The 72,089-nt window shown below is 37.9% G+C and overlaps 1 protein-coding gene across 3 annotated transcripts; it reads right to left on the bottom strand.

Moving 5' to 3' along the window:
* Window positions 1–33,187: 33,187 nt before the first annotated feature.
* Window positions 33,188–46,648, bottom strand: E2F7 (E2F transcription factor 7). 3 transcript variants are annotated; one of them, XM_053719786.1, is made up of 13 exons: window positions 46,510–46,648; window positions 45,971–46,079; window positions 44,426–44,698; window positions 43,952–44,111; window positions 43,548–43,832; window positions 43,135–43,293; window positions 42,788–42,925; window positions 42,135–42,326; window positions 41,096–41,180; window positions 36,517–36,946; window positions 36,137–36,326; window positions 35,215–35,531; window positions 33,188–34,909 (listed from the first exon to the last, which is right to left on the bottom strand). In XM_053719786.1, the coding sequence occupies exons 2-13, from the start codon at window positions 46,061–46,063 to the stop codon at window positions 34,745–34,747; spliced, it is 2,487 nt and encodes an 828-aa protein (XP_053575761.1). In that variant the 5' UTR covers window positions 46,064–46,079; window positions 46,510–46,648; the 3' UTR covers window positions 33,188–34,744. The 3 variants fall into 3 exon arrangements, with proteins under 3 accessions (XP_053575761.1, XP_053575760.1, XP_053575762.1); XM_053719785.1 differs by having other exon boundaries at window positions 45,971–46,590; XM_053719787.1 differs by having other exon boundaries at window positions 42,135–42,323; window positions 45,971–46,590.
* Window positions 46,649–72,089: the final 25,441 nt, after the last annotated feature.

Raw genomic sequence — 72,089 nt, 5'->3', positions numbered from 1 at the left:
ATTCTAACTTGTAACCCTGGGATACTATGTCCATGGCCCACAGGTCTGGGATATCTCGTATCCATGCTTGAGAAAACTGAGAGAGTCTGCCCCCCACTTGATCTGGTCCCGGATTGGGGGCAAACCCATCATGCTGACTTAGATTCAGCTGTGGGCTTCTTAGATTGCTTCCCCTTGTTCCAAGACTGACTGGGTTTCCAAGAAGGCTTGGACTGTTCCTGCTTGGTAGAGGAGGGGGAAGACTTAACTCTGAAATTACGAAAGGAACAAAAATTACTCTGACGTCCTTTCGATTTATTCTTACTATCCTGGGGCAGAAAGGATCCTTTACCCCCTATGATATCGGAAATAATTTCTGACAAACCCGGCCCAAACAAGGTCTTCCCCTTGAAAAGTATAGCCAAAATCTATTTAGAAGAAATATCCGCTGACGAAGATTTCAGCCATAGTGCTCTACGCCCCCAGCTTAATTACCTACAAAGAAGTGTCAGTAATAAAGGAATTTAAGAGCCTTTATCCTGTCCTGTATCTCCTCCAAAGGAGTCTCTGCCGCACTTGTCACTGTAGCAATACATACCACTGGTTGCCATTGTAAAACCTGATGAATATACATCTTCTTTAAGAAAGCCTCCAGCTTCTTGTCCATAGGGTCCTTGAAAGAGCAACTATCCTCAATAGGGATAGTAGTCCTCTTGACCAGGGTAGAGATCGCCCATTCCACCTTGGGGACTGTCTGCCACGACTCCTTAATGGAGTCAGCTACTGGGAACATCTTCCTAAAGACTGTAGAGGGAGAAAAAGGGATTCCAGGTCTCTCCCCTTCCCGGGCAATAATCTCTGTAGCACGTCTGGCACTGGAAACATCTCCCCAGGGGAGGGAACCTCAAAGTATCTATTTAATTTGCTAGATTTCTTAGGGTTGACAATGACAGGGGTATCAGAGTCGTCAAAGTAGCCAAAACCTTCTTTAATAAAACACGAAGGTGTTCAAGCTTGTATCTGAAGGAAACCACTTCAGCATCAGAAGAAGGAATTATACTTTCCGAATCTGAGATTTCACCCTCAGAGGCTACCAAAGTATCCTCCTCTTCCGACTTATGTGAAAGAGCAACCTGGTTAGCCTGAACTGGATCAGAAACCTTACTATCTGATTCCCTAATTTTCCCCTTGCGTTTCCCCTGAAGCATGGGGATGGCAGCCAGTGCCTCAGATACCGCTGAGAATACCTGGGCAGCAATTTCTGCATGCAAATATACTCCTCCAGGAGATTGTGAGGAACCGCAGGGCACTGCATGTGATGATGATAAAGTTTGGGACGCTTAAGAAGAAATCTGTGACATTACTTGACTAGCCTCATCCTGAGAGAATGGTGGCTCAGAAAAAAGTCTATCTTTGTTTATCAGAGTTCTCTCAATACAAGAGGAAAAAAAGGGCAAAGGAGGTTCCACTTGGTTATCAAAACAGAGCTTGCACAGGGTCTTGGTCTATATTGCAAGAAAATTCACACACACAAGGGAGAAAAAAATAAATATATATTTTTAAATTTGAATACTGTCTCTTTATGGCAGGGATTCCCAATGTGACTAGAATCCCTTAATAGGTAAAAATTGTAATCAATATATATATATATATATATATATATATATATATATATATATATATATATATATATATATATATATGTTTTTGTAGGTGTATGCACTCTCACCATCTATCTTCAACTGCCAGCGTGCTCTAAATATGGCAAATAACTTCAAAGATCAAATAAGCACTCACTGGGCTTCGGTCATCAGTGACAAAAAAACTTTTATTCTGTGACGTTTCGGGACACCAAACAGTCCCTTCCTCTGACAAACAACAAACACAAATGGCAGCCTTATAAAGGCTAGTGAAACCCTCCCCCAATTAGTGCACCAATGAACAAAATGAATGTGTGAGGACAGAAGAGCCAAGTCTTCTGATAGGACAGTAATACTGTTAGAACCCGCCTGATAGGCTAAGGACAAAAGTGATAGTAGTGAGTAAAACTGTGTGTATTGATATAACCTTAGTGTGCATAAAGTTTAAAATCAACATTCTGGGTCCACAATATGTCAATCAATAATCAGAACAAATTTAAACCATAATTGATGTATAAAACACGGAACATAAGCTTATATGTTTGTCAAACGTGTTTAGCCAATCAAAACTGTGCATACACAATCCCTTATGGAACCACCTATCAGCAACGGCCAAACAAAGACCGGTTACTGGTCCGGCCCCCTTCTTGATCAACCACATAATACTTTAGAAAATGAAAGATCGTTTAGAAGTCAAACATAACCAGCACTTAAAATTGTATTGTATATTTTAAATAATACGGATCACAATATCAGGATCAAATCATATGTGAAAAACAAAAATTAAATAAAAATAAAGCTGTGTTAGATGAGCCATATGTTTTGTTAACGGCACGAACAGCCAATGGAATAACACAATAGCAGCACACCCCCTCCTGTGCCTATCACAGTGTGTACTTAGACTGCCCGCCCATATGCCTAATAGGCTGGGTATCAACATCCACTAACCAATAGGATCGTCGCAATATCGGCACTGAAAACCAGATTCCATCCCCAATGGGATATTAAACCGCATAGCGAAAAAACACCAATCAGCTATAAAGCGCTGTGTGACGGTTCATTCCGTCTGTCAAATTTTCGTCAACAACGGCACCAGTCCACTACACCCAACAGCACCAACAAAAAACACCATAGAAGCCAACCGTATCTATCAAAATCTGCCACCACGCAAAAACAAACATAAGCCATAGCGCAAAAACAAATAAAAAAGAATATAATAAATAATGAAAAATACTAAAAAAACACCGAGCCAACGGCACCCAATACCAAACCATATTCTCAAATAGGATGAACCCGTCAAACCATATACGATAAGCAACACAATAAAATATAGTGCAGAATTACCTCCCACCTATCAGAGGCTAGTGTAAATCAAGAACGCAGAAAAATGCAAAGCTCAACACGTAGGCTGCGACCCCTTCTATAGCCAATATGATTAGATCTTCATATAATTAGGTCTTCACTTGTACAGTCAACTCTGTTCCTATAGATTACATTTATTTTTAATTTTCAATTTTAATTTTTCAACGTTCTTTGGGTCCACTGTCAATTTGGTGGAGTATTGGATAGATACTATATCGGTCAATGATATCTGGATATTTCAAGTTACATATTTTTGATACAAGTTTGTGATAAATATGATTGGTAGATCGTTTTTTGGACAGATATAATATCTGTCAGTGAGATCTGGGTATCTTAGATACATATTTGTGTTATATATGTCTTAAGGGTCGTTTTCAGGTTATATTCAATGATTGCCTTTCACACTGATTTGTGTATTTCTGTATGGGCTGGACAATAGGGGGTTCTATTAGCACCTTTTAATATTTTTGACATATTATGTCACATTATGTTGTTTTTAAGAAGTGGCAACTCTCTCCCTCTTTTTTTCAAATTGGCGAGTTTATTGCCTTGCACTGTTCTCTTGATCTTTTGATTTTTTTTGGTTTACTGTTGCGGATGAGGGCTGTAAGATCACAGCAGATTATATTTCTGACAGGGCAGGCTTGGATGTTGAGCTTTACATTTTTCTGCGTTTTTGATTTACACTAGCCTCTGATAGGTGGGAGGTAATTCTGCACTATATTTTATTGTGTTGCTTATCGTATATGGTTTGACAGGTTCATCCTATTTGAGAATATGGTTTGGTATTGGGTGCCGTTGGCTCGGTGTTTTTTTAGTATTTTTCATTATTTATTATATTCTTTTTTATTTGGTTTTGCGCTATGGCTTATGTTTGTTTTTGCGTGGTGGCAGATTTTGATAGATACGGTTGGCTTCTATGGTGTTTTTTGTTGGTGCTGTTGGGTGTAGTGGACTGGTGCCGTTGTTGACGAAAATTTGACAGGAGGAATGACACGTCACAAAGCGCTTTATAGCTGATTGGTGTTTTTTCGCTATGCGGTTTAATATCCCATTGGGGGATGGAATCTGGTTTTCAGTGCCGATATTGCAAAAATCCTATTGGTTAGTGGATGTTGATACCCAGCCTATTAGGCATATGGGCGGGCAGTCTAAGTACACACTGTGATAGGCACAGGAGGGGGTGTGCTGCTATTGTGTTATTCCATTGGCTGTTCGTGCCGTTAACAAAATATATGGCTCATCTAACACAGCTTTATTTTTATTTAATTTTTGTTTTTCACATATGATTTGATCCTGATATTGTGATCCGTATTATTTAAAATATACAATACAATTTAAGTGCTGGTTATGTTTGACTTCTAAACGATCTTTCATTTTCTAAAGTATTATGTGGTTGATCAAGAAGGGGGCCGGACCAGTAACTGGTCTTTGTTTGGCCGTTGCTGATAGGTGGTTCCATAAGGGATTGTGTATGCACAGTTTTGATTGGCTAAACACGTTTGACAAACATATAAGCTTATGTTCCGTGTTTTATAAATCAATTATGGTTTAAATTTGTTCTGATTATTGATTGACATATTGTGGACCCAGAATGTTGATTTTAAACTTTATGCACACTAAGGTTATATCAATACACACAGTTTTACTCACTACTATCACTTTTGTCCTTAGCCTATAAGGCGGGTTCTAACAGTATTACTGTCCTATCAGAAGACTTGGCTCTTCTGTCCTCACACATTCATTTTGTTCATTGGTGCACTATTTGGGGGAGGGTTTCACTAGCCTTTATAAGGCTGCCATTTGTGTTTGTTGTTTGTCAGAGGAAGGGACTGTTTGGTGTCCCGAAACGTCACAGAATAAAAGTTTTTTTGTCACTGATGACCGAAGCCCAGTGAGTGTCTATTTGATCTTTGAAGTTATTTGCCATATTTAGAGCACCCTGGCAGTTGAAGACAGATGGTGAGAGTGCATACACCTACAAAAACAAATATTTGAATACTACTTGTGTAGTGCACCCATACAGGGGTTGACTTGGAAATTCTTCCCCTTTTCCCCTTTTTTATAAAGATGACCTCCACCGATACAACTATGAGTGATATACCTATCATCACTCAGGAGGATAGAAATGAGGACATTTTCACCTTTACGGATGAAGATGCCGAGAATATTCGCTTTGGGTCTATAGAGGAACAACAAGTTGAGGAGTCTTACCAGTCCTTATACAATAACTTAATAAAATTAAAACAGAGAGAGATCGACTTGAACTTACACGGCACATACTTATCCGACTATCACAAACGTCGTATGATCCCGAGAGGATTTAGGATAAGGAATGTGCCCACCATTGGATGAGCTAATTCAGAATTTTGCATTAATTGGAGCAAAATTCTAAACAAATGCTCTTTCGACCTCATGCTTTTGGTTATAAGAGAAGTCGGACGACTCCTCAAAGAGGTGAAGACTGAAATTACCATATATGAGGCTGAAAAATTACCTAATCTAAGATCTGACACTAATACAGATTGGATAAGTAAATTGGATATCCAAGTCAAGACCTATAAACAGGAATTGATAGCATTCAAGAACAGAAAATTACAAACTGTGAACCAGGACTATTCCTATAAAACCATTTATAGATGGATGATGACACCAGAAGATAGACGGGCAATACGCCCACGACGGGAAAGAAGATTTACGAAGAACATGACAACAGTAGACTCTAGTTCCGGTGACAGCTCTGACATGGATAACAGCCAGGGTCTATGGAAGGAACTTCCAGTGGCGTCATCACACGCTCCCGGGGTGGTAGAGGATATCAACAATGGGATAATTCTAGGAATGTGGCATCACTACCTCCCAGTTCTGGAAATCATTTTTTAGGCAGAGGCCGCACAAGAGGAGGGGGGGGGGGCATCGCCCACCGCCCTCCAACGCAGAGGCAGTCCCAAATATAGTCTTTAACATTAGTAGCCGGGTACTCAATAGATCAGAGACTGACCTGCTTAATAAAGGCTTATAATTTGTACCGGCCACTAAGAAAGATGAATTCGACCTTTTCATAGATATCCAGAAATTTGGGCGAAATCTAAGGCTAAATGAATATTTTGGGACCTTCAGTGATGATATTGATAAATTCAAACCGAGAGGACGTTTTGATCCACAATCCAATAATCCCACAATCCATACATTTGTCAATTTTCTTACTGAACAGATACCTAAGCCATCAGAAAAACAGTGGTCAGATAATTTGACTGAAGCAGAGAGAGTGGCGCTTAAATCTCTTCAGAAGGATTGTTCCATTGTCATATGCCCCGCCGACAAGGGGGGTGGCATAGTAGTCATGAATACCTCTGACTACAAGGTGGAGATTATGAGACAATTATCAGATACAAATACCTATCATCCCCTACCGGGTGACCCTATAGCACGACTCAAAAAGAAAATTGACGCCACCTTGGAACGTTGGTTAAATGAAGGTCTAATTACACAGAACCATCACGGTTTCCTCAAAAGGGACGTTCCAGTGGTCCCTATATTATATACATTGCCCAAGATTCATAAGGATACACAGAATCCGCCTGGAAGGCATATTGTGTCAGCCAGGGGCTCCGTGCTCCAGCCATTGGCAGAGTTTGTTGATTCCTTTCTACAACCTTGGGTGAAACAACAGAAATCTTACATACGGGACTCTTCAGACTTCATGACCCAGATATTACAGCTCACTGAGATCAAATCATCAGATATCCTAGCCACACTTGACGTTTCAAGTTTATACACGGTTATTCCACAATCCTCAGGTATAGCAGCAGTGGCTGAGTGTCTCAGACAGATTCCATACATTGGTCCTCCTGAGGAGGTACTCATTGAACTTTTACACATTTGCCTTTCTGAAAACTACTTCCGATTTGACAAGACTTACTACTTGCAAATCTCCGGCACGGCGATGGGGTCTAATGTGGCCCCATCTCTGGCCAATCTCTTTATGGCCGAGTATGAAGTAAACTCAATGAAAGTATTTGAAAAACAGGAGATTAAATACTACTGTCGATATATCGATGACCTGTTCCTGGTATGGCAGGATGGCCCAGAGTCACTCAAGTCTTGGATCAGTATACTTAATGAGATGAATAGTACCATCAGATTCAGTTCCACTATCAGTCAAGATACAGTCGATTATTTGGATGTGAGAGTTTATAAGTCTGGTAACAAACTGGGAACCACGCTTTACAGAAAGGCCACGGATCGAAACTCCATCTTACACGCTCATAGTTCTCATCAACCCAATCTGATCAGAAACATCCCGAAGGCGCAGTGTCAGCGTGTGATACGGAACAACACAGATGAAAAGAGATGTTCAATTCAAGTGGAAGAAATGACACAGCGGTTCAAAGATAGAGGGTACGATCGTAAAGTACTAACAGAGATGTTAGAACTTGCTAATACTCATGAGTCAAGTGGGTTACCTGAGCATCAGCAGACACAACAAATGACATTTGTGACCACTTATACACCTGATAAAAATTTGATTGTTAAAACCGTGAAAAATGAGTGGAAATTGCTAGAGGCTGACCATACTTTGCCTTTTAAAAAATGGAACGCACCACGTATTGGCTATAGAAGGGGTCGCAGCCTACGTGACCTGTTGATGAGGACTGACATAATGGATAACACACAGAAGACTTGGCTTGGAAGAAAAGCGGGATGTTATAGATGTCTCGGATGTGTTACTTGTAATGCAATGATCACTGGCACACAGTTCCAGCATCCTGAGCGAAGGAAGCAATATAGAATCAAACATGCAGTAACCTGCACTACCACACATATTATATATTTGCTGAATTATCCGTGTGGCAAGTTTTACACTGGGAATACCACCGACGATGCCAGAACGAGAATGGCCAATCACAGGTATAGCATTAGATCTGCTATCAACAACAAAAAAACAGACCAACCGGTGGCCCGCCACTTTATGGAATCTGGACATTTTGTCACAGACATGAGGTTTAGGATCATTGACCATGTCCCGAGATTAAGCAGAGGAGGTGATAGGGCAACTATCCTATTGAAAAAAGAGGCAAGATGGATCTATGAACTTGGAACTACACAACCCAGAGGTCTCAATGTCCATACTGGTTGGCAATGCTACCTTTAATTTATGAGAGAATCCATTGAAGCTTATTTATAATGAGAGTTCATGATTTAGCTGCTGGGAATTTATCTTTTGTACTGTCGTTTTTTGGTACGATCTTTGGTAATTTTCTGTAAATTTTTGGTAATTTTTTGGTAATTTTTGGAAATTTTTTGGAAATTTTTAGAAATTTTTGGAGCTTTTTTGCTATTTTTGTAGAACTTTTTGATAATTTTTCTGAAGATTTTTTTGAAGACTGTTTAATTTTTAATGTTGTATTTTTTGGATTTTTGACTCAGTTTTAGTTTTTTATAATTTTTTATATTTATATTTATTTTTATATTTATTTTTATTTTATTTTTTAATTTTATATTTATTTTTATTATTTTTTATTTTATTTTTATTTTTTATTTATTTTTATTTTTATTATTTTTATATTTTTATATATTTATATTTATTTTCATATTGATTTTTATTTTATTTCTGTTCTTTTTCTTACATATAGGTCATGCTCACTTCCATATGATTAGATCTTCATATAATTAGGTCTTCACTTGTACAGTCAACTCTGTTCCTACAGATTACATTTATTTTTAATTTTCAATTTTAATTTTTCAACGTTCTTTGGGTCCACTGTCAATTTGGTGGAGTATTGGATAGATACTATATCGGTCAACGATATCTGGATATTTCAAGTTACATATCTTTGATACAAGTTTGTGATAAATATGATTGGTAGATCGTTTTTTGGAAAGATATAATATCTGTCAGTGATATCTGGGTATCTTAGATACATATTTGTGTTATATATCTCTTAAGGGTTGTTTTCAGGTTATATTCAATGATTGCCTTTCACACTGATTTGTGTATTTCTGTATTGGCTGGACAATAGGGGGTTCTATTAGCACCTTTTAATATTTTTGACATATTATGTCACACTATGTTGTTTTTAAGAAGTCGCAACACTCTCCCTCTTTTTTTCAAATTGGCGAGTTTATTGCCTTGCACTGTTCTCTTGATCTTTTGATTTTTTTTGGTTTACTGTTGCGTATGAGGGCTGTAAGATCACAGCAGATTATATTTCTGACAGGGCAGGCTTGGATGTTGAGCTTTGCATTTTTCTGCGTTCTTGATTTACACTAGCCTCTGATAGGTGGGAGGTAATTCTGCACTATATTTTATTGTGTTGCTTATCGTATATGGTTTGACAGGTTCATCCTACTTGAGAATATGGTTTGGTATTGGGTGCCGTTGGCTCGGTGTTTTTTTAGTATTTTTCATTATTTATTATATTCTTTTTTATTTGGTTTTGCGCTATGGCTTATGTTTGTTTTTGCGTGGTGGCAGATTTTGATAGATACGGTTGGCTTCTATGGTGTTTTTTGTTGGTGCTGTTGGGTGTAGTGGACTGGTGCTGTTGTTGACGAAAATTTGACAGGAGGAATGACACGTCACACAGCGCTTTATAGCTGATTGTTTTTTCGCTATGCGGTTTAATATCCCATTGGGGGATGGAATCTGGTTTTCAGTGCTGATATTGCGACGATCCTATTGGTTAGTGGATGTTGATACCCAGCCTATTAGGCATATGGGCGGGCAGTCTAAGTACACACTGTGATAGGCACAGGATGGGGTGTGCTGCTATTGTGTTATTCCATTGGCTGTTCGTGTTGTTAACAAAATATATGGCTCATCTAACACAGCTTTATTTTTATTTAATTTTTGTTTTTCACATATGATTTGATCCTGATATTGTGATCCGTATTATTTAAAATATACAATACAATTTAAGTGCTGGTTATGTTTGACTTCTAAACGATCTTTCATTTATTATGTGGTTGATCAAGAAGGGGGCCGGACCAGTAACCGGTCTTTGTTTGGCCGTTGCTGATAGGTGGTTCCATAAGGGATTGTGTATGCACAGTTTTGATTGGCTAAACACGTTTGACAAACATATAAGCTTATGTTCCGTGTTTTATACATCAATTATGGTTTAAATTTGTTCTGATTATTGACTGACATATTGTGGACCCAGAATGTTGATTTTAAACTTTATGCACACTAAGGTTATATCAATACACACAGTTTTACTCACTACTATCACTTTTGTCCTTAGCCTATCAGGCGGGTTCTAACAGTATTACTGTCCTATCAGAAGACTTGGCTCTTCTGTCCTCACACATTCATTTTGTTCATTGGTGCACTATTTGGGGGAGGATTTCACTAGCCTTTATAAGGCTGCCATTTGTGTTTGTTGTTTGTCAGAAGAAGGGACTGTTTGGTGACCCGAAACGTCACAGAATAAAAGTTTTTTTGTCACTGATGACCGAAGCCCAGTGAGTGCTTATTTGATCTTTGAAGTTATATATATATAAAAGATTGCCAACATTTTCTTTAACCCCAAGCGACCACAAACACCTCTTATAAACGCCCTCTACACCTCAGCTGAGGCGCCTACCTGCACCCTCTGTACTGTGGAGCTGATCGCGACACTGAAGTATGATCGCAGCTGCTCCGAACCTCTAGGACTGTCACCGTTAAAGCACGAGGATCGCACAGGAAGCCGGAAGTGGTTGCGTCACGGAAGGTAGTGAAAACCGCACGCTTAAGCATTCAATGCCGCCTCAGAAAGGGATACGCCTCTCCTATGATGTCAGGAGTGGTCTTGGCAGCCATAAAGTAAAAAACACATACCACATATAATAAAATGTAAAGAATAAAAGATAGTGACTGGTTCTTCCAAAAACCGGATTAGAAACAAAATGTATGCTTACCTGATAAATTTCTTTCTTTCTTGACACGATGAGTCCACGGATCATCTAATTACTATTGGGAATATCACTCCTGCCCAGCAGGAGGCGGCAAAGAGCACCACAGCAAAGCTGTTAAATATCACCTCCCTTCCCTCCAACCCCAGTCATTCGACCGAAGTAAAAGAAGAGAAAGGAAGCAACAAGGTGCAGAGGTGTCTGAGGTTTATAGTATGACAAAAGCCTGTTTTAAAAACAGGGCAGGCCATGGATTCATTGTGTCAATAAATAAATACATTTATCAGGTAAGCATACATTTTGTTTTCTTTCTAATGACACGATGAGTCCACGGATCATCTAATTACTATTGGGAATCAATACCCAATTGTAGGACACAGATGATACGGGAGGGACAAGACAGGGAACCTAAACTGAAGGCACCACTGCTTGAAGAACCTTTCTCCCAAAAGAAGCCTCAGCCGAGGCAAAATTATCAAATTTATAGAATTTAGAAAAAGTGTGAAGAGAGGACCAAGTTACAGCCTTGCATATCTGCTCCACAGAAGCTTCATTTTTGAATGCCCAGGAAGAGGAAATAGCCCTCGTAGAATGAGCCGTGAATCTCTCAGGAGGCTGCTGTCCAGCAGTTTCATAAGCCAAGCGAATGATACTCCTCAGCCACAAAGAAAGAGAAGTAGCCGTAGCTTTCTGCCCTTTACGTTTCCCAGAGAAAACCACAAACAGAGCAGAAGACTGGCAAAAATCCTTAGTCGCCTGTAGATAGAATTTTAACGCACGCACCACGTCTAAGTTGTGCAGCAGACATTCTTTATGAGAAGATGGGTTAGGACATAAAGAAGGAACAACCATCTCCTGATTAATGTTCCTATCCGAAACCACTTTAGGGAGAAACCCTAACTTAGTACTTAGCAAAACTACCTTATCTGAATGAAAAATAAGGTAACTCTACGAGCAGACGAAATAGCAACAAGAAACAAAACCTTCCAAGATAACATTTTAATATCTAAGGAATGCATAGGCTCAAACGGAGCCTGCTGAAGAACAAGTTTAAGACTCCAGGTAGGAGTAACAGGTTTGAACACAGGCCTGATTCTGACCAAGGCCTGACAGAACGATTGCACATCTGGAACATCCGCCAGACGTTTGTGTAACAAAATAGACAAGGCAGATATTTGACCTTTCAAGGAACTGGCCGATAAACCCTTCTCCAAACCTTGGAGAAAGGCCAGAATTCTAGGAATCCGAACTCTTCTCCAAGGGTAGCCTCTGGATTCACACCAATACACATATTTACACCATATCTTGTAGTAAATCTTCCTAGTAACAGGCTTACGAGCCTGAATCATGGTCTCAATGACCGACTCAGAAAATCCCTTCTTAGAATTAAGCGTTCAATCTCCAAGCAGTCAGTTTCAGAGAAACGAGATTTGGATGAAGGAAGGGCCCTTGAAGTAGAAGGTCTTTCCTCAGTGGAAGTCTCCAAGGTGGGAGAGATTACATCTCCACCAAGTCTGCATACCAGATACTGCGAGGCCACGCCAGTACAATGAGGATCACCAACGCCCTCTCCTGTTTGTTTTGAGCAATAACCAGAGGAAGGAGAGCGAACGGAGGAAACAGGTATGCTAGACTGAAATTCCAAAGGACCGCTAGAGCATCTATCAGTACAGCCTGAGGATCCCTCGACCTCGACCCGTACCTCGGGAGCTTGACATTCTGACGAGATGCCATGAGATCCAGTTCCGGCTGTCCCCATTTGAGAATCAAGCTGGAAAACACATCAGGATGAATATCCCACTCCCCTGGGTGAAAGGTCTGTCTGTTTAGAAAATCCGCCTCCCAATGTGGAATGTGAATCGCAGATAGACAGCAGTTGTGGGTCTCTGCCCACCGAATAATCTTGGCTACCTCTGTCATGGCCAAGGAACTCTAAGTTCCCCCCTTATGGTTGATGTAAGCCACTGAAGTTATGTTGTCCGACTGGAACCTGATAAACTGGGCCGAAGCCAACTGATGCCAGACCAGGAGAGCATTTACGATTGCTCTCAGCTCCAGAATGTTTATGGGTAGAACTGACTCCTGCCGAGTCCAAGTCCCCTGAGCCTTTAGAGAGCCCCAGACTGCTCCCCATCCCAACAGGCTGGCGTCCGTTGTCACAATCACCCAGGTGGGTCTACGGAAGCAGGTTCCCTGGAAGAAATGATCCTGAGACAACCACCAAAGAGGAGAATCACTTGTCTCCTGATCCAGATGTAATCGTGGAGGCAGGTCCGTATAATCCCCATTCCACTGCCTGAGCATGCATAACTGCAAAGGTCAGAGGTGGAAACGGGCAAATGGAATGATGTCCATGGCAGCTACCATCAGACCCATTACCTCAATACATTGAGCCACTGATGGCTGAAGCACCAGACTAGAATCGAAGATCTTTGATTTTCTGACCTCTGTCAGAAATATTTTCATCGATAGGGAATCTATTATGGTTCCCAGGAACACTACCCTTGTAGGCCGGAATTAAGGAACTCTTTCCCAGATTAACCTTCCATCCGTGAGAGCTCAGGAAGGATAACAACATCTCTGTGTGAGAGTTCGCTTGTTGAAAGGATGGCACCTGAACCAGGATGTTGTCCAGATAAGGAGCCACTGCAATGCCCCGCAACTGGAGCACCGCCAACAGGGATCCCAGGACCTTTAAAAAAAAAATCTGGGAGCTGTGGCAAGGCCGAATGGAAGAGCCACAAACTGGAAGTGCTTGTCTAGAAAGGCGAACCTCAGAAACTTGTGATGATCCCTGTGGATGGGAACATGCAGGTACGCGTCCTTTATATCTACTGTTGTCATGAATTGACCCTCTTGAACCAAGGATAGAATGGAACGAATAGTTTCCATCTTGAAGGACGGTACTATGAGGAACAAGTTTAGACTCTTGAGATCTAGAATTGGTCTGAAAGTTCCCTCTTTTTTGGGAACAGATTGGAGTAAAATCCCAGACCCTGCTCCTGCATTGGAACAGGAACGATCACTCCCAGATCAGAAAGGTCTTGAACACAGTGTAAGAACGCCTCTCTTTTTATCTGGTCTACAGATAATCTTGAAAGCAGATACCTGCCCCTAGGAGGAAAAGTCATGAATTCTAGTTTGTATCCCTAGGACACAATGTCCACCGCCTAGGGATCCTGAACATCCCGAACCCAAGCTTGAGCGAAGAAGGAAAGTCTGTCCCCCACAAGATCTGGTCCGGGATCGGGGGCATACCCTTCATGCTGACTTTGAGTCATTAACGGACTTCTTGGATTGCTTACCCTTGATCCAAAACTAGTCGGACCTCAAGGCAGGCTTGGACTGTTCTTGCTTTGTAGAGGGAGAGGAAGGCTTACCCTTGAAGCTTTAAAAGGAATGAAAATTACTCTGACGTGTCTTCTGCTTATTCCTCTTATCCTGAGGGAGGAAATGACCCTTGCCTCCTGTAATGTCGGAAATAATTTCCGCCAAGCCTGGCCCAAATAAAGTCTTACCCTTGAAGGGAATCGCCAAAAGCTTAGAATTAGATGACACATCCGCAGACCAGGATTTCAACCATAAGGCTCTGCGGCCAGTACAGCTAACCCATAAATTTTTGGATCGTGTATCTCTTCAAGAGGAGTGTCTGTCTGAATAGAATCAGTATGCTGCTGCACTAGTGACGGTAGCAATACACACCGCAGGTTGCCATTGTAAACCCTGGTGAACATACATCTTTTTGAGCAAACCCTCCAACTTCTTATCCATAGGATCCTTAAAAGAACAACTATCCTCTATGGAAATAGTGGTCCTCTTAGGTAAAGTGGAAATTCTCCCACCTTTTGGGACCGTCTGCCAGGACTCCTTGATAGAGTCAGCAATAGGAAACATCTTCTTAAAAATAGGGGATGGAGGAAAAGGAATACCCGGCCTCTCCTATTCCTTAGCAATAATCTCTGTAGCCCGATCTAGTACAGGGAAAACCTCCACCATGGAAGGTACATCAAAATACTTGTTTAGCTTGCTAGACTTCTTAGGATTGACTACGACCGTAGTGTCAGAGTCGTCCAAGGTAGCCAAAACCTCCTTAAGTAACAAACGGAGGTGTTCCAGCTTAAACCTGAAGGATACAACTTCAGCATCAGAAGAAGGAGTTACACTGTCTGAATCTAAGATTTCACCCTCAGATGCTACCAAAGTATCCTCCTCCTTAGACTTCTGGGAGGGAACATTCGAGATAGCAATGACTGTGTCAGAAGCCTTACTCATTGAGTTTTTACATTTCCTCTTGCGCTTTCCCTGAAGCATGGGAAAAGCAGACAACGCATCAGATACCACAGAGGACATGAGGCTAGCGATGTCTTGTAACGTAACTCCAGGCAGAGTTAGAAAGGAAGCGCAAGGCACTGCATGTGTGGGCGATAAAATTTGGGACACTTGAGGAGAAAGCTGCGGCATATATTGAACATTGTCATTAGACTCCTGAACAGCATCCGCCTTAGACAATGTTGGCTCAGAAAAAAAGTCTATCCCTGTAATTTAAAGTTCTCTCAATACATGAGGAACAGAAAGGGATTGGTGGTTCCACATTAGCATTAAAACATAAAGAAAAAGTCACATTTTGCAGGGCCTCTTGGTCCATCTTAACTCACAATGGAACAAATACAATTAAAGAAACCTCAATTTAAGATAAAAATTAAAGCACAACAAAATAAAAAATGTTACTGTCTCTTTAAATTTTAAAACGTAACTTTTTTATTTTTCTTGCAGTAAGGAAAAGAAAATCTAACACAAACACTCTGGACAACCTCTACACCTCAGCTTAGCTTTGCTGAGGTGCCTACTTGCCTAGCTGACACCGGATAGTATTCCCAGTAGAAGAATCCAGAACTCGACTTGAAGCACAGTGAAAGGCTGTCTGGTCCTAACAACACAGCAATAAGCATTTAATATGCACTGTCTTCTGAAGCTCTGCTACCTGCAACAACCCTGTCACCCCTCCGTAATCAGGAAGTGAAGGGAAAAAGGCACGCAACAGCAAATTCCCGCCTCAGCTAGCCCCGCCCATCGTGGGCGTCTAAAAAAAATCATCCTCCCGATCGGCTAAATGTGTTCTTTAAAGTTAAGCCGCCGGGAGAAGTGAAAACCACCAAACAGGAGCCTCATATTATACTCCTCAGCCCCAGTGCCTGTCATTACTGCCTTATCCTTAAATGTTCCCCCAACTATATAGGAGAAGACTAGTGTCCCTTTTAAACTGGTAATAAAGTGCCCAATTTTTCCTGCAAATATACTCAGCACTTACCTCAGAAATCTGCCAGGCAGCAAGGCAGCTCACTAGGTTTGAGAGGCCCTCTCCCTCACATGGACCTGTGGAAACAGAGATAAAGACTGAGTAATCTTACTCAGGCTTTCAGTATTAGGGCAGCATTAACTACATGGGAGGCACAGTGAGGATTGTACCCCACCAGTTCCCATTGCTTGAAAGCCACCACTGCTCTACTGAAGAGACTGATATGGACTACGGGTACACCCTAGGACAAAGCAGAACAATCTTGCACTGCTGAAAAATAAAATCTTGCTTTAAGAATCTTCTTTCCAACACCTAAACTTTACCACTTCCTTGCTCAAACGTAGGCAAAGAGAATGACTGGGGTTGGAGGGAAGGAAGGTGATTAACAGCTTTGCTGTGGTGCTCTTTGCCACCTCCTGCTGGGCAGGAGTGATATTCCCAATAGTAATTAGATGATCCGTGGACTCATTGTGTCATTAGAAAGAAATAAAGTAACAGAGCCAGCCACTGATATCTCACTAAAAGTCACACAGTGCCTGCACCCTGTCCTAATGATTCCTGAGCCTCAGGAATTCTAAAGTCACATGTTAAATTCAGCCTATTTTCAGTGCCAGAGCTTCCCCAGAAGAAACCCAAATGGCACTTACCTGCATCCTTCACTGTCCGGCAGGAGGACATCTCACCTGGCATGAGAGGAAGCCACTCCTCACAGAGACCTGTGGAAATAAGAAAGGACAGAGTAAACCTACTCTGGCTTTCTATATCAGGGCAGCAATTTGTCAAGAAAAAGCAGTGAGGCCCACTTCACAAGTTCCTAACTGCTTGAAAGCCACCACTGCCCTACTGAAGAGACTAACGTGGAGTACAGCTAGACCCTCTCAAGACTGAAATATCAGAGCAAACCTACTCTGGCTTTCAAAATAATAAAATCTTGATTAAAGAATGACTGGGGATTGTGGGAAGGGGAGTGATACTTAACAGCTTTGCTGTGATGCTCTTTGCCTCCTCCTGCTGGCCAGGAGTGATATTCCCAGCAGTAATTGATGATCCTGTGGACTCACCATATCTTAGGAAAGAAAAGTATGTTTATCTAAAAGGGAAGTGATTACGGCAGAATCACTTAAAGAACCATAATAACTAATTACAGCATGTCATTTTAAAACTATCGACTCTACAATGCTGTGTGTTTAACACACGCAAAGGGGTTAAACACACAGTAGAATTGCTAGTTGGGACTGGTGGAGCACTGCTGGTCCCGAGTGAAAACCACAGCTGACCCAATCAGCAGCACTAGTTGCAAATGAGTCATTAGATATATGAATAAATAGCAGGCCTTGTATGTTGTACTCTTGGAAATCTGGAATTTCATCTATCACATTTTTTTTTTAAATCCAAAAGTAATTGTTCTATTTTTCAGTGATCTCTTTTAAGATGTTTGTCAGATTTTTCAATTCTTGCATTAGATTTTTTCAAGCCAGGTCCAAACAAGGTCTTCCCCTTGTAAGGAATAGCTAGAAGTTTAGATTTAGAGGACACATCCGCAGACCAGGGTTTTAACCTTAAGGCTCTGCGTGCTAGGATAGAGAAACCTGTGATAAAGGAATTAGCTAGTTTAAGAGCCTTTATCCTATCTTGGATCTCATCCAACGAAGTTTCTGTCCTAATGGCATCGGACAATGCATCGAACCAATATGCCGCCGCACTAGTGACGGTAGCAATGCACACAGCTGGTTTCCATTGCAAGCCCTGGTGTACGTACATCTTCTTGAGTAAACCCTCTAACTTTTTGTCCATAGGGTCTTTGAAAGCACAACTATCCTCTAAAGGAATAGTAGTTCTTTTAGCTAAAGTGGAAATGGCCCCCTCCACCTTGGGAACTGTTTGCCAACCCTCCTTAATAGAGTCAGCTATGGGAAACATCTTCTTAAATATAGGAGATGGAGAAAAAGGTATACCCGGCCTCTCCCACTCCTTAGCAATTATCTCAGAAGCTCGGTCTGGGACCGGAAAAACGTCTGATGAGGAAGGAACCTCAAAATATTTGTTCAGTTTACTGGACATCTTAGGAACAACCACTACCTTTGAGTCGCTGTTGTCCAAAGTACTAAAACCTCCTTGAGTAACAGACGGAGGTGCTCTAGCTTAAACCTGAAAGATACAACCTCAGTATCAGCAAAGGGCATTACACTTTCTGAATCTGAAACTTCGCCTTCAGATGCTACTACGGTATCCTCCTCCTCAGGCCTCTGGGAGGGGACCTCTGAAATTGCAACAACTGTGCCAGAAACCTCACTTATCGAACTGCTTTTTCTCTTACGCTTTCCCTGCAACATTGGAAAAGCAGACAACGCATCAGAAATTGTAGAAGACATGAAAGAGGCAATGTCTCAGAGTAACTCCAGCGGGAGTTATAGTGGAAGTGCAGGGCACTGCTTGTGAGGGTGGCAAAATATGGGACGCTTGATGAGACAGGTGTGGCATATCGTCATTAGAATCCTGGACAACATCCGCCTTAAATTTTTTTTGCTCAGACAAAATCTTTTCTCTATAACTTAGAGTCCTCTCAATACATGAGGAACAGAAAGGGATTGGTGGTTCCACGTTTGCGTCAAAACACAAGGAGCAAGTGACATCATGCAAAGCCTCTTGGTCCATACTGATCACAATAACACAATCTTGAAAAAAATGTTTTTAATTTGTAACAAAATTTTTTTTAAGTACAAAAACATTACTGTGCCTTTAAATTTAAAAGTAAAACTTTTTTACTGCACAAGCAACAAACGTATTTAAGAAATGAAAACCAAAAATTAAATGACACCCCTACACCTCAGCAGCCCTGCTGAGGTGCCTACCTGACTCCAGGACCTGCACAACCTCTTTTCTTGTTAGGCAACAATCCGGACTCCCCAGGGATATGTCGCAGCTCTATCCGCTCCTAAAAACGCATGCATCAGTAAGAACTATGCATTACTAGGCAGAGACTGAACTTTCCTGCTCCGTAGTAGCTATCAACACGGAAGCGCAGTGAAAAGGCGAGCAATTGGAAGCCCCGCCCATCGTGGGCGCTTCTAACCGCAACCTCATCTCCCGGTCGGCATCTTGTGAGAAATAAGCCACCTTTACGTAGAACCACCAGGCCCTGAACAATCATGTCTCCTAGCCCCAGTACCTGCATATTATAGTCTTGTTCCCTCAGAAACTGAGAGTATCATGTCCCAACAACCAAGCGACTTCTATGAGCCCTTTGATTGATACATGTGTGCAAGTAAAGTGCTCCCCTTTTTCTCTGAGTGTTTATTTGGCCCCAGAATAACAAAGTGGCACTTACCTTATATGTCTGCCGCACAGGCAGGCAGTTTATCAGGTTTAAGCGGTCCTCTCCCTCCCATGGACCTGTGAAAAAGGAGAAGTTCCTGAGTAAATATCTCTCAGGTATTCTGTATTCAGGGCAGCATCAATATATGGGAGGCGCAGTGAGAATTATGTCTCACAAGTTCCCATTGCTCTAAAGCCACCAAAGCTCTACTTAAGAGGCTGATATGGACTACGGCTACACCCTAGTACAAAGTAGCACAATCTTGTACTACTTTAAAAATAATAAACTCTTGATTGAAGAATCTTTTCTAACACCTAATTTTACCTCTTCCTAGCACTAACGTAGGCAAAGAGAATGACTGGAGTGGGAGGGAGGAGCTATTTAACAGCTCTGCTGTGGTGCTCTTTGCCTCCTCCTGCTGCCCAGGAGGTGAATATCCCATTAGTAATTGAGATGATCCGTGGGCTCATCGTGTCCTAAAAAAGAAATATATATAGCAGTAGATCTCTATTTAAAATGAAAGTCAACTTTAACATTGATGATTCATACAGAGAATGCAGTTTTAAATTACTTCACAATTTGATCCTTTTATCTAATTAGCTTTGTGCTCTTGGTATGCATAGGTTTAGCTGACATCTTTCTATACTATATAGTTTTGTTTGACATGGGCAGCTGCTGTTCTATACGTATGCCCTTCAGGAAGTCTTCTCATTTATGTCTGATTTCTAACACTATTCTCATACTGAAGTTATACATTATAACCCCACATTAAAGGGACAGCTAAAAAGAAGCTTCTTATGAAAAAAGTAGGTTTAAAATTAGCTTGCACAGATTTGTGTTGCAGTGCACTGAAACATAACACCAAATACAAAGGAATATATAACCCTGTAGTATAACAAGGGGAGTCAGATCTGTCAGTCAATGCAGGGTATAGCAAGGCCAAAAAACAGCAAAAGATGATGCAATGTGCTTCTACACATTGTCAGCTCCAGCAAGATAGTCAGAAAGTATAACCAGGAGGACCCCAAGATAGGAAATCCAAAGCTCAGATCAAAAAAACACACACTCTTCAGAGCACTTCACTCAAAGCTTCAAAAGAAGTGGCATCACTACAATTAATTTCAAGAGTTTAATAAGTTTGATTACTCTATTAAAAGGACCATTAAATGCAGTACAATTGTAAAATCAAAGTTTTTTTTGCCTGACAAATTTCATTTTCCTTTCATTTACATGTCCCTTGTATCATGTAACAGCCAATCACAAATGCATATACATATATCCTATGCAGTAGTTGCTAATACCTCACTTAATTTGATAATGGAACTGGATTTTTTTTCAATTTGTATGATCTGTCTGAATCATGAAATTTATATTTTTGACTTTTATGTCGCTTTAATTATTTAACATCTACTTTAAAATGGTTTTTTTGTATACCCCAAGATCTGTTACATTTGTGAGCTACTGCATAATCTGAATTCCAACCTTGTGCTGCTCGATAGACTTCTGTATTTTAGGACCTAGATGCTGCAGGTATCCTAACTGCAGTGATATGTTCAACAAATACAAAGTAAGAGCCCAATACTACCTTACTCCAAGTAGTAAGACCCAGACACTCCTGAAAAGCAATACATACGTGGGTTTTGATCCTTTTCCTCTAAATTATTTTCCCTTGTCTATCTCTGCTGCTTAGGACAAAAAGGAACCTATATAAAACAGGCTGCAATCAAAGCAGAGTGGAACATAGGATTGTTAAAGGGACATTAACCACTTTGAGATGGTAATATAAAATGATAAATCATATATTCTACAATATGCTTTTATTATTTATTTTGTCCTCTTTTCCTGCAATTCCATTATGTTATGGTGAGCTTTTCAGTTCCTGTTATGTGGAAGTGCAGAACAGTTATATTCCACAGAGCCATTGGCTGCACACTCTAGTGGCCTAGTTATAAAACTGTCCCTAATTGGCCACAGCAGAGAAAGTAACATGTTACAACATGGCAGCTTCCATTGTTTTTGTAGACACAAACTTATTTTTATCAATATTTAAACAGGAAATAAAACTTTACAAAATACATCTACATGTTATTCTCAGACTAATCTTTTCTTTGAATGCATCATTCTATCTAGCATTTATGTAATGTTTAATGTCCCTTTAAAGTAACTTTTTAACAGGGTTTCCACATATCCTTGTTTGTAATCGTTATATCTGCCCCTAATTGCCCTCAGCAGAGGACATAAGGGAGGTGGGGGCACCCATTACTTTATAGAAACAAAACCTTTACACTTACATCTTCAATATTTAATAATGGCGTTTAACATAGTATCGAGATTATCTCCTGCCTCCTAGTTATTGTTGCCGCCATGTTAAAAAGAAAATTTATGCTTACCTGATAAATGTATTTCTTCTTAGACACGATGAGTCCACGGATCATCTTCATTACTTATGGGATATTCACTTCCTGGTCAGCAGGAAGAGGCAAAGAGCACCACAGCAGAGCTGTTAAATAGCTCCTCCCTTCCCTCCCACTCCAGTCATTCGACCGAAGTTAGGAAGAGAAAGGAAAAGCCAAGGTGCAGAGGTGACTGAAGTTAACAATAAAAAACATTGTGTCTAAGAAGAAATAAATTTATCAGGTAAGCATAAATTTTCTTTTCTTCTTAAAGACACGATGAGTCCACGGATCATCTTCACAACTTATTGGATCCAATACCCAAGCAAGAGTACACTGATGATACGGGAGGGACAAGACAGGATACCTAAACGGAAGGCACCACTACATGAAGAACCTTTCTCCCAAAAGCCGCCTCAGCCGAGGCAAAAGTATCAAATTTGTAAAATTTTGTAAAAGTGTGAAGAGAAGACCAAGTTGCAGCCTTGCTAATCTGTATCACAGAAGCTTCATTTTTGAATGCCCACGAGGAAGCAACAGCCCTAGTGGAATGAGCCGTAATCCTCTCAGCTATAGGAAACATCTTATTGAAAATAGGAGGAGAGAAAGGAATACCAGGTCTCTCCCATTCTCTATTAATAATTTCAGAGGACTTCTTAGGAACTGGAAAAACATCTGTTAAGGAAGGTACCTCATAATATCTGTCTAATTTGCTAGACTTTGGGGGGACAACCATCACTGTGGAGTCACTTTCATCTAGGGTAATTAAAACCTCTCTAAGTAAGAGACGAAGATGTTCCAGTATAAACCTGAAAGATACCACTTCTGAGTCACACCACTCCGAATCTGAGATTTCTCCTTCAGATGCCAGAGCAGGAACCTCTTCCTCAGATCTGTGAGAAGAGACTTCTGAGATACCTACCACAGCATCCGAAACCTCGCTAACTGCAAAAATGGACTTTCTCTTGCGATGGCCCTGCAACATTGGAAAGGCAGACAGAGCATCAGAGATAGTAGTAGACATAAGAGAAGCTATGTCCTGTAGTGAAATTCCAGAAGGAACTACAGTAGACGTGCAGGGCACTGCTGGTGAGTTGCAGCAGAAATTGACACTCATCAGAGGACTCTTGGACAACATCTGTCTGAGAGGAGATTGGCTCTGCAAAAATGTTATCCCTAAAATTCAGTCCTTTCAATACATGTAGTACAGAAAGGGATTGGTGGTTCCACATTTGCATCAAAACATAAAGCATATGCAACCGCTTGCACCTCATCTTGGTCCATTTTTTCACATAAAATATTGGTATTGAGCAGAAAAAAATACTGGGAAGAACAATAAAATAATCAAAAACCGTTACTGTCTCTTTAAATTTAAACGTTTTTTCTTTCTCTCTCTTGACAAATTGCTAATTTTGCTGTAGTTACAAAACGGTTAGAAAATTTAAGCAATAATTAAACCTCTGCACCTCCTGCTGAGGTGCTCCTAACCTTAAAAGGGACACTGAACCCAATTTTTTCTTTCGTGATTCAGATGGAGCATGCAATTTTTTTTTTATTTTTAATTTTTATTGTTCAGCAAAATAATTTCCAACATTTTATTTAGACCGTGCAAGGCCCAGTTTTAACATCAACAAAGAATTAAGTCAGGACTTGACTGACCTAATAATTTTACCTAAGTTAGTCACAAATTAATTGACAGATGATTATATAGAGATCAATTGGCAAAAAAATAAGTCCTGGCTATACCAGGTACAATGGTTATCGAATATGGACCTATTTATTTCTTTAGGATTTCTGAGTTCCCCTGTCCAGATTATTTAGTTCCAGTGTAGGAAAGGCGTGCAACGTAGGATTAGGGGGGACAAACGGAGTATATGATTACATTCGGCTGAATTTTTACTTTATAGAGGGCCCCAGCCAAGCTGGAGAAGGAAGAAGAAAAAGAAAAGAGAAAGAAAAGAGGTAGGGGAAAAAAAAAAAAAAAAAAAGGGGGAACCTCCCCCCCTCCCGTCCACTCCCTCTGAATTCATGCCCAGCAGAAAGTCGTGAATTATGCTCAAGAAAGCGTGGTCATCCCATCATTGCTCATCCTTTTATTACCAGACTCCCAAGAGTACCAGCGCAGAATTTCTAAATGGAAAAATTAGGTCAGATATCTCCGTATCGGGAAATGACCTAATAAATGTTGACCATTTACCAAAGAATTGTCTAATGTCTGATTCATTGTCTAGATTGGTATCTCTTTGTTCTAGTAAACATTGTTTTTTTAGGCAGTTTTTGATCTCTGGGATAGATGGTGTTGCTTTCAACTTCCATTTTTTGAGAATAAGGTATCTGGTTGCAAGTATGGACAGGAGAATTAGTTTTTCATCTGTATGTTGTATTAGACCAAATATAATTTGTAACTGTGTTAAACTCTCAAACGAAATTTTCAACGTTTTGCTGAGCCAGAATTCCAACCTCAGCCAAAGATGCCTTATCTTAGGGCATTCCCAGATCATATGCATTAAGTCAACTGCTGGAAGCGAGCATTTTGGGCAGTTTTTGAAATCAAGATTGTAAATTCTAGAACCCTTTTTGGGGGTGAAATATGAGTTATGAATAAGTCTAACATGCATCTCCCGCCAGGTTGCTGATAGAGTGACCTGGGCCACTTTCTGGATTGATAGTTGGATAGATTCGGTATTAATGTTCAACTGGGGTGTCATCTGGTTCCAAAAAGAGATAACTTTTTCTAGTTCTAATTCGGATTTACTGATATTGATCAGTTGGTAGCACAGAGAGATAGATCTGTGTCCGTTTTTGAAAAGCACTAACCAGTTTTCTAATGTACCGAAAGACCAGGGCCAATCTGATTCGTTCATGAGGTCTATTAGAAAATGTCTAATTTGTAAGTATGCATAAAATTCCTTATTATTAATTTTATATTCTCTTTTTAATTCTTCAAAAGATTTGACACATTTTCTCTCTGTATCTATAAAATATGAGATCCTATTAAGGCCTTGATTATGCCATATCTTAAACAAAATGGAGTTTAGGGCAGCTGGGAATTTCGGGTTTCCAAGTAGTGTTAAATGCTGTGAAACTTTACAGTTTAAAGACAAGAGATCTCCCGTCTTCCACCAAGCCTTAAGTGGGTTGGAAATTGTTTTGAGTAGTTTGATTTCTCTTGGTAGTTCTTTTGGTGGGCAGTGGATTAATGCTAAAGGGAGATACGGGAAACATATGGATTCTTCTAGTAAATTGTTTGCTACATAGTCGCTATGAAAAATCCAATCCGCCACTACTCGCACTAGGAAGGCATAGTTATAGAAGCGAATATTAGGAAGTGCAAGGCCGCCTTTCTCTTTCGGGAGGGATAGCCTGTTCAGGGATATCCTTGGTCTTTTCCCCTGCCATATAAATTTGCTAATTGCGCTGTTGAGTGATCTAACATCCTTTTCCATAAGTATTAATGGGGTGTTCTGGAGTATATATAAAAGCTTAGGCAGTAAAACCATTTTAAACAGAGCTATCCGTCCAGAAATAGACAATGGGAGGGACTGCCAGGATTTCATTTTCTCCCTTACACTTGTTAGGATTGGAGTGATGTTACGGTCGTATAGTTCACCTGGTATATAAGGAATAGAGATTCCTAAGTATTTAAGGGCATCTTTCACCGCAGTGAAAGGAATGTTGGGGGGGGGAATTATTGTGCTTCCTGAGCCATAGCAGCTCTGATTTTGCTTCGTTGATCTTATAACCTGAGAATGATCCAAAACGGGCAGCTATGTCCAGAAATTTTGGTATGCTAGTTTGAATATCGGAAAGATAGAGTAGTACGTCATCTGCGTATAAAGCAATTTTTATAGTTAGATTACCTATTTTGATTCCCGCTAACTGATGTCTGACCATAATTGCCAGGGGTTCAATTGATACGTCGAAGAGCAGGGGGGAAAGAGGACAACCCTGTCGAGTTCCCCTCCCAAGGGTTATCTGCGGAGAAAGAATATTGTTTACAATCAATCTTGTATATGGTTCTTTATATAGGTTGATAACAAATCTCAGGAACTCTCCCTTAAAGCCAAAGTTGGTTAATGTATCAAAAAGATGGTCAAAATGGATTGAGTCGAATGCTTTTTCTGCATCTATTGAGACAATGGCAAGGTCAGGGGCATCCTCCTCCCCCGGCGCTCGGACGTCCCAGCAGTCCTGAAATATTCGGTTATGGTGAGTGCCTCTCTGATTTTTGCAGAGGAGTTTCTTTTGTGTAAAAATCCTGCCTGATCTGAGTGAATTATATGGGCCAATGACAACTGTAAGCGCTGAGCAATTATGGAGGTTAAAATTTTATAATCTACGTTTAATAGGGCTATGGGTCTGTAAGATTCTTTAAGGAAGGGATCCTTCCCAGGCTTCAGGATCAAGACAGTATTAGAGGCAGAAAAGGAGGTGGCTACTGGGTCTTCCTTGATATACATACTATTGTAGAGATTGGTAAGATAAGGAGCAATCTCACCCGACATAATTTTATAAAATTCGTTCGGTAATGAATCTGGACCGGGTGTTTTGTTCGAGGGGAGATTCGTGATGAGCTTTACAATCTCCGTTTCCCTTATTGGGGCGTTAAGCGTATCAATCATATCGGATGAAATTTTAGGGTAGGAGATTTCGCTCCAGAATTGCCTCGCTTGATCAAGGTCCGAGATCTTATAGGAGTAGAGGTTCTGATAATAAGTTACAAATGTTTCCGCAATCTCCTCAGGTTTCTTAAGGAAAATACCGTCCCGCTGGATGTTCTCTATTAAAGATGACTTTTTCTCCTTTTTAGCCAAGTTAGCCAGCAGTTTACCAGCTTTGTTCCCAAATCTGTATAATCTGGCTTGAAGCTTTAAATCTCTTTGGGTTTCTTGATATATCGCAAAGGTATCTCTGGCATTCTTGGCTCTGATGTATTTCGCCCAGTTGCTGGGCGATTTTTCTAAGAGAAAAGAGTTATAAGAGTTAATTATTGATTTGGTAATTTCCTTTTCTCTTAACCTTATTTTCCTAAGTCTCAGAGCAGTGTAGGCTATTATTTCACCTCGGAGAACTGCCTTTGCAGCCTCCCAAAAAATCAGAGGAGAATTTATATGTTGATGATTATGTTGGAGGTAATCAACAAATTTTAGCTTCAGCCAATTTTTGAATTTGAGGTCAGAGGCAAGAAATGACGGAAAGATAAAACGTAATGGTTTATTTTTAAAATGATTCAATTGGAAATCAACATAGATCGGGGCATGATCTGATAGGAAGATGGGAAGAATATCTGATTTTACAACAGAGTTGGAAATATTATTATTAATAAGAAGTAGGTCAATCCTGGACAAGGATTTATGGGCCCTGGATAGGCAGGTAAAATCCCTAACGTCTGGGTTCTGAAGTCTCCATATGTCCTTAATTGCGAGATTCTGCATAATTTACTTCATTAATTTTTCTTCTAGGTTGTCTCTTTTTTGTTTGACCATTTTTGTTGATTGTCTAAGTCTATCCAGTGGGCAATGGGGGGACATGTTAAAGTCACCCCCAAGAACCAGATGACCCTCCTGAACTGAGAGAATCTTAGCCTCTATCTTACTCCAGAAACCTGGGTCCAACCTGTTGGGAGCATAGATGTTACATAGGGTGAAAGTTTCTTTAAATGTTTTTATTTTTACCAGGACAAATCTGCCTTCAGGGTCTGCTTCGCTATGGATAACCTCTACATTGTTTTTTTTTCCTAGCAATATGGCTACCCCTCTCTTCCTACCCAACCCTGGAGAGAAAAAGATTTCTTTCACCCAGGTAGATCTAAGTTTTAAAGATTCTTCTGCTGTCAGATGAGTCTCTTGAATAAATGCTATGTTGGTGCCGAGTTTCCTTAGATGTGTAAGAATGGATTTTCTTTTGATAGGAGTGGAGATTCCCCCCACGTTCCACGAAACTATTTTAAGATTTGCCATCTAGAAGAGAGGGGAGTCCACTGTCCAAGGAAGGGCAAGAGAGGGGAGCGGAGGGGAGAGGGAGGGGAAGGGTGGGCGGGAAGAGAAAAAAAAAAAAGGAGAAAAAAGGGGGGAGAAATAGCTTGTGTCCACAGACATAAAAAAAGAAAATTTAGGTAACATAGGAAAAAAGAGAAAAAGAAGAAAGAGGATACTAACAGCCTATTTTTAACTTAAAAGTTATTTAATTGAAATATTAGAGTCTTTTAGGAAGAGTTCTACCTCTGACATAGAATTAAAGACCCGGGTTCTTTCACCATCTATAATTTTCAATTTTGCAGGATAAATGATGGTGGCCTGATGTCCTAGCTGAATTAATTTGGTGCAAATTGGGGCAAGAGCCCTTCTCTTGGATGAAGTCTCCACTGAGAAGTCTTGAAATAAGAGGATTTTAATATCCCCCAGGAGGATAGGCTGATTCTTGCGAAAGAATTGCAATAGTGAAATTTTATCTTGGAAATTTAAAAGCTTTGCAATGACGGGTCTAGGTCTATAGGTTCCTTTATTGTCTGGCCAGGGCTTGCCTATCCTATGTGCTCTCTCGACTATAATTTGAGAGTGGTTGGGGGGCATTTTAAGAAGCTGAGGTAATGTCTCTGAGACAAAAATATTTAAATTTTCATGGGTCCCATTCTCGGGGACTCCTATTATACGGATGTTATTCCTGCGAGAACGGTTCTCGAGGTCTTCTAATTTGGCCTGTATTGTGGTTACGGATAGATTGAGTGTTTCAATGTTGGTAGTCTGCAGTGTGGTAAGATCTTCCAGATCTGACACCCTTTGTTCGAGTTCATTAATTCTATTAGCGAATTGTCTAACCTCTTGAGAGAGTAATGTGAGGTCCTGTTTGATCTCAATTTTAAGTGCGTCGAAGTTGGGTGCCAAGGCCTGTGAGATTTTCGTAACCAAAACTTGCATATTTAGAGTGTCAGTTGCAGAGGGTATAGTAGCAAATGTTGCTTGGGTCTCAATAGGGGGGTCTGCCGAGCCCTTTGCTCTTCTATCTTTTTGCCTTGCCGGCATCGTTGGTGAAGGAGTCCTAACGTGAGTGTGAAAAAATTTGTCCATGTGCAAGGTGAAGAGAGGAAAAATGAATAAACCCAGTGACTTAGTTGAAGGAGATTTCTCTCTGTGACTCTAATTTAATAAAAAATGGGAAGGAGAAAAAGGAAGGGAGGTGAAATAGAGAGTGAAGGAAAGTGAAGGGATAGTGTCCGGGGAGGGAGTGAATCTATTATACACTTATGGTGAAGACACAGGGGTGGAAAAAAGAGTTGGAGGCAAGGCCAAGTGATAGGGCTCGTTCACCCCGATAAGTCGACAACAGGTGCAAGAGGATAGAAAAATGGGAAGAGCAGGGGGGTAGAGACCACCCTTGCTCTGTGAGTAATTGTTGAAAACTGAAGGAGACCTAGAAAAGATTTAGTCTATATAATACTCTGTAAGGTTCAGCTATAAGACAATATGTATGAAGAAGAGAAACAATTACTTTGTTTTCAGTTACTGTCTAATGGGTTCTAAACTATATATTGCGCAGAGAACCAAGTATTTCAATCAAGTACCATGAACATATAACACAGTATCTATGTTTTTTTTTAAATTCTGTCTATAGTTTAAGAATCAATCCTAACCTAGCTCAGCTTATGAGGTTTGTTCTTTATGTAGGTAATGAACTTTTTCTTCCCTCCCCAGTCCCCACCTCTTCACTATTCCTATAGGATTTCAATTTTTATCAAACAATTGTAGAGTGACTAGGGCAAAAGGAAAAAAATCATGGAAAGAATTCTGGTTTCTTGGAGATTAGCAGAAAAAAACAGGAATTTAACTTGGAGTCACAGTTAGTTAAGTGACAAACCAGTAATATTTTAAATTATTTTGAATCAAATTACAGTGATTTGATTCAACCACTCAGTGTTGTAATGTATAACTGTTACCCTAAGCCCCAAGTTAGATTATGGGTTAAAGTAAGCCGAAGGCTAATATTGTGGGTATTTTCTATACAGGGGCCAATTACATATAACAAGAGCTGGGGCTAGTGGTGAAAGTGCTATATAAACAGTTGAAGTGAAATTAGATGGTTCTTTTAGCTAATAAAGACATTAGAAGGCAAAATACAAAGTACAATATTGTTTGATTGCAGAGTTCAGCAGTCTGTGAGAAAAATTTAAAGTGTCCATTAACATAGAAGACTGTAAATAATTGTGTAGTAGTTGAACTGTCTTGTTTCAATTTAAGGATAGTAGCAAGACAAGTGTGTTAGTTCAATATCCTTATATATATATTTTTTTTTTTTTTGTATCAGACACCGACAGTAAAAAGAGAAGAGATGTGTGTCTCAGGATTTTCAGTGATTGCTTGCGAAGCCTCTCAATTTTAACAGTCACCAGTTTTAGGTAATGTTTCCATTGCTCCCCCACAATGGCCGTGCCCTCTTCTGAGGTTTATGAAATAACACTGTGATTATGGCAGACAATAAAGTAATCTCTGAGAAAATTCACTCACCCCCTCCTGCGTTTTTCAGGCGTTTGTCGTCTGCAGAGTCTGACCGTCTGGCTCCAGTTGTTGTGGGCTGATTTTGTTCGTTAGAACTGCTGCATATGCTTTTAGAGATGTGTCCCAGCCAAGGTCCACAACCGGCTCCCCCTGCGCAGCACCGGTGGGGGGGGGAGAGGGCAACGCCGCACCGGCGACCGAGGCGTCACAGGAAGAGCGCACACCTGACTCGACCAGCCTCCCCAGCCTAGCTCCCTCCCGCGCAGCACCGGTGGGGGAGGGAGGGGGCGAGGTCCGGCCAGTCCGTGTGCAGGTCGGTAGGCAGACGGGAGGTAAGTTTTGGAGCGCTGCAGCCCAAAGTTGAAGATGGTCTGTGCGAAGGTGTGAGACGCCAGGAGGGGGAAAGAGTTCCTTTCCTCTGGAATAGCAAAGCTCAGAGTAAAATTAAGATGGTGAGATGAGGTAGAGACAGCGTTTGGATAAAGTTCCGAACTTTAATAAGCGGTGCCTTCAGGGTTGTACTTCCAAGGAATAGGGAGTTAGTATGCAGGGTCACAACAGTGGGCTGACATGCCACTGTAGGGTTCCGGAGCAGTTCTGTGTTAGCTACCAGGGAGATAGCCCCAAGCCTGAGGCTGACGCGGGAGTCCACCGCCAATATCCAAGGGCTGGAGATGTGAGCTGGGCAGCACCTGTGCGACCTGTGCAGCACCTGTACAGCTCCTCCTCCACCGGAACCCTGGAGCATGCAATTTTAAACAACTTTCTAATTTACTCCTATTATCAATTTTTCTTTGTTCTCTTGCTTTATTTGAAAAAGAAGGCATCTAAGCTATTTATTGGTTCAGAACCATGGAAAGCACTTGTTTATTGGTAGGTAAATTTACCCACCAATCAGCAAGAACAACACAGTTTGTTCACCAAAAATGGGCCGGCATCTTAACTTACATTCTTGCATTTCAAATAAAGATACCAAGAGAATGAAAAGAATTTGATAATAGGAGTAAATTAGAAAGTTGCATGCTCTATCTGAATCACGATAGAAAAAATTTGGGTTCAGTGTCCCTTTAAACAATGCTACCGGATCCCTTGTAGAAACGATCCATTACTGCAACCTGCCAGAAAAACCGAACTAGGACCGCATCTGTGCTAAAAGCACATGAAAAGTGTTCTACGTGCTGCTCTAGCCCAGATAAACCCCAGTACAGCACATCTGAAGACCTGCAACTGCTTGGAAATAGTGCTACAAGCAGAGGCTCCAAAAAACAGTAAGTCCCGCCCTTCGTGGGCATGCTGCAAGTCTCTGATTCCCTCTCAGGGAAAAAACTAAAGTGAAACCTCCAGAGCCCTCCATTTTAGTGAAAATAAACTTAGCTCCAACATAACTCCAGCCCAAGTGCCTGCACCTAATCACTGCCCAAGTAAGACTTCCCTTCTGAAAGTCTGAAACTGTCCCCACATAAGTAAAGTTTACCATTATATACCGTAGTGCTAATGAAACAAACACTGAGACTCCTTAGATCCCAGAAAAAGGCAGCACTTACCTCAAACACTGCGTGGCAGTAGGGCAGTTACCAAGCTTGAGAGGTCCTCTCCCTCACATTGGCCTGAGAGATAAGCAATGCTGAGTCAGTAATCTCAGGCTGAAGGATATGGGGCAGCTGAAAATGGGAGGTGCAGTGATAATTATGTCCCGCCAGTTCCCATAGCTCTAAAGCCACCAGAGCTCTACTGTAGAGACTGATATGGACTAGGCTACACCCCAGATCAAAGTAGCACTCTCTGGCACTACTCCTAAAACAAAAAACTCTTGATTGAAGAATCTAAACTAACACCTCACTTTACCTGCTTCCTATCACTAACATAGGCAAAGAGAATGACTGGAGTGGGAGGAGCTATTTAACAGCTCTGCTGCTCTTTGCCTCTTCCTGCTGACCAGGAAGTGAATATCCCATAAGTAATGAAGATGATCCGTGGACTCATCGTCTTTAAGAAGAAATCTATCTTTTACTGCTTATGTAATGGGCAGCACCTGCCCTTAAGATAACTGCAGTGAATCCTAGGTTTTAAAAAAGGTGCTATGCATAATTAGGAGGTGCATGAAATGCAGTGTCCCTTTTAACAACAACACACACACACACATATATATATATATATATATCTAATTACTATTCCCAGTCTAATATTTGCTTTGAATACATCATTAGGTCTAAAAACGTATTTACCATTTAAAAAAGGGACATGAAACCATTTTTTTTCCTTTCATGATTCAGATAGAACATACAATTTTCCAATATGATCAAATTTGCTTCATTCTCTTGGTATAACTTTGTTATGACATATATGCCTTGTGATTGTGTTCAGCTAGCTCCCAGTAGTGCTTTGCTGCTTCGTTAACAAAAGGTATACCAAGAGAATGAAGCAAATTTGACCATATTGGAAAATTGTATGTTCTATCTGAATCATGAAAGAAAAAAAATGGTTTCATGTCCCTTTTTTAAATGGTAAATACGTTTTAGACCTAATGATGTATATGTGTAGCCACCACTCAAGCAGCAGTATATTACTGTTCTTACCTAGGTATGCTTTTATTATTTAACAAAGGATACTAAGAGAATGAAGTAAATTAGATAATGCTAAAAAACTGCATGCTACATCTGTATCGTGAAAGACAAATATTGGGTGTCATGTCCCTTTATGGGACATGGACTTTAAGCCTTGCAGTCCCAAATATGACATCATAGGATTATGGGGGAAAAAGTAACCGAACTGAAGTTGTACTATGAAAAGTTGGACCAATGACAACAAAAGCAGTTTAATTAGTTATCTTTATTAAAAACACTATAATTACAATTCAATAGTTTACAAAAACCCTGTGCAAGTAAAATAAAAAATGTTTAGAGCTATGAACATAGCTTAATCAGCACAAAGTTGTATCTAAACAGAAAAGGTTGTGAGCAGCAGTACAAATACATATATATGAACTAGCAGTGCAATTATAATTACACTAAGCAGCCTTGACTTTATTAAAAATATACACATATATATAAAAAGCACCATATTTTGTAATAAAGACATACATGGAATGTAAACATGGTAGATTTGTTCAAGTATTTAGACAGCCCTGTTAACACCTGTATCAAATGACGATAAAAAATGCAAATGTTGTTATATTCTTAGCTTCTAGTGCATAACCATTACACAATTTTGCCACAGTGCAAATACAAAATTACCTATTTCCAATAATATCATTAGTATGGCAGAAAAATTGCTCTAAAATCACCAAGGAATGAAGGATACACATTTCAAAAGCCCATTAAAACGGGTCACTGTTTAGTGTTAACATAGTAACAAAGCCAACAGATTTTAGCTTTCAGAGTCAAAACAAATTTACCACAGAAACTGCTCAATGTCAACTCACCATATTAGACTATGTTGTACATAGTAAAAAGAGCAACAAAAGCAAGATATGGATTCCATATCAATACATAAAATTTAACAGCTCAATATTAAAAAATGACAGAAGTCTACATAAAAACAAATTTCATATCATACATTAATAACATTTTCCAAATACAAAGACGAGGGGATCAATACATTTAAACATATTAGTTAATATTAAAAAAAATAAGAAGAAAGAAAGAAGAGTTCTAAACACTATTTATGGACATCTAAGTCGTATACCACGTTCATCCTTACAAAAGAGATTCACAGTTAATTTGGTCTCAATGCTTAAAGCAGAAAACATTCACATACACTGACGTCACAGCTAATGTTTAATTTTTTACATTTTCTACAGGTGTAAATGATAAAAGGGCTATCCGTATTCAAGTAGTGAGTATGCTACTCCAAGTAATGTAGTTTTAAGCATATTATGCTTAAAGATTGCAGAAATGTATTTCCAACTCCATACTGTTCTTCATAATTAAGGCATGTTACAACAAACTGTGTATATAGCTTTCCTCTTTGTCAAGCAACTGTGGGTTGTAACAAAATAGCAGAAATGCAAGAGAAAAAAAATAATCTGACAAAAGCTGCTGTGAGACAACTGGTGATCAGAAAAGTCAAAAGCAGCTGTGATCAAGTGTGTATAAGTGCAGGGTAAGTATTGGTATAATTGAAAACCACAAACGTGTTATAGTATTCGCAGATACTCATTGTCCTAACAAAATCCTTGATTAAGAGTGTGGTTTGACAGTCTGCTAAAAAAAAAACCCCAAAAACAAATTCCACCAATCAAAAATAAATTACACAAGTACTTAGAAAGGTCATGTTATTGTTGCAGATAGGCAACAGTGACTTTGCTCAAAATGCTACATAATTAATATGTAAATGAGAAAAAAGTTCTGAAGTGCCAAAAGCTATGCTCATTCTCCAGCACTGCTGCTAATTTCCAGTCTTCTCTGCACAGAGCTGAAATGCGCCCCTTCACTTTTCCGAACAAATGATGGAACTCCAGCATCTCCAGGAGTTTTGAAGAATGCATCCCTGTGAGCTGGACGGACGTTTTTTGGAGTTAGCGGCGTTGGCGACTAGTGTGGGGAGAAGGGGGTAGAAAAAAAAAATACATTAATTTAATATTTGATAAAATATGAAAGGGTACCACAGACATGGCATGGCTCAATATTGGTGTTTGTAGCAAAATAAGAGCAATTTAGGACTATGTTTATAGTGTTGAGATACGGTTTGTATTCCAGCTAACAGCAATTCTGACTTATTTGTTCTTGTGCATTATTGTGTTCACTGTATATTTTTTGACAAGCAATTAAAAAGACATGAACATCACGAGAGCAGTGAAAACAAAAGCGGATGTTGTCAAATTTAGCAGATGTCTTACCTTCTGAGTTTTAAGGATAGGCTCTGTTGAAAGATTATGAGGCAAATCTGGAGAATACTCAGATACTTTCCGAGATACCATTGGTTGGGCGCCAATAATCAGAGGTGTAGCTGAAGTCATGGCAGGTAGGTTTAAATTCATTCCAACTGGGCTAGGTACAGTGCTATTGGGAACAGCTGGAGAGCAGAACAGAGGATATCCTGGCGAGGATGATGATGGCACAACCATACAGGGAATTTTCAGAGATGCCAACTGACTTGGAGACACAGTACTTGCAGTTTGACTTGAGGGAAGAAAGAAGTTGAAGCCATTCAGTCCTAAAGATAAAAAAGAAAACAAAGTGATCAGATTTTTTTTGTTAACTGACAGGTAGTTAGAGCAGCTAAAAAAAACAAAACACAAAACGACCACTATAATTTTAAAAGTGTTCTACATATCTATGTACAAAACACTCTCGTGAAAATAAATGATTTTACATTTTATACACCCATATATAAACATAATATATAATGTAATGAATACATGTTGCCATACAGTATACTATATGTCAACCCATGACACAACTATACATATACATTAAAAATAGCAATTGGTCAGTGGTCTTCATGTAAGAGTCTTCAACATAAAGACATTTTATTTTCTTCCCCATTTCAAAGAGACACACAGGCTAAGATTTAACAAGGGGTCTCAGCACCATCGACTGCAGATTTGCAGTCGAGAACGCTGCTTCTCAACACGTGGAGGATATCAAGCTCCCTGGACTTTTCTGACCAGGGAGATTGACAGTCACTGTCAAAGCACAATTGGCTGCGCTGCACACATGTGCAATGATAAAAGCAGGCAGTGAATGGCTGCCCGCCAGAGAAGGACGTACGCTCCTGTCCGCCTGTAGTATGATAAATCTAGCCCATAGAACACTTACCTGCTGCTGGGGTAACATAGAAGTATGGTGGTAAAACAGTTGATTTCTGGTTTTCCTGAAGACCTATTTTACTGATTTGAAAGGTATCTCCCAGAACTTCGTTGTCACTCACACCTCTGTGCAGATTACCATTGGGGATTACTTTTTCATCTTCTCTACAAAGGCTCTCACAAGAGTTAGAACTGACAAACTGCAAATAAAAAAAAAAAATGAATAAGAACAAAAGAATAATTAAGAACTTTCTACTAGATTAAGACATGTCAAGCTATTATATAGCATTAAAATATCTATAAATGATTTTTACTTTAGCTAGGTCTAAACATAAAATACAATGCAAAATGCGACAAATGAAATATTTTAAACATGTAAGGAAGACATACCCGTTCTGGTACAAAAGAATGTGGGAAACCACCCATGGCAATTCTCGGTCGCTTTGTGGGCATTTCATCCTCAGATATTGCAGTATGCTTCAAATCTGTGGTTGCAGATGCAACTACTGAGCTTTCTTCAGTAGGATGTTCTTCTGCACTTGGCACAGACTCTTCTCCAAGTTTACCACAAAGCATGAATACAGAAGAGGGGAGGTACATGTATGGCTGGTTAGGGACTAGGGTATGATTGCTTAGTTCTGCACCAGGGTGGGAATTGGGCATAGCAGCAGACTGTCCATTTGTAACATTTTGGGCTGTAGATGATCCTTGATGAACCACAGGTGTCAGACAGTATTCAGAATCTATTGGAACAACAACTGAGAAAGGGAGATGGCTGGCATTTTGTAATACTGTATTCTTATGTGACAGATTCTGGTTCCTGAGGGTGAAAAAAAAAAAAACCACATTAAAAAGGTTAGGCATCCAGTTATGGTACAGTGGAATCTGTTAGTGCTCTAAAATAATTGATAATTATATCATCTGTTTAAAGACATTGCACTGCATTCCATTTCCACTGAAACTGCTTTAAATGGACATTATAATTTTATATTGCCATCTCAAAGTGTTTAAAAGGGACAGTCAACACCAGACACAACAGGATTTCATATTGTTATGAAACAAATAACACTCAAAGGTGTAAATAGGGGCGCTATCACTTGAAGAGGTGTAAATGTAGGATGTATAGCGTTATCAAATGTGAAAACTAATTTACACAATAAACCATATAAGGAAGCAACAGTATATAATGTTACAACATATAACTGATACCATACTTAGAGTCCAAATTAAATTTGTGTATGGGATCACACAAAAAGGGTGGAAAAGGGTCAGGCTGAGGAAACAGTAATACTGAGAAACGCGTTGCTGTGCATTTTTAGTGTTTAATAAACACTTGTTTTTAAGTTACTCGCTACTTTTTATTTTTACTGAGTGACCCTTTAGTGTTTACCTGAGTGGTTTTTAGCAAGGAGATATTTTTACACTCCTATTTACTGCGAGTGAAGAGGCACCTTGAAAGTTTGTGCTTTCTGCATCTAGAGGAGAGTGTGTTACAGGACAACTGAGGATCCGGTTTGCCAAGTTTGCACTACATTACAGTGCTATACCAAATGTGTGAGTGTATACTATCCAGCATTTGTTATAATACCCTGCAGAATCACACTATGTGGCGGTTGTTCCATCTTTTATAGAGCTCACCACGAGGGAAGAGGCACCTTGAAGTCTTAAAATTCTGTTTTTCTTACACCCCGAGGATAGTTTTACCGGACAACTCTGATGATCGATCTGTACGTCACAGTGCTATACTAAATGTGAGTGTATATTATCCACCACCTGCCATTTGATATATCTTGTAGAATTACGCTATGTGGCGCCTTCTCCATCTTTTTTAGAGTCATATTGTTATAACACAAACGAAGATCCGCCTACACTGCCTTACTTCTGTATTACCTATATCCTTGTCCTAGTAATCCTTCACGATACATCGGTTAATCTATGCTAAATATGGCCGCCAAACTCCTTCCCTTCTCTATGCCATTTCAGGCTCGTTCATGTAGGTATTGAGGCCGCTCTTCATACGTCATCACACATGCGCATTTGTAAATCAGTCAGATTGTAACCCGACATCGGACTTGCCGCAGCCAATTAATTTGTTAGGTCACAAAAATCTATAACGATCATTTCAAAAGCTAGAAATAGAATCCGGCAGAAACAATTGTGCAGAATAAAGTGCCGCTTTTTAGGTTCCTATTCAATCACTGATGCACTAAACTCGGTGAACGAGTTTGAAGATTCTGACCGAGGATTGCATTCTGATTGGCGGATGGCTTGAAACAGAAGGTAGATACGCAACGGTGGGGGGAGTTAGGTGGCCATAATAATTTGAGCAGATTAATGCCTGTATTTTGAAGGATTACTTGGACAAGGATAGAGGTAATAGAGAAGGGAGGCGGTGCAGACGGATCTTCGTTTGAGTTATCAAAATATGGAATCATGTTGTGTCGGGTGTTGACTGTCCCTTTAACCTTTTAAAGCCGTTCTATTCCGTCATAATTAGACTGGGCCATTATGATGGAATAGAACGTCATAGCCAATTGCTGTCCTGAAGCCTTCCATGCTTTCAGGATTTGATTGCGGTCTGGAGGGCGTTCCTAGGGTTTTAGGGACGTCCCCAGACGCAATCCAATAATTGAAATCTTGCGATCATGTGCACGATCGCGTGGTTTCAATTTGACTACATCGGAATAGTTGTTCCGATGTAGGCACTTTAGCCCTGACATGAAAGGGTTAAGCCGATTTACAGTGTGTGTGTGGGGAGAGGGAATTTTTCACTTTCTGTAGAACCCTTCCTTTGGGCATTTAGCAAAATCTCACTTCTCTGCACTAGCCCAAGTTTGCACTTATTGGAAACAAATAATAAAAAATATTCTAAAATGTAATAACCTAACTGCAATATGGATGGTAAAAGAGTGTGTATATATATATATATATATATATATATATATATATATATATATATACACACACACATATATATACATACACTCCTCTTAGCACTTTCTGTAAAAGTCATGTTGAAGCATTTGAAAGTGATGCAACGTAGCTGTAAAAAGCTGACAAAAAAAAAAAATATCACCTGAATAAGGGAGTGATTTTACCTCAAATTTCCTCAGAAGCCACATCCCATTGTAAAGGGACTTTAACTCCTTCGTGACCAGACCATTTTCTAATTTTCTTACCCTTAAAGTGAATGTCAAGTTACTAATAGTGCCCCACAGCATTGGATAGACTTTAAAAATTAACAAGGGTTTAATTCAAGAAAGCTTTTATATGTACAAATTTTACTGAATTTTTACCCATTTACCCCTGCAACGATAAGCGCAGCTCTCCCGGCCACCATATTGTCAAATTGATCTACAGATGACGATTTGTAAAATAACTATTCCTTGTTTACCTCCCAGGGGTGTTCAGCCCCTTTGCGCAAATGTCACGGCCCAGGCGAAAACAAGGATTGGTTCTTTTACGAATCGTCATCTATCAATCAATTTGACAAAATGGCGAACGGGAGAGTCTATCCAATGCCATGGGGCACTATTAGTAACTTGACATTCACTTTAAGGACCAGGGCTATTTTTACATTTCTGCTGTGTTTAGCTGTAATTTTCCTTACTCATTAAATGTACCCACACATATTACATACCGCTTTTCTTTGTTATTAAAAGGACTTTCTAAAGATACCATTATTTTCATCATATACTATAAAAAAATGTTTTATCAAATAGGATGAAAAAAAATAACCCCCCCACTTTTTCTAACTTTGACCCCCAAAATCTGTTACACATCTACAATCACCAAAAAACACCCATGCTAAATAGTTTTTAAATTTTGTCCTGAGTTTAGAAATACCCAATGTTTACATGTTCTTTGCAAGTTATAGGGCAATAAGTACAAGTAGCACTTTGCTATTTCCAAACAATTTCTTTTTCAAAATTAGAGACCGTTACATTTTAACAACGATATCTGTCAGGAATCCATGAATAACCCTTTACATGTATATATTTTGTTTAAGTAGACAAACCAAAGTATTGATCTAGACCCATTTTGGTATTTTTCATTCCATTATTTAATTGCCGAATGCGATCAAATAAAATAAAAAAAAGTTCACTTTTTCCTTAACTTTGGGTTTCTCACTGAAATTATTTACAAACAGCGTGTGCAATTATGGCACACATGGTTGTAAATGCTTCTCTGGGATCCCCTTTGTTCAGAAATAGAGATATATGGCTTTGGCATTACTTTTTGGTAATTAGGAGGCTGCTAAATGCCGCTGCGCACCTATTGTATTATGCCCAACAGTTAAGGGGTTAATTGAGTAGCTTGTAGGGTTCGTTTTAGCTTCTCCCTGCTATAGCTCCCACCCACCAATGATCGGCACCATTGCTGGCCGATGCAGAGAGGGCCACAGAGTGGCTCTCTCTGCATCAGATGCCTAAAAAATTTTTTTATTGCAGGATGCCTCAATATTGAGGCATCACTGCAAATAACATGAAAACAGCTGGAAGCGGTCACGATCGATTCCAGCGCTTGAAAACCCCGAGGATGTACAGGGTACATCCTTGGTCCTTAAGGGGTTAAAAGTGGCCAATCAAGATGCTAGTCCTGGAACTTGCAAGAAAGTGTGCACCTAGCACAGTGGTGATGTTATTTCCCTTCTCAGTTTAAGGAAGTTTGCTATTAAATCTTATGATATTACACTAAAGCAAAGCCTGACTTCCCGGAACTCAGCACTGCTGACACCCCCCCACTGCAGCTGGACAATAGCTGAAGGATAACTTCACACACCACTTACTTTTGTGAGCCAATGAAATTTTGAGGTGAAATATCTTTTTCTTTTACATAGAGACGCTCAGGTGATATTTTCTTGTCAGCTCTTTACGTTTATGCTGCATCACTTTCAAGCGATTTACCACATGGGTGTTAAGTCCCTTTAAATTACAAAATAAAATAGTACAAATTATTTGTCACTTACGTTGAATCTTCTTCAATCTTCTGTCTGCATACTGCTGCCAAATGTGCCATCTTTGATGAGTAGGAGTCACAAGCTTCCATGCATACTGTAAAAACAAAATGTTTTTGTAAAGTTAGCGAATCCATTACCAATATAAAAAAGGGATAGTAAACACCTTGTAATTACAAGAGGTTGTTGTTGTGTTGCTATAGAATATTATACACGCCAAACCCCCCATGATTTGCCTTATTTAGGAGTCCGTTTGGGTTTTAGTCAAACAACAAGGCTAGCCACTTTAAATGTTAATTGCTTTGCAGCCATCTGATAAAGCCAATTATGGATGTAGCAGGATTAGCTTTGAAGTTCAAGTTCTGAGAATTAGAAACGGCTCAATTTTCAGAGCTAAATGAAATGTAAAGGGGGCAAAATAAATAAAAGTATATTGCAAAATAGGTTCATTATGCATAACTAAACATTTTACATACAACTATCAAGCTGTTTACTGTCCCTTCAATGTCAGAGAACAGCAATTTATTGCCAAGTCTGTAGCAGAGTTTAAAGAACAGCCTTTACGGAGAATAACACCAACCACACGCAAATGCGGTTCCTAAAAAAGACCTAATTATATCCTCACTTGAAGTAGCTGGGGCAGTGTAATAATTTGAAATATTATAACATTTTCTGATATTTATAAATGTTTCCTAAGCTATCCAAATCACAAATGAATTGCATAATTATAATATACAAAGGGATATGAAACCCAATTTTTTTTTCTTAAATTGGAGACTTTTTTTAAAATGGTATGCTCTGTCTGAATCACAAAAGAAAATGTTTGGGTTTCATATCCCTTTAATTAATTTAAGCTTTATATTGGCTTAAAATTTAGCCATGTGTTCAGTAAAATCAGCTGGGCAGTGTGCCCTATAAATAGGTTATATAGAAAACACTTATTTTTTTGTTCCATTCTTCCAGTGTCTGGTTACTGGAAGGGCAGTTTGGCTCCTCAGATATGCAACAAACAAAGCCTTAGTGAGGGATTTGGCTGCTTGTAGCTACCTACCATTGGGTGCCTTGTGGGGACTGCTGGGTTCAGAGCAGACCTTCCTCTTCACATTGTTAGAAGACGGAGGCTTGTTGAAGGACGAGTGACGAGACAATCTCTCTTTGGTATTGCCAGATGCAGCGAACAGGATGTTGGCTTCTCTCTTATAGTTTGGAGATGAGGTTGGTGTAACGTCAATCCGCTGATCTACTAGAACAAAATGATAACTTTTTTTTTAATTTACCGTTTTGATACTTGCATATTAGGCTTGATTTGTTTGTTCTATGCATGTTAAAGGGACAGTAAAGTCAAAATTAAACTTTCATGATTCAGATAGAGCATACAATTTAAAACAAATTACTAAAGAGTACTTAAGACACGTGCACACTCCTGAGCTCCTATGAGCCCACCTAGTTTTACTGTTCAATAAAAGATACCAAGATAACAAAAATTTGACAACAGAAGTAAATTGCAAAGTGGTTTCAAATTGCATGCTCTATCTGAATCATGAAAGTTTAATTTTGACTTAACAGTCCCTTTAAACATTTTTATATGATCATCTTATAGTGAACAGCTGCAGACTACAGCACATACAAAGTTGATAACTATATTTCTGAACCACACATTTAATAAAGTAGCAGTGGTAAGCAGGTAGAAATAAGCTGACCTACCATGGTTATCCATAAAATCTGTTGGCCCAATCCACTTGAATGCAGGTTTTCGTCCTCTCTCTTCTGTAACATGCACCTTCTTTATAAGTCCCAGGCTTGTCAACACATTTGCAATGTCATAAAGCCTACGTACTTTTGCTACATAAAAAAAAAGTACCTGAGTAAATGTTTTGGAGCATTACAGAGGGCTAAACATGATTTTACTTTAATAATTATACATTTTTCCCTTAGAAGTACAGACTAGTCCAGCAATGGAGAATACTCAGGATACAAATTAATTCTAGTCCATAAACCAACAGCTACAAGAAGATGCCAGACGATAACCCTCACCAATAAGTAATACTTACTTTTAAACTTGCTGTGATCTGCTACATCTTGGCTCTCCTCAATTAGTATTTTTGCGGCTATCTCAAGAGTGATTATCTTGGTACTGGATGCAAGAAAGAGCATAACAAACTTCTGGCTCATAATACGCAGTGATTTATCTTTGCGGCTACTTGCAGATGCTGCAATAAAGACAGACAATCAGAATATCAGCAATTGTGTAGAATGGTAAAGATTTTAAATGTAAAAAAAAAAAAAAAAAAAAAGTAGTATTCCAACCCTTTTAGGTCTTTTACAGAATGAATAAATATAAAGTTCTAAAAAAATATGACTTCAACTATGTGGCAACCATGTATATTACAGATAAGAAAGCTGCTAACTTGTAACAGCACAAAAAGTGCATTAATAAAAGTGTAAGCGAAGGAAAAATTCTCACCAGAAGGACCGTCTACTTCAGACAGTTCTAGAAGATACATATTTTGCCCATCTCCTGTGGATTCTTTCCTCCATTCCCCATTTTTGGTTTCAAAGCTCATATCTCTCTGCTGATAAGCGATCTGTGCATCATACTTTTGTTGCTCTCCAATCCGTTGCAAGTTTTTTAGAGTCTGTTGCAGGTTGTGCTGCCCATGCCAGCAATATTGATTCTTTGCCACACGGCTGACTAACTGAAGTGACTCCAGTACATTCACAATGTCATAGATACGCCTACGCTCCACCCCTGTTTAGAGAAAAGTAAACATAGTAATTTAGTACATTTGCAGAAATGTATATAATTCAGAGCATGTAAATAAGTAAGATCAGTAGATTAGACTCAAGGAAACCAGCACAGATACATACCAAGACTAGCAGCTGCTTCATCCAGAGATATAGCAGTCTTCTCTGTTGACAAGGGATGGCTGGGATATCGAGCCAAAAACTTCTGGCACAAAAGTCCCAAACTTTTCTGCTTTCTACTAGGCCTCTTTTCCAACTCGTCAATGTCATCAACAACTTCAAACTGGGAAGAGAAAATAATAGGTGATCTACCAACAAGAACGTACACACACACACACACAGATATTATATATATATATATATATATATATATATATATATATATATATATATATATATATATATATATATTATATACATACTTCAAACATCTGCAGGCATCTAGGGGTATATTAGTAAAATAGCATAAACTAGCTTAGCACTCCACTTTTATACTTTATTATACTGACATTTTGTCGATTAAGGGGAAGAATTACCCCTGAAATAGTAATAAAGTACAGAAAAGGAGATCTGAGCTATTTATTCATTAAGATTTACCTGTTGGGAACAAGGAACAACTTCTTGCTCTTTATTTTCAATTGGTCGAAATAGCTCTTTTTTCTTCTCCCAGTCCCGTATTTCTGGACTTGCAACACTAATTAGCATCTTGAGGTTAGCTGTTGGAGTCCAGGGCTCTTGAGGTCTGTCCACTGACTTGACAGGGGTGATGGGGATTCTTTCTGGGGTGAAGCCTTTTTGTTTTGATAGATCAATTGGCTCACTTTTTAATGAAACTCTCGGACTTACTTTGAATCGATCAAACATATTTTCCTAAAAGAAATAAAATGATTACTCCTAGAAACCATTATATTCCACATCATACTTAGAACACATGAGAAGAAACATATACTAGTAGTGACTTTAACAGTTGGGGACTAGTAATTGTGTGATAGATATATATATATATATATATATATATATATATATATACATACACACACACACTTCATGTAGAGAAGAAGCACACACAGGTCTTAATTAGCATAAGTTTTATTAATTAATTCAGTCAACGTTTCGGTCCTTACAGGGACTTTTATCAAGACTGTGCGAAGCAGTCAGCGGTGACTGCTTCGCACAGTCTATTACGGAGAACAGTCTTGACAAAGGTCCCTGTGAGGACAGAAACGTTGACTGAATTAATAAAACTTATGCTAATTAAGACCTGTGTGTGCACCTCTTCTCTACATGAAAAGTTTCTACCTATCTACCATAGAGTGCACCCAGGCAACTCAACGTACAGTGAGTGCTTGGATACCAAAACCAGATATAGATATATATATATAGATATATATATATATATATATATATATATATATATATATATATATATATATATATATATATATATATATATATATACACACATACATACACACACACACTATATATATATCTTAATACTAAAGAAACCATTCTTTATAGGGCTTATTTATAGGGTACACCACCTGGCTGATTTTACTGACCACCCAGCTAAAACATAAGAAATATTAAGCTAAAATTAGTGATTACATTTTTTTTAAACGATGGTTGGACAAATTGCAAATAAATAATTTTTTGTTAAATTATGCAATTTGTGCTTTTCTACATAGAACTCTGCCTGTGCCCAGCTTCATCATAATGACAAAATTGTCTGTGGAGAACAGGGCAGAAGTTTATAGTAAATCACATAATGGCAGATGATGGATTTAGTTTGTAAAAATAAACTAGTGACCGATGACTCATACATAATTTAAAACAAACATAAACATTAGTGTCACCTTGTACTACTGATCTTGCATTAGTTTTGTAGAAAGTATGTGTAGCAAAATAGGGAAAAAAATAGCCTGACCACAACCACACATTGCAAATAAACTCTAAGAAAATTTAGGGGTGCTTTCCTTTTTAACAAACTACTATCTATATATATATATATATATATATATATATATATATATATATATATATATATATATATATATATATATATATATATATATTTATAAAACATACCTTATGCAACTTTACATATTGCCTTACAATATTACATTACAAAAATGTACTTACCTTCTGTGAACTCCTTAAATCAATTACTGGATCCACTTTAGATTTTCTTGTGCTGATTAGATCCTTCAGCGTTAAACACCCTGCCATTTCCATATTTAAATAAATAGATCTAAAAATACATGCAAGTTTAGTAAACGTATAAACGTAAAAATAATAATAATAGTGCCAAAAGCATGAGATCCGTTAAATGTGCCTAATTAAATATAATTAGTGCCATTGTTATTTTGTATATATAGACAGTACAGTTTAGGCGCCTTCAGTACCCGGGAAGTTTAGGATTTGTTAAAATTTTGGCGCAAAGGAAATGGTAAAATCCCGGGAGTTGGAGCTAAGTAAAATGTAACATGACACCCAGGGTGTCATCAAGTACCAGTCGGGGGAGTTTCTGTTCAGTTTAACCCTTTAGCCGCAGAATTAAGTCAGATTATCCATTAGATGTAAACAAGAACTACAGATTAAATAAACTGCAGTGTTAAAATGCAAGACAGATCTGACATAAATTACCCATAAAACACATAAACTACAAGACACAAACTTACTGTGTAGTCTTCCCAATACGATTTTCATGCAAAACCAATCAACTTCAGCAGCACAATTTACACATCCCAGTTTTAAAGCAAATACTTTAGTGTGATCTTGTTGCGAGCGTCTAACTTCTGCCACTGCTGCTTGTCACTGATCTGCATTCAACAAGTCCACGATCGCACGTAACCAACTTCACTAAAACATTTTACATCCCGCTGCAACTTCTATTCTGGCGCCCTTACAGTTCCTTAGCTGCTTCATCCAATCAAAAGAGGAGGCAATGCCACTTAGCCAATCATATCATGGCTTGACCCCCGCCCCTTTTCTCGCTAGTTTTGAAGAGTGAGAGGTAGAGCTGGGCGCGCTCTCTAATAGACAGCTCGCGCCTTTCTCTTACCTGTGGGACTAGGCGGGAGGGTGGAGGGCTGTGCAGCGCGCGATTAGCTGATGGCTTGTGGAGCACCAGAATGGCAGATGCGTTATTCGCATTAATTGTATTAACGACTTGTTAAAGCTTGCTGGCGATGTGTTAACTAGTGCCGCTTACAATCTGTAAAGCCAGCTAGCGTTTTGTGTTTTCAAATATATTGTAAAAACCTGTTTAGGTTAAATGACATGCACGTTATACTGTATGTGCGCACATTAATATAAGCGTCAGTGTAGTTACTTTCTACAAATCGCTTATATATTTTACAACACTGTCAGATGAAGAAGATGACACCCTGGTCTGGTCTCTGGCTATACTCACTTGGCCTAAAGAAGCTTCATTTAAAACCAGCTAGTGTGTGATGCAATAATCTGGTATCATAGTTACAATTTTTGAGATATTCTTAGTTTTTTTTTGTTTTAAGTTCCTGCGTCTGCAATAAAAAAAAACTTTTCCAGAGATGCGTAGCTATTTACAATCTAGTGACTGTTTTCAGTTATTAATAGTCAAAGTATTACCCGTTGGTGAAATATATTTAGTATATAAAAGCTTTGTGCTGCCCTTGCCATTACCATATGGCTTCTCATGTTTACATGGCTGGATTTGATCTTTTTTATGGTGCACATTCTTAGTTTCTTTTTATGAAAGGATAAGGCAGAGAAATCAAAAATAAACCACATCTCTTGAAACTGCTTTCACCATCTTGTCAATGATCACTATTTCTAGTGTGGGTAATTTGGGGGTCTAAATAATTAAAGTGAGAATCAAGAGGCCATTGAGCCTGTAAATGAGCTATCCTTTAATTGAGTGTCTGTCAGAGGTGGGTACTTAGAAGCAAACAATCCCCAGTTCCATTGTTTTGTATAGTCTACATATGTTGCTAACTGTTCCTTTAAATGAGAGCAGTCTATTCTGAGACCAATACATGCACTGTTAAACAACCAACGTCCCAAGTAAAGTTTAATTTAAAACATCAGCACTGTGTAGTGGTGGCACAAATTAAAAAAGATAAAGTACAACTCCTAATGTTAGATATTTTTTTTAAGTTGCCGAATGATAACTACAAAATGCATGTGGTTTAAATAGTTTTTATTTTTTATTTTTTACAGCCTGATCAAAAAAAATAACAATAGGTAAAATCTCTATACTGTTAAATCTGTTAGTGCCACAGGGTGCAATGATATAGTTGGGTCTTCATAGCTGTAAATAGAAATTTGTGAACTAATGCACCAAACCAGAGTATTTATACTTATTTCTTTTATTCTTTAACTTAAAAAAAGAGAAAATGGTTCTGGGTCTAATGATTAACCTTGTGCTTGTGCTGTGTCAATTGTACCCTCAATTTTAATGGTATATACATAGATATTTCTTCACTGTGTGGCTCTCTGTCCTTTATCTTATGGCAGTAAACCCAATTTAACCCAGTAAAATTACATAAAACACTAAATACATACATGTGAGTCCTAGAATACAGCGTAACCTAGATTTCAACATGGCTGCCTCTATTACTAGAGGTAGGTGGGAAATTAAGTCAACTTACTGTATAAAAAGTATTAAAGGGATATGAAAGTCCAAATTAAACTTGCAGGATTCAGGTAGAGCATGTAATTTTCAGATACTTAAAATCGCTTCTATTTTCAAATTTACTTTGTTCTCTTGGTATCCATTGTTGAAAATGAATACTCTCATATCCTACACTAGCTGATGATTGGTGCCTGCATACATTTGTCACTTATGATTGGCTAACTAGATATTTAGCTATCTGCCAGTAGTGCAACGCTCTTCCTTCAGCAAAGCATAACAAGAGAATGAAGCAAATTTGATAAAAGTACATCTGAAAGTTGTTAAAAATTGTATGTTCTATCTGTGTTTTGAATGAAAATTTTGGGGTTCCTGTCCTTTTAAATATTTAATGTCCCTTAAAAAACTGGGATAATTTGCTGCATCTTAATAAATACAAATAAAAGGAGCTGTCTTTTTTTTGCGCACTTTGTATTGCAAAGTGTTTTGTGCAGCCCCAGAATTCTATTGACTTCCATATCCCTTTAGGTTTTATTTAGCCAGAACATTTGTAACGTGTTTGGACATGTTTCAGTTCTGCTCTTTCATATGCATTAATGATAGAATTGTTTAGAGTACAATGTCCCTTTAAAGTCATGTCAAATTTGGTGGCAATTGTCACTGCTGTTGGTAAGTTACTTTTGCCAAAAAGCAGGCATTAATGCTAACTTTTGTAATATATCTTAAAATTGCGTGTTTTTTTTTTTTTTTTAAATTTCACCAGGTTTTGAAACAAGAAGCTTATCAATACTAAATGCCTTACCTAGAGACACACACAATTTCATCTTTCAACATTTGGATATATATATCAATCTTTATTGCTTTAACTTTATCATTCAGTTGGAACATAAAAATATTTTTTTCTTTTATTTATCCCTACCTAATCTCACTCTTTCAGTAGCTCAGAATTACATACCTAACAAATCCCAAATGTAATACTGATTCTTTTCTTTCTAAAGATGAGCCAACAGTTTTAACGGAAATTAAAAAGGAGGGTCTTGTACATTGTTCCTTTTATTGAGCACCTTGCAATCTGCTCACCACCTCAAAGAAAAAACAAAATAACACCAATCTGTCGTCTACCGTGTGGAAGGTTTTCATTTCCCTATTTTACTTAGGCAACAGATGACTCCTGTGTAATTTACACACAGTGCATTCGTTTCTTTTTTTTCTTTGCTTCCTAAATGATTCAGACCTTACTATATATAGCATCCATTTCTATTTTGCTACTTCCACCACAATTTGCATTTCTTATTTATGACAAACCACTGCATAAATATGATGATAATGCTAATTTTTTTTGTAGTCTCATTAAAAATAATGAATTAACAAATCTCCAAACCACTTATGATGTTAAACTGACACTCCACCCTACACGTTTCTGTTGTGCACACAGTTTATTTATTTTTTACTCTTTCAGTGAAACTAGGAGATGCATATTTGTACACAATTAATACTCAAATTGTTAGGAATTAGGATGTATCACACAGACGCAGCTCTTGGAAATCAGGGAAACACCTCAAAAAGAAAAGTTTTATTGATGATAGAATTTCAATTTGAGAAAACAAATGTATGTTAAAATATGACAACATTAGGCTAATAACATTTCTTAACCCTTTCGTGACAGGGTTAAAGTGCCTACATCGGAACAACTGTTCCGATGTAGACAAATTGAAACTACGCGATCGTGCATACGATCGCGAGATTTCAATTATTGGATCGCATCTGGGGGGCGTCCCTACAATCCTAGGAACGCCCTCCAGACCGCGATTAAATCCCTGAAGCACAGAAGGCTTCAGGACAGCCGTTAGTTATGACGTTCCATTCCGTCATAACGGCTTTAAAGCCCAGTCTAATTATGACGGAATGGAACGGCATAACGGCTTTAAAAGGTTAAAGGTTATTGTACTTGAATATTACAGTTAGAGGGAGTATAATTATTACATGTCACAAAAGGAAAGCTCATATAAGCAAAGAAAACAGGAAACTTTATTCTGACAAAAAATAGTGGTGAGAAAAATATGCGTAAGAAGTGTTATCCATAGCTAAATAAAAAGGTCATAATAGTTTTGTGTTGGTCCATAAGTTTGTTTTTCAAAGCGATTTTATACACTTGTGTGATGTGATTCAATTATCCTGGATTCATTTACTGCATCGTTATATACATTTTTTTTATTAATGGAACATTTATTTTAATCTACAGTTAGGCTACACTGGTGTATACATTTTAGCTAGGGATGTCATATTTATTGCAAAATAACTCTTAAAGGATCATTATATACTGTAGAATTGCATAATCAACACATCAATAAAAAGAAATTCCAATGAACAGCAGGATTTTTTTCCTGACAAATTTCAAAATTTCCTTCCATTTTCTTGTCCCCTTTATTATGGGATAGCTATAAACCAATCACTGACTCAGATACGTATATACTGTAAACTCTTGTGCATGTTTAGATGTAGCTGGTGCCTCAGAAAGTGAGCACATAAAACTGCACAATATTATAAAGGACATCATTTTTAAAGTTTGATTTTTATTTAAAGGGACACTAAACCCCAAAATTTTCTTTCATGATTCAAGTAGAGAATACAATTTTAAACAGCATTCCAATTTACTTATACTATCTAATTTGCTTCATTATTTAGATATTCTTTGTTGAAGAAATAGCAATGCACATGGATGAGCCAATCATACAAGGCATCTATGTGCAGCAACCAATCAACAGCTACTGAGCCTATCTAGATATGCTTTTCAGCAAAGTATATCAAGAGAATGAAGGAAATTATATAATAGAAGTAAATTAGAAAGTTGTTTAAAATTGCATGCCCTTTCTAAATCATGAAAGAAAAAAATTGGGTTTCATATCCCTTTAAACAACATACTTTATCATAATTTGAATGGTCTGTTTCAGATGTTTCATACAGATATACGTATTGTCAATATATTATAATCTAAAATAATTTTCTAATCAGTATGAGTAATAAAATTATGTTTGTATTACTATGTACCATGCTAGATATTTTTTGTTAATACAATGTTCCTTTCATATCATTTAAACATATTTTTTTATTTCTGGATATTTGCTGCATTTGGTGTATTCTTTCTCTGAGGAATGAAAAAGGCACCCTAATTGGGCTTTACATAATACTGAATAATTACATAAATTAATATATAGGCATATAAATGTGAATGCATTAATCAATACATTTAAATGTGTATATGTCTCTCTCTCTCTCTATCTCTATCTCTCTATCTCTCTATCTCTCTATCTCTCTATCTCTCTATCTCTCTATCTCTCTATCTCTCTATCTCTCTATCTCTCTATCTCTCTATCTCTCTATCTCTCTATCTCTCTATCTCTCTATCTCTCTATCTCTCTATCTCTCTATCTCTCTATCTCTCTATCTCTATCTCTATCTCTATCTCTATCTCTATCTCTATCTCTATCTCTATCTCTATCTCTATCTCTATCTCTCTCTATCTCTCTCTATCTATATATATATTACATTTTACATTTGTAGTCTTGAGAAAATATATTAGCAAACTGAATCTTCTCTCTCTTGGTTTACATTCTGATTTTCTTACAAAACTGTAACCATAAGGAGATACCCTTTTCATGTGAGTGTTAAAATAAACAGTCCTATTGCATTTTTCAATGCTTACAAAGCGTTATTGGTCTGGGATATGCGTTTTACTTGAACCTAAGAAGACAAACTTAGAGGTATATATATAACCATGCATAGTTCTAGAAAAGTAAGGGCGACCTGCACTTGTAGAGTCTGTACTGTTTCATCAATTACATGTTTGATATAACCAGTATTTTTAGCTTTTTTAAGACAAATCCAGTGGTGAATGCTTGAAAACTTATTAGTATTTAGTATTTCCTTTTTTTAATCTCTTTATATATTGATTTTTTATTAAGGTCAACAGTTATAACATAAATACAAGTATATATTCTGTCCAGAGTCCACAAAAGATAAGAAAAAGTGATACATGTCGAATAAAAAAGGAAAAAAGGGACATTCAAACATCATGATAGACAGATACTACTTCTTTCTTTCCTCTGAAACAGACATATAATTGGCATCATTGTATTCACATGTACCAATACACATAGATCAGACTTTTAACTAACAACAAAAACCGCTCTAAAAAGAGATTGGATAAAAGGTTAGATAATCATGACCTTTTTATATAAATAATAAAATAAAAAAAGTAAGAGAAGAAAAATGGAGGAACACCATCATAGAAAAAGAAAACAGGATATCGCTATATTGTATAGTAACAATTCGTCTCAGAATTTTGATTTAAGTTATTTCCTGAGGAAGGAGGGAGGAGGAGGGAAAAAAGAGAGAGTAAAAAAAGAGGGGAATATACTCCTTAGCCGTTTATTCCTAGATTTTGAAAGGGGTTCATAAGTTGTCTGGGAATTATTCCCATAAAAGCTTGAGAAAACCCAACCATTTCATGCCAAACTTGTCCTGTTGCTTTTCCGTATTGTTAGAGGTATCAAGTTGTTCAATTATAAATTGAGTTTGCAACAAAAATGTTAGGTTATTAACAGTTGGTACCATTTTATTCTTCCAATTCCTAAGAATGTATCCCTCCCCCCAAAAATAACTGTATTGATAAAATCAGTATTATCTTGCTTATCCTCTTTGTCTAAGAGAAAAAGAATATGTTTTAGATCCAAAATAATATTAGAACTTATTACTTTCCTCATCCAAAATTGAATACGCTGCCAAAACTGATGAATTTTTGGACAGTTCCAAAACATGTGGACCAGATCTGCTACTGATGAATTACATCGGGAGCAATTATTTTGCACATTGGGGTACCATTTATTTAAAGAAGAGCTAGGTACGTATACCCTATTAATTAGTGTGACTCTCGCCATATTGCAGATAAAGTTGCATTATCTACATTCAGTATACTACGCTTCACCATATCTGCATCTATTAATGGAAAGTCAGGCCGCCATTTCAGGGAAATCCTAAGGGCATTAAACTCACCAGTATAAGTTAATATCATTTTGTACCAATAATTGATAGAGTGCTTACCCATTTTAAAAAGGGATAAGCCCATTTTTATACCTGGATGTGACCATTCCATGTTGAAGTCTTTGGTAGTTTAAAAAACAAACAAAAAAAAAACAGTGACACACTTGCAAATAATCATAGAAACCTGTGTTTCTAAGGCTGTAACAATCTTTAAGGGTCTCAAAAGTAACGACTCTAGGAGTTTCATTAAATTGCCATAGATGTATCAACCCATTATTAGCCCATCTATTAAACAACTTACTGTTAAGGCCTCCAATAAATCGCGGATTTCCAGCAATGGGTACTAAATCAGAGATGTAAGGACATTTTAGAGTAGTTCTAATAAACTGCCAGGCTTTAATAGTGTAAAATATGGTATGTGTTTTCTTGATTTTGTTGGGAATTAACTTAATAGGACAATGTAGCAACGCGCTGAAAGAAAAAAGGTATACCAATTTTTGTTCTGCTTCTAAAAATGCCACATATTCCCCACCTGTAAGCAAATCAATAGCTACTTTAGCTAAGCAAATATTATTATAAATAGATATTACAGGAAGTGCCAAACCCCCAAACTGTCTTGTTTGCGCTATTTTTTCCAAAGCTATACGTCTTCTACCGGTTCCCCAAATAAATAACCTAAAGCAATTATCTAGAAACTTAATATCTTTATGACTTAAAATAATAGGAATATTCTGCATCAGATATAATAACTTCGGTAGAACAATCATCTTGATTAAATTTACTTTCTCAGTAATTGAAAGAGGTAATTGGCCCAGTTCATTAGGTCTTGTTTAATTTTCAAAAATGGGGGGTAGTTTAGATTATACCAACTCAAGGAAGTTATACCAACTTTTATCCCAAGATATGTAATATATTCTGTAGTAATTTTAAAGGGGAGGGGAGGACCACCCTGTGATGGTCTCTTAATCCAAAGTAGTTCTGATTTAGAGGCATTGATTTTATAGCCAGAAAAAGAACCAAATTCTGTAACTAAGTCTAAAATCATAGGTATCTCTCTTTGTGTATTATTGAGGAATAGCAACAAGTCATCTACATACAGTAACAATTTAAGTCGTTTACCTCCAAGTGAGATCCCCTTTAATACTTTCCTGAGAATGATAGCCAATGGTTTAATGGCTAAGTTAAAAAGAAGTGGGGAAATTGGGCAACCCTGGAGCGCCCCCTTAGCCATAGAAAAAGAGTCTGTAAGGAAACCATTAATAAATAAAGTTGAAGAAGCTTTTGTATATATAGACCTAATACAGTTTAAAAATTGATCTGTAAATCCAAATTGCCTCAGTGTAAAATAGGATTTCTATTTATCATAAATTCGACCTGGTCCACATGTATCAGAGGGTCAAGGGTTTTCTTAAAGGGACACTGAACCCAATTTTTTTTCTTTCGTGATTCAGATAGAGGATGCAATTTTAATCAACTTTCTAATTTACTCCTATTATCAATTTTTCTTCGTTCTCTTACTATCTTTATTTAAAAAAGAAGGCATCTAAGCTAAGGAGCCAGACAATTTTTGGTTCAGACTCTGGACAGCAATTGTTTATTGATGGGTGAATTTATTCACCAATCATCAAGAACAACCCAGGTTGTTCACCAAAAATGGGCCGGCATCTAAACTTACATTCTTGCTTTTCAAATAAAGATACCAAGAGAAAGAAAATGTGATAATAGGAGTAAATTAGAAAGTTGCTTAAAATTGCGTGATCTATCTAAATCACGAAAGAAAAAAAATGGGTTCAGTGTCCCTTTAAGTCTTTGTGCTAAAATGGCAGTCATTAGTTTGTAATCAGAGTTTAACAGGGAGATTGGGCGGTACGAGTCTATTGACTCCGGATCTTTGCCCTTTTTTGGTATAAGTGTAATCTTGGAAGCAGAAAAGTAAGTAGATGGAACTTAACCATTACAAAAATAATCATTAAAGAGTTTCAGCAGAGTAGGAGTAATTTCAAATTTCTTCTTTCGTGATATAGAAAGAGTATGCAATTTTAAACAACTTTCTAATTTACTTCTACTTTCTAATTTGCTTCATTCTCTTGATATTATTTGCTGAAAAGCATATCTAGATAGGCTCATTAGCTGCTGTTTGGTGACGGCACATAGATGCAGGTGACTTTAATATGGTGTTCAATAATATTGATAGGTTTCAACCAATGAATAAACAGGGGGTAAGAACTTGTAAAAAAAACTACTAGAATTCTTAAAACCTTTTGTAGTTCACTTAAAATAAAGGATATATGGCGATTTTATAATCCTAATAACCGAGATTTTTCGTGTGAATCCAAACAGTATAAATCTTTTTCTTGTATTGACTTTTTCCTAACCTCATATAAAATTTTCGAACTTGATCCAAAAGTGCAGATTGGGGATCTCACTATTTCAGATCATGCACCTATTTCATTAGATATGATGTGGGGAGATATGACCTATGATCCTTCTAGGACTTACAGCTTTCCCGTTTCTTATTTAATAAAGTTGACTTTAAAAAATGGATTATTAATACCTGGCATGAATACGCGATTCAAAATAATTCATAATCCCATAAGAAAGAGATTTTTAGGGAAACAACTAAAGCTGTTATTAGAGGTGAAATTAAAAAATACACTGTTAGAATGAGGAAAAAATATCATTACAAGGAAGTTGAACTATCAAATTATCTCAAAAGTAAATACAATGCCTATTTAACCTCTCTAGGTACGGTAGTAAGATAGGGAAGTTCTTGGCTAAATGTGTTAAAAACCAGGAGTCTTACAAGCATATAAAGGCAATCAATAGATATGGAGTCAGCATAACTAACAATGATTTAATTAATTTAGAATTTTTCAAGTATTTTAAGCATTTGTACTCTGCCCCAGAAATAAATAATTGTAACAAACGTAAGTATTGGCAAAAAAATTTCTTTACCTACGCTGACCCCCGAAGCGTTAGATATATTAAACGCACCCATCTCAGAATAGGCAATAGATAGACTTAAGTTAGATAAAGCTCTGGGCCCAGATTTACTACCTGGTGAGCTATATAAAATTCTGAAAGGGACACTAAACCCCAAATTTTTCTTTCATAATTCAAGTAGAGAATACAATTTTAAACAACATTCCAATTTACTTCTATTATCTAATTTGCTTCATTTTTTATATATTCTTTGTTGAAGAAATAGCAATGCGCATGGGTGAGCCAATCACACGAGGCATCTATGTGCCGTCACCAAACAGCAGCTAATGAGCCTATCTAGATATGCGTTTCAGCAAATAATATCAAGAGAATGAAGCAAATTAGAAAATAGAAGTAAATTAGAAAGTTGTTTAAAATTGCATACTCTTTCTATATCATGAAAGAAGTAATTTGAAATTACTCCTACTCTGCTGAATCTCTTTAATGATTATTTTTGTAATGGTTAAGTTCCATCTACTTACTTTTCGCTTCCAAGATTACACTTATACCAAAAAAGGGCAAAGATCCGGAGTCAATAGACTCGTACCGCCCAATCTCCCTGTTAAACTCTGATTACAAACTAATGACTGCCATTTTAGCACAAAGACTTAAAGGGACACTGAACCCAATTTTTTTATTTCGTGATTCAGATAGATCACGCAATTTTAAGCAACTTTGTTGAGATAACTCGATTTGTTATAGTAGAACATCTGTATGTCAAAAAATTAAAATAAAAAATAATATATTTAAAAAAAGAAAAAACATCACTTTGTAGAATGTTATGGTGATTTCCGAATAAATATTATGTGAAACAAAGATATAGACTGAGCTAACATTTTTGATAAAGTACTTAGGATTTGAAAATAACAGAAAAGAATAGTAATATATTTTAGGTATGTGTATGTGTATACATTCTGAAGAATAAGCCTAGTCAATTTTAGTGAATTCATAAACATGGAAAATAAAAAATGGAAGCCCATCTTACCATTTTCCTCCAAAGTTGGCCAATGCATTCCATAATAGACAGGTGGACTATTGTCCACAACACACAACTCTTTTTTTCCCCACATTTAGGCACTTCATCTTAGCATTTTCTATGATTTAGGATACATTAAAAAAATTATCTGCCTCAATTAAACCTAGAAGAGTTGAAAATACAGTTTCCAGGAAAAGGTTGAGAAGTAAATTTACAAACTGTAATACATGTTGAGGTTGATTCCATACATCAAGTTTAAAAGTGATATTGAGACTGAGGAGACACTTTACATACATTAAATAGGGAGAGTTTGCATGTTCAAACTGTTTTTTTTCCAATTGTCCCCAAAAATTCTCATCAATATTGTTAGGTCCATAAACATTACATAGAGTAAAAACACGTTTTCCAAAATTTACTTTTAAAATAATAAAACGTTATCTAGGATTTAATTCCTGGAATGTGATTTGATATTCTAATCAGGACCGTCTTTTGCCCAGGGTCCAATCAATATCAAAGACGGCCCTGATTCTAATCCACGTTTGAAAAGAACTGCTACTCTGCGTTTACACAAAGAACAGGGGGTAGCAATGACTTCCCCTACCCAACTCGTTTTAAGCATTATATGTTCATCTTCTGTAAGAAGAGTCTCCTGTAACAGAGCAATATCTGCCTTACTCCTCTTAAGCTAACCTAAAATCTGCTTTCTTTTCATTGGGTTCGTAATACCTCCCACGTTCCACGAAATAATCTTTAATCTAGTCATTTCAAATTGTTAACCGTATACATATATGGATGGGGAAAAGGGAGCCCCCTCCTTCCTCATTCCCCGGGAAACAGAGGAAGGAGAGAGTAGAGGAAAGAAGCACAAAACATTGAATAAAAAGACCTTTATACTCATATCTTCAATGACTTATAGAGGTGTACATATATCTCTAAACACCTTGAGACATTAAGCGCAGAGAGAAAAAAAAAAAAAAGGAAATTAGGGCAAGTACGATTCACCTGACAGACTTGTATTTATCTGTAAATATCTTTGCATCTTGCTGAGTTCCTAAAGTAATTATTTCATTTTCAAGATAAACTTAAATTTTAGCCGGGTAAATCATTGTTGCAGAGTTCCAAGTTAATCAATGTGGTACAAAAGGGCCATTTCTTTCCGTTTTGCAGATGTCTGAGCTGAAAAATCGTGAACTAGAAATAGTCTACATTGATCAATTTCTAGATTTTGCATTTTCCTATATGCTCTCAGGATATTCATTTTGCCCTAAAAGTTTAAAAATGTAATCATAACAGGCCTCTTTTGAGGGGTATTCGGTAAATTTCTCAAAGTACCAATCCTATGTGCTCTTTCCACAAAAATTGTGCGTTCATGAAGATTAATACCTAATAGCTGGGGTAAGGTTATAGAGGCAAAATATAACAGATCCTGATACTTAGAACTCTCTGGAAGACCAACGACCTTTAAGTTGTTTCGGCGTGACCTATCTTCTAAGTCTTCAAGTTTATCATTAAGTTCACGTATCTTATTTGTGTGTTCCTAAATAGTTTGATCTTGCTTACTCGAGGAGTCTTCAATATCCGAGATTCTGGACTCAGCCTCAGATAGCCTGGCATTTTTCATATCAGAGGAGAGTGAAGACAACTCGTTTTTGATTAGGTCAAATTGCAGTGAAAGTACCTGCGCTTCATGTTTTGAGATCTCAGCAATATCAGATTTGCTAATGTTAAATCTATTAGTCTCCGTTCTAACATCAGGGCTAGGTTCAAGACTATTCCTAGGCTTCCTATCCTTGCTTTTCCCTGGCATTGCAAGTGTTTTGGGTGACAAGTACCTTTCCATATAGGTGAACTAGTAAAAAGTACATAGATTGAGCATATAAAACTATAGTGAAGATTGCAGAATAGGAAAAGAAGTGAGAACAAGTATGTAATATTCCTAATATGTGATTAGTGCATGTTGTGGCGTGGGAGAGAAAAAAATTGATTTAGGGGTTTTGCACAAAACAACCTGTGACAGTTAGAGAAATAAATCCCTGTGAAAGAGGCAATCCAGCATAAATTTATTTTTTAAATGAGGTTACTTGTTACTCAAATGCAAGAATAGGACACCTTATGCAGAAAACTTTATCAGGATGAGTTATCACTTACCCTTTCTTTAAGAGTGATAACCACAGAGACCAGACAATTTAGATAATTAAGCTTGAAACATAGTAGATATTTATCTTCAAAGCCAATAGCAAAAAAAGGGGGAAAAGAAAAAGGAAAAACAAGTCATGTGCATTCATTTGTATAAGATTAGGATACTCCTGTGAGATATTTTTTAGGCCTTATGCAGTAAGCCCTCTTTTACAATTAATTTATTTAAGTATGATAGACATAAGGGTGCTTACTACTATAGTAATAAGGTATCACACTCTGAGGATAAATACCTTAGCCAATTTAAACAATTTAACTTTTTATCCCTGAGACACAGTAGATATATATTCCCAGATAGTCAAAGAAAATATTCATTCATAGCAATTCAAATAAAGCAAATGTGAGTATTAGCAAGCTTACAAACTGAAATATATACTGATAAATGCACAAAAGGTTAGCCCTTATTAGTAGGTGGTAATTTTACTTTCAGGAACTGAGCCAGGCTTAGGTGTACTTAGAACTATTTAATTATATTTCTCCTTTTTTTCCCCTTCCCTCCCTCCCTCCCTCCCTCCCTCCCTCCTCTTTCTCTCTCTCTCCTTTCTTCCCTTCTCCTTCTTAAAATAGCCGTTTCACTTTGAACATCACCAGAAAACAAAAGAAGAGAGACCTTGTCAAGTATAGGCCACAGTTTAGACAGCCACTAAATGGAGCTAGGAGATTTAACCCCTTTTACATTTATCTATACAGCATATAACATCTACATGTGTTACTACAGAATGAACATTTGGAAGAAAAAAAATATAGCAGTCCTCCAACATGTTTAGTCACTGACCACAACCAAAAAGTCACAAAACAAAACAAAACTCATTCAGAATCCGAAAGGCTCCACTTAACCTTACGTGGTATATAAAGTTTAGGTGAAAACCCTTTAATTTAGGCACACTGCAGCCCTTTACCCTTGGACAAAGATACTGTCTAGTTATACATATCCCATCGTGACATGGAGCCAGGGAAGAGAAGCCAAAAAGCAGATGGAGAGTTGTCAACTCTAGTTCTGGGTCTTTCCCCTTTTCTTGCCTTTATTTGATCCTTTATGTCTTCCCTCCTCTCTCTTTAGCCTTCCCTTTTACGCTGGTTTTAACTTTTTATCAGAGAGAAAGAAAACCCCAACACCAGACCAGGGATTATCAAGCCGGCACAATAGTATGTCTGTATCCAAGAAAGGCCAGGATATATTTCCATAGGCAGGCACTGTTTTACTGCAGATCCCAGTATAATTGGATAAGGTTATATTTTTACTTCTCCATATCTTAACAGGTGGGCAGACATTACAGGGTAGACTCTGAGCTGAAATGCTTCCCACTTTAGATGAAAAGTTATAAATATAAAGAAGCCCCTCTCTTCTTACCTTCACCCTGCAAGTAACAGGGACTTACTGTGATAGCGTCCTTAGGTGGCTTATTCTTCTCCGTATACCCTTCAAGAGAAACCAAACTGAAGAGAGGTGCTCTGTCCTCAGTAACGAGGTCTGCAGAGTGTTGCTCACATAAAGAAGTGTAATGTGCACAGCCCTTGATCGGGACTCCCCAGCGACGCTCCACTTCCCACTGAAATGGCCTTGCGTCCCGGGCCGTACTATCTGGGCAACTTTGACCTTCTGCGCACTTATAGATTCCTCTTCTCCCAGTGATGTTTCTTGAAGTGTGGCCGCGGCAAATTGGCCTCAAGCCATGAAGAGACTTCCACATGCCAGCGACTGTCAGCGACAGGCACCTGCAATATCCAGGCCGTAGTAGACTTTCCTCAGCCAAGGAAAATGGCGTGTCGGCGTGATAGTTCCCACCTGGTGTAGGGAGCACAGAGATAAGCTGCGTATGAGTGCTCCTCCCACCGGAAGTCTCTCAGTATTTAGTATTTCCATGTTATTATATTCACTTGCATCACTGGAGTCCTGTTTGTTTGAAAATAAATAGATACGTAAATAAAGGGTGTCACATTGTTTTTAAAAGTCACCTAAGAGTGTCAGAAAAAAACTTTGGTGGCTCCCTATTTAACCCCTTAATGACCACAATGTACCCTGTATGTCACTGGTCGTTAAGGGTTTTTTCAGGACATAATAGCACAAGTCTAGCAAGAACACGCTATTAATCCCCTCCCTCCAGCAGGCTTTGTGGAATAGAGCAGTCTCAACGTTGGTGGCAAGACCGCACTATAAAACATTCAAGTCCCAAAAAAAGGCCAGCGACATACAGGGTACGTCGCTGGTTCTTAAGGGGTTAATGTATGTAAAGTGTCTCTTCAGTCTCAATATCACTTTTAAACCTGATGTATATAATCAACCTCAACATGTATTACAGTTTGTAAATTTACTTCTCAACCTTTTCCTGGAAACTGTATTTTCAACTCTTCTAGGTTTAATTGAGGCAGATCATTTTTTTAATGTATCTTAAATCATAGAAAATACTAAGATGAAGTGCCTAAATGTGGGAAAAAAAGAGACAATAGTCCACCTGTCTATTATGGAATGCATTGGCCAACTTTGGAGGAAAATGGTAAGATGGGCTTCCATTTTTTATTTTCCATGTTTATGAATTCACTAAAATTGACTAGGGTTATTCTTCAGAATGTATACACATACACATACCTAAAATATATTACTATTCTTTTCTGTTATTTTTAAATCCTAAGTACTTTATCAAAAATGTTAGCTCAGTCTATATCTTTGTTTCACATAATATTTATTCGGAAACCACCATAACATTCTACAAAGTTATTTATTTTTTTTTTTTTAAATATATTTTTTATTTACATTTTTTTGACATACAGATGTTCTACTATAACAAATTGAGTTATCTCCACAAAGTCTTTGTGCCTAAAATAAAATAAAGTCCATACATTGGATAAACATTCTCTTTTGCTAGATCTTCATTTCTTCCGTATGGGAGTAATAGGTCGTGGAGAGCATATTGATGTTCTTATATAACAAACAATAACCAAAAACAAACAAATAACACTAAACTCTAATCAAACCAATAACCAAATATTTGCGAAAAGTTTGATGTATAGCATTGATCCAAATTGAAAAGCATGACAGGTTCAAATAACAGAAAAAATTAATTAAAAAAAAAAAGCGTCATAACCCAAATCCGGTATATCCATAGTATGTACTAAGATCAATGTATCGGGTCTTTTTCGATAATTTATTGTATAGTAAAATAGTTTAGTTAACATGAAGAGGTCCATTGTCCCCTGCATAATTCCCAAATAGAATAACATGATACAGATTTAACCTATTTGTTTTAAAATAATAATAACGTTCTTAATAGTATCATATTTTGAACCTTTATTTTCCATTTATCTATTTGTGGGGTACTAGGAGATTTCCAGTTTGATTCTATAAGTTGTTTGGTTGCATTCAGTAATATTTGCCCAAGGTTTATTTTTATTACACATTTTATCTCTTTTAATGTGTTGAAGAGGCAAACTTGTGGGGAGGGTTTGATATTTCTTGCTAAGATTGTATTAAATTCCATTAATATTACATTCCAAAAGTACCTTATAATATGGCATGACCACCAGATATGGCCCATGCTACCTTTATCTGCATTTCACCTCCAGCATCTATCCAAGGCTTCTGGAAATAGGTATTTAAGTAGCCTTGGTGTTAGGTACCACCGGGGGACTATTTTATAATTAGTTTCCAGAGCTTGTGTTGAGTGGGCTGAATGCGCTGTATTTCTAAAGATATTCTTGCAATCTTTTTGTGTATATCCGTCAGTAAGTTCTTTCTCCCACCCTCTCATATATTTATGGGGATTAGGAGAAGTGGCAGCAAGGATGTAGTTATATGTTCGGGATTTATTCCCTTTTTGTGGGAGGTCAGACCAACACATTTGTTCAAACTTAGTGAGAGGTCTCTGTAAATCCAATCTATTCCTATGTGAATTTATATAAAGGTTGACTTGGTGATATCTCAGCCAAGGTTTAAAAAAACATAATTTATGTAAGAACTTACCTGATAAATTCATTTCTTTCATATTAACAAGAGTCCATGAGCTAGTGACGTATGGGATATACATTCCTACCAGGAGGGGCAAAGTTTCCCAAACCTTAAAATGCCTATAAATACACCCCTCACCACACCCACAAATCAGTTTAACGAATAGCCAAGAAGTGGGGTGATAAGAAAAAAGTGCGAAGCATATAAAATAAGGAATTGGAATAATTGTGCTTTATACAAAAAAATCATAACCACCACAAAAAAGGGTGGGCCTCATGGACTCTTGTTAATATGAAAGAAATGAATTTATCAGGTAAGTTCTTACATAAATTATGTTTTCTTTCATGTAATTAACAAGAGTCCATGAGCTAGTGACGTATGGGATAATGAATACCCAAGATGTGGATCTTTCCACACAAGAGTCACTAGAGAGGGAGGGATAAAATAAAGACAGCCAATTCCTGCTGAAAATAGTCCACACCCAAAATAAAGTTTAATGAAAAACATAAGCAGAAGATTCAAACCGAAACCACTGCCTGAAGTACCTTTCTACCAAAAACTGCTTCAGAAGAAGAGAATACATCAAAATGGTAGAATTTAGTAAAAGTATGCAAAGAGGACCAAGTCGCTGCTTTGCAAATCTGATCAACTGAAGCTTCATTCCTAAACGCCCAGGAAGTAGAAACTGACCTAGTAGAATGAGCTGTAATCCTCTGAGGCGGAGTCTTACCCGAATTAACATAGGCAAGATGAATTAAAGATTTCAACCAGGATGCCAAAGAAATGGCAGAAGCTTTCTGGCCTTTTCTAGAACCAGAAAAGATGACAAATAGACTAGAAGTCTTTCGGAAAGATTTAGTAGCTTCAACATAATATTTCAAAGCTCTAACAACATCCAAAGAATGTAACGATTTCTCCTTAGAATTCTTAGGATTAGGACATAATGAAGGAACCACGATTTCTCTACTAATGTTGTTGGAATTCACAACCTTAGGTAAAAATTCAAAAGAAGTTCGCAACACCGCCTTATCCTGATGAAAAATCAGAAAAGGAGACTCACAAGAAAGAGCAGATAATTCAGAAACTCTTCTGGCAGAAGAGATGGCCAAAAGGAACAAAACTTTCCAAGAAAGCAATTTAATGTCCAATGAATGCATAGGTTCAAACGGAGGAGCTTGAAGAGCTCCCAGAACCAAATTCAAACTCCATGGAGGAGAAATTGACTTAATGACAGGTTTTATACGAACCAAAGCTTGTACAAAACAATGAATATCAGGAAGAATAGCAATCTTTCTGTGAAAAAGAACAGAAAGAGCAGAGATTTGTCCTTTCAAGGAACTTGCGGACAAACCCTTATCTAAACCATCCTGAAGAAATTGTAATATTCTCGGAATTCTAAAAGAATACCAAGAAAAATGATGAGTAAGACACCAAGAAATATAAGTCTTCCAGACTCTATAATATATCTCTCTAGATACAGATTTACGAGCCTGTAACATAGTATCAATCACAGAGTCAGAGAAACCTCTTTGACTAAGAATCAAGCGTTCAATCTCCATACCTTTAAGTTTAAGGATTTCAGATCCGGATGGAAAAAAGGACCTTGCGACAGAAGGTCTGGTCTTAACGGAAGAGTCCATGGTTGGCAAGATGCCATCCGGACAAGATCCGCATACCAAAACCTGTGAGGCCATGCCGGAGCTATTAGCAGAACAAACGAGCATTCCCTCAGAATCTTGGAGATTACTCTTGGAAGAAGAACTAGAGGCGGAAAGATATAGGCAGGATGATACTTCCAAGGAAGTGATAATGCATCCACTGCCTCCGCCTGAGGATCCCGGGATCTGGACAGATACCTGGGAAGTTTCTTGTTTAGATGAGAGGCCATCAGATCTATCTCTGGAAGCCCCCACATTTGAACAATCTGAAGAAATACCTCTGGGTGAAGAGACCATTCGCCCGGATGCAACGTTTGGCGACTGAGATAATCCGCTTCCCAATTGTCTACACCTGGGATATGAACCGCAGAGATTAGACAGGAGCTGGATTCCGCCCAAACCAAAATTCGAGATACTTCTTTCATAGCCAGAGGACTGTGAGTCCCTCCTTGATGATTGATGTATGCCACAGTTGTGACATTGTCTGTCTGAAAACAAATGAACGATTCTCTCTTCAGAAGAGGCCAAAACTGAAGAGCTCTGAAAATTGCACGGAGTTCCAAAATATTGATCGGTAATCTCACCTCCTGAGATTCCCAAACTCCCTGTGCCGTCAGAGATCCCCACACAGCTCCCCAACCTGTGAGACTTGCATCTGTTGAAATTACAGTCCAGGTCGGAAGAACAAAAGAAGCCCCCTGAATTAAACGATGGTGATCTGTCCACCACGTTAGAGAGTGTCGAACAATCGGTCTTAAAGATATTAATTGAGATATCTTCGTGTAATCCCTGCACCATTGGTTCAGCATACAGAGCTGAAGAGGTCGCATGTGAAAACGAGCAAAGGGGATCGCGTCCGATGCAGCAGTCATAAGACCTAGAATTTCCATGCATAAGGCTACCGAAGGGAATGATTGTGACTGAAGGTTTCGACAAGCTGTAATCAATTTTAGACGTCTCTTGTCTGTTAAAGACAGAGTCATGGACACTGAATCTATCTGGAAACCCAGAAAGGTTACCCTTGTTTGAGGAATCAAAGAACTTTTTGGTAAATTGATCCGCCAACCATGATCTTGAAGAAACAACACAAGTCGATTCGTATGAGACTCTGCTAAATGTAAAGACTGAGCAAGTACCAAGATATCGTCCAAATAAGGAAATACCACAATACCCTGTTCTCTGATTACAGACAGAAGGGCACCGAGAATCTTTGTGAAAATTCTTGGAGCTGTAGCAAGGCCAAACGGTAGAGCCACAAATTGGTAATGCTTGTCTAGAAAAGAGAATCTCAGGAACTGAAAATGATCTGGATGAATCGGAATATGCAGATATGCATCCTGTAAATCTATTGTGGACATATAATTCCCTTGCTGAACAAAAGGCAATATAGTCCTTACAGTTACCATCTTGAACGTTGGTATCCTTACATAACGATTCAATAATTTTAGATCCAGAACTGGTCTGAAGGAATTCTCCTTCTTTGGTACAATGAAGAGATTTGAATAAAACCCCATCCCCTGTTCCGGAACTGGAACTGGCATAATTACTCCAGCCAACTCTAGATCTGAAACACAATTCAGAAATGCTTGAGCTTTCACTGGATTTACTGGGACACGGGAAAGAAAAAATCTCTTTGCAGGAGGTCTCATCTTGAAACCAATTCTGTACCCTTCTGAAACAATGCTCTGAATCCAAAGATTGTGAACAGAATTGATCCAAATTTCTTTGAAAAAACGTAACCTGCCCCCTACCAGCTGAACTGGAATGAGGGCCGTACCTTCATGTGAACTTAGAAGCAGGCTTTGCCTTTCTAGCAGGCTTGGATTTATTCCAGACTGGAGATGGTTTCCAAACTGAAACTGCTCCTGAGGACGAAGGATCAGGCTTTTGTTCTTTGTTGAAACGAAAGGAACGAAAACGATTGTTAGCCCTGTTTTTACCTTTAGATTTTTTATCCTGTGGTAAAAAAGTTCCTTTCCCACCAGTAACAGTTGAAATAATAGAATCCAACTGAGAACCAAATAATTTGTTTCCCTGGAAAGAAATGGAAAGTAGAGTTGATTTAGAAGCCATATCAGCATTCCAAGTCTTAAGCCATAAAGCTCTTCTGGCTAAGATAGCTAGAGACATAAACCTAACATCAACTCTAATAATATCAAAAATGGCATCACAGATAAAATTATTAGCATGCTGAAGAAGAATAATAATATCATGAGAATCACGATTTGCTACTTGTTGCGCTAGGGTTTCCAACCAAAAAGTTGAAGCTGCAGCAACATCAGCCAATGATATAGCAGGTCTAAGAAGATTACCTGAACACAGATAAGCTTTTCTTAGAAAGGATTCAATTTTTCTATCTAAAGGATCCTTAAACGAGGTACCATCTGACGTAGGAATGGTAGTACGTTTAGCAAGGGTAGAAATAGCCCCATCAACTTTAGGGATTTTGTCCCAAAATTCTAACCTGTCAGGCGGAACAGGATATAATTGCTTAAAACGTTTAGAAGGAGTAAATGAATTACCCAATTTATCCCATTCTTTGGAAATCACTGCAGAAATAGCATTAGGAACAGGAAAAACTTCTGGAATAACCGCAGGAGCTTTAAAAACCTTATCCAAACGTATAGAATTAGTATCAAGAGGACTAGAATCCTCTATTTCTAAAGCAATTAGTACTTCTTTAAGTAAAGAGCGAATAAATTCCATCTTAAATAAATATGAAGATTTATCAGCATCAATCTCTGAGATAGAATCCTCTGAACCAGAAGAGTCCAAAGAATCAGAATGATGGTGTTCATTTAAAAATTCATCTGTAGAGAGAGAAGATTTAAAAGACTTTTTACGTTTACTAGAAGGAGAAATAACAGACAAAGCCTTCTTTATGGATTCAGAAACAAAATCTCTTATGTTATCAGGAACATTCTGCACCTTAGATGTTGAGGGAACTGCAACAGGCAATGGTACATTACTAAAGGAAATATTATCTGCTTTAACAAGTTTGTCATGACAATTATTACAAACAACAGCTGGAGGAATAGCTACCAAAAATTTACAGCAGATACACTTAGCTTTGGTAGATCCAGCAGGCAGTGATTTTCCTGTAGTATCTTCTGGCTCAGATGCAACGTGAGACATCTTGCAATATGTAAGAGAAAAAACAACATATAAAGCAAAATAGATCAAATTCCTTATAAGACAGTTTCAGGAATGGGAAAGAATGCCAAATATCAAGCTTCTTGCAACCAGAAGCAAATGAAAAATGAGAATGAAATAATGTGGAGACAAAAGCGACGCCCATATTTTTTAGCGCCAAATAAGACGCCCACATTATTTGGCGCCTAAATGCTTTTGGCGCCAAAAATGACGCCACATCCGGAACGCCGACATTTTTGGCGCAAAATAACGTCAAAAAAATGACGTAACTTCCGGCGACACGAATGACGCCGGAAACGGAAAAGAATTTTTGCGCCAAAAAAGTCCGCGCCAAGAATGACGCAATAAAATGAAGCATTTTCAGCCCCCGCGAGCCTAACAGCCCACAGAGAAAAAAGTCAAATTTTTGAGGTAAGAAAAATATGATAATTCAATGCATAATCCCAAATATGAAACTGACTGTCTGAAAATAAGGAAAGTTGAACATTCTGAGTCAAGGCAAATAAATGTTTGAATACATATATTTAGAACTTTATAAATAAAGTGCCCAACCATAGCTTAGAGTGTCACAGAAAATAAGACTTACTTACCCCAGGACACTCATCTACATGTTTGTAGAAAGCCAAACCAGTACTGAAACGAGAATCAGTAGAGGTAATGGTAAATATAAGAGTATATCGTCGATCTGAAAAGGGAGGTAAGAGATGAATCTCTACGACCGATAACAGAGAACCTTATGAAATAGACCCCGTAGAAGGAGATCACTGCATTCAATAGGCAATACTCTCTTCACATCCCTCTGACATTCACTGCACGCTGAGAGGAAAACCGGGCTCCAACTTGCTGCGGAGCGCATATCAACGTAGAATCTAGCACAAACTTACTTCACCACCTCCCTTGGAGGCAAAGTTTGTAAAACTGATTTGTGGGTGTGGTGAGGGGTGTATTTATAGGCATTTTAAGGTTTGGGAAACTTTGCCCCTCCTGGTAGGAATGTATATCCCATACGTCACTAGCTCATGGACTCTTGTTAATTACATGAAAGAAAATCCTTTACCTATGTCTTCAATTTCTGATTTTGGTTTTATTTTATTCAAATTAAATATTGCGAATATAGGAATAATCTTTTTAATACTAGGGTCTGTATCTAACGGATACTTCAATCCTTCCTTATATTCAGGGTTTGCTAAAATTGGTGTCAGAGGAGAGTATGGGCTAGAAATGCCTTTTATGTTTTTACAAATATATTTCCAATCCAGGAAGGTTTCAGATATCGTGGATATATTAACGTTTTGTAAAGCAGTCATAATTTTAGGTGTCCAACATGCTCCTCTCAATTGGGGAATATCTGTTAGATCATGTTCAATTTGAATCCAATGTTTTAAGTTGCTAGTGTCATGTCTGCACCACTCAACAATTCTCTGTAAGGAAATTGCTTTTTTATATAAATGTAGGTTCGGAAATCCCAAACCTCTTGATTCTTTGTGAGTGTACATAGCTTATTTATATGGGGTGACTTGTTTTTCCATATATAGTTATATATAATTTTCTGTAATTTATATATGTATGTGTCTGTATGAGGGAGGGGAAGTGTTTGTAAAATATATAAAATCTTTGGCAATATCATCATCTTTGTAGTGTCTATTCTCCCTATCTATAAAGTATTTTTCGAAGACCAAGATGAGGTCAGTCTTGAAATATCAGAGAGAAGCTTTGTGTAGTTAAGAGTACGTGTGGTGCTGGTTTGATTGGTTAAATGGACTCCCAAATATTTAATATATTTCTGTTGGATAGTGAACGCACTACTGCTCCTATGATTACTGATGTCTGTTTCTGTCATTTTTTTTTTCAAAATATTTTTATTGAAGAAGCAGATATACAATATATACATATACAAAAGAAATATATTCTGACCACACAACATAGAAAAACAGCATAAAATTCAATTTTCAGACAGAGGTACTCTAGGTAATCAATATCAATACATTATAGATAATATTAAAATTGCTCAATAAGCACCAGGATTTATTACAATAGCTATTTTCAATAAAAGAAAAAACGAAATTAAACTTAAACCCATCTTAAACACGTGCACTGTGAGCTTTAAGTGCTTCCCATTGAAAATATCAAAAGAAAAATGAAATGACCCGATATACATTCCCTAATTAATTAACACCATTCCGTCATTTCCCAAATTATCTCAGTAAAGTGCCACCAAGAATATCATTGAAAAAGTTTAACCTGTTGAGAATAAAACATTATATTCAAAATTCTTATATAATCAATAATTACATATACAGTGTCTAACTAAGGTAATTCCAAGCAAAGAAATACAATTCATCAGTTTGTGATTCACCAATATTTAAAATCTAAATCAATCATTATTGTCACAGTATACATAACTCTTCTAGGATACAATAGAGAATAGCAAAAGTAGGTCTATTAAATATGACTAGCATTGATACCTTGTCTGGTCAACATGTACTACATAATGTTATAGATATCTCCATCGTTCGCACCATTTATGCCGCCAAATTAGGACAGCAATAACTATATCTTCTATATCTACCTAGTCCAATTTTGTTTAAAGTAAAATTAGTACAACGAAAAAAAAAGAGAAAATGAACAACACAAAATACAGGACAAAACAAAAAAAAAAAAAAAAAGGAAGATGATAAAAAATAACCAGAACTTCAACCTCTCCCTCACCCCCCACCCCCCCATGTCTCAATAATCCTCAACATCGCCCTCTAACCAGCCTTGTGGGAAATGCCCAGTATGCATGTTAATCTGAACGAAAATTGAATTAAGTAATGGTTTCAACAAACGTTTTTGTGATGTAATCGGTAATGAAAAGATAAAAGGTTCCCATTTCTTAAAAAACAGAGGTAAATACTCTTCCTGAGGGTATGATAGATTAATTTGTTCCACCATAAGTTGTGAAGTCAAAGTCTTTTTTTAGGTGAGAGACCTTGGGAGGTGTCCTAGCTTTCCATCTTTTAAGAACAAGGTTCCTAACAATTAGAATAATGGTATTTATAAGCTTAAGATTTCTCGCCGTTCCATGGGACTTCACTAGGAATTTTTTTTCACTTGGTTTAGGATAAAAATTTAAATATAGCACATTATTCATCCAATAAATAATTTTTTGCCAGAACTGGGCAATTTTAGTACAATCCCAAAAACAGTGCATTAAGTCAGCGGAAGTTGATCTACATCTAGGACAGTGCAGAGCTGTTTTATACCATTTTGACAGAATAGCTGGCGTAAGATAACTCATCAAACAGATCTTTATCTGAGATTCCCGCCAAGAAGTTGGAACCCAAGCTTGTGCAGTTATTTTAAAGCTATCAATTATAGTCTGATCATTAATGTCAGAGAATTTATTTGACCATTTTGCCACAATGCCATCCACCTGTAAGCGTGATGTTTTTTGAGTTAGTAGTAAGTATAATGGCGCAATTGTATAACTATCAGCAACATAGCTATTTATTCTGTTTTGTAATTCACCCTGAGTCCAATCAGGTCCGCATTTATTTATCAATTCGTATATATAGTGTCTTACTTGAAGATACGCATAGAATTCCCGAGAAGAGAGACTAAATCTATTGGCCAGTTCTGCATAAGTTACCAGGTGACCATCTGTCCCCTGTAACTGATGAATCCAGCATAACCCTTTCAGGGCCCATAATTTAAAG

The sequence above is a fragment of the Bombina bombina genome, chromosome 6 (genome assembly GCF_027579735.1).
Source record: "Bombina bombina isolate aBomBom1 chromosome 6, aBomBom1.pri, whole genome shotgun sequence".
Classification (NCBI taxonomy): Eukaryota; Metazoa; Chordata; class Amphibia; order Anura; family Bombinatoridae; genus Bombina; species Bombina bombina.
This window is presented reverse-complemented; position numbering and strand designations above follow the sequence as displayed.

Bases quoted from the DNA above. Each gene is read 5' to 3' on its own strand.
- E2F7 (XM_053719786.1), bottom strand. From the start codon at position 46,063: ATGGAAATGGCAGGGTGTTTAACGCTGAAGGATCTAATCAGCACAAGA. The intron at 44,699-45,970 runs GTAAGTACATTT...TATTTCTTTTAG, and splicing joins ATTTAAGGAGTTCACAGAAG to GAAAATATGTTTGATCGATT. The intron at 36,327-36,516 runs GTATGTCTTCCT...TTTTATTTGCAG, and splicing joins ATTCTTTTGTACCAGAACGG to TTTGTCAGTTCTAACTCTTG.